The sequence below is a fragment of the Pungitius pungitius genome, chromosome 14 (assembly GCF_949316345.1).
Source record: "Pungitius pungitius chromosome 14, fPunPun2.1, whole genome shotgun sequence".
Lineage (NCBI taxonomy): Eukaryota > Metazoa > Chordata > Actinopteri > Perciformes > Gasterosteidae > Pungitius > Pungitius pungitius.
The window spans coordinates 7,817,590-7,889,678 of NC_084913.1; the positions used below are offsets into that span (position 1 = coordinate 7,817,590).

General features: G+C 43.8%; 1 protein-coding gene across 1 annotated transcript; it reads left to right on the top strand.

The window, feature by feature from the left end:
* The first annotated feature begins 42,707 nt into the window (after window positions 1-42,707).
* On the top strand, window positions 42,708-49,709 carry LOC119222763 (uncharacterized). Its single transcript, XM_062557405.1, has 3 exons — window positions 42,708-42,966; window positions 43,091-49,421; window positions 49,546-49,709. The coding sequence occupies exon 2, from the start codon at window positions 43,317-43,319 to the stop codon at window positions 49,098-49,100; it is 5,784 nt and encodes a 1,927-aa protein (XP_062413389.1). The 5' UTR covers window positions 42,708-42,966; window positions 43,091-43,316; the 3' UTR covers window positions 49,101-49,421; window positions 49,546-49,709.
* Window positions 49,710-72,089: the final 22,380 nt, after the last annotated feature.

A 72,089-nucleotide genomic window follows, 5' to 3' on the forward strand; every position in this document is an offset into this window, starting at 1 on the left:
TTTTTTGCACTATGGTGAAGGAAATGTAGAAAGAAGGGTCATCTGCATGTAATGACATGTTGGTCGGCTACAAGAACCAGTGAATCAAAAATGGCATCACCCACTTACGAGATATTGAAAAGCAGGCCTCGTGCTGTAATTGTTTAAATAATTTTGGCAGGCTTCAGGCCTTCTTCAAGCAACCGGTCCTTCCCTGACTAAGTCTCTCATTGTGCTGGTTGGGCATAATATTCTTTTCTGTTCCTTCCTCACATGTGGAGGCAGCTATCTGAAGCGTCCATGCCGGTGGATTTTCCCACTAACCACCAATCCTTTTGCAACAGTTGAGAGGATGAGAGCGCCCGTTGGATCACTTCCAGGCCCTGCTGGTGCCTCTTCTTCTGCACCCCTTCCAGAGCGGCTCCAGGCCGGCCCCCCCCCCCCCCCCCCCCCCCCATATCCTCGTCCACTGTGTTCCATCTCCTGGTCCAGGGACGCAGTGTTCTGAAGCCTTTTGCAAGGCTGAAGGGGCGAAACTGTAGGCCCAGATGGTTTTCCTTTATATCAGTCCGTCTGTCTGTCTGTCTGTCTTTGCATCTGCTTTATGCTCCAAACATTAGCATGCACCTGTCGGGAAAGCGCAGGTGGAAGATTTTCTAGCAGAGGTGGGTAGGGGGAAGTGATGCCACACGCAGTTATGCAGTTGGACACCGGCAATTATCGCATGTGCATGTATGCAAATACTAACATTTAGTCATGTTTAACCATAAAAAACACATGTTGCTAAGATATAGAAAAACACTCCCACACACATCCTGTAGACACGCAGAACACACTGACTGTATCTGGTGTTTCACACACTCCCACCCACACAAGTTATCCTCAACACCCACATCTGATCTGTGTGAGGTCTGTCTCCATTCACTGGTTTAGACTTGGGCCCCGGAACGCTGCACACACATGCTAATGCCTGAAAAAAACAAAACAAAGGCAATGATGAGGAAACGGTGCTCTCTTTAAGCCATGTGCAATCAGCCTGCAGGGGTTTAGTTTAAACAATGCCTAATCAGACAAAATAACTGAGGGGGGCACGGGGAGAGTGAGAAATGGAGGGACTGGGAGATGGAGAGTGGAGAGGGTGGCGTGAGGGCCCACATTAGACAGATGATTGGACAAAGAGTCATTTGCTGTTGACTGGTTTTCTTAACATTATTAATAAGTGGGACAGGTGAGAAACCTCTGAAAGCCATTCTGCTGATAAACTATGTAAATATCTCCAGGAGCACCATCGCACTACTAAAAACACGGTGCTGCATGTGAAATTAGCACCAGAGGCTGTAAAAATAAATTTCAGGAAAAGAACTTGCACAAAGAGGACCATATCAGGTAAATATTATGAAAAAAGGATCTTAATGGTCAATAGACTTCAAATTTGCAAGGTATGCTGATGTATGTTTTGTTGGACAAACTCATTTTAAAGCTGATTTATATGCCGTTTTTTTTAGCTCAGACCTTAATGCCTCCACCAGTCACACTAGCAATGGACAGATTGGCTTCTAATGGTTATCCAATACTATGCAGCAGTACACCTGTGTGTTGTTTAATAAGGTGAACTGACCTTTCATCACGGTTATAAATCAATGACATTCTCCCACATGGAAGGACTGCATGCAAATGCATGTTATTATCTTCCCCCACGTAAACACACACACACACGCACAACAAAGGCTACAAATCTTGGAATTAATTCATACGTTTCCAAGGCCCCACGTTCATACATTTTCTTCTTGTCTTTTGTACGTACTCTCTCACAAACAAAGTGCCTTGAACTCGCTGGGATGTGATGAAATCAAAATAAATTCATCTTTGGTTGCTTCAGTGCAGTTTGGTTTGAAAGGGCCCATGAAATTACCTTGGTAAAAGGCGAAGGGTGAAGCAGAAATATATTGTGTTTGATTGCAGGTAAATAGTAGATGTTTGTGTTCGGAGCTTTTGAAAGAACCTGCTCGCCTTTTCATTCTGTGATTCAAATTCTGCTGCCAAGGCATAATGGCCGAGGAACAGCTCCGTAATGAAGGCATTACCAGCAGCAGAATAGAGTAACAACAGTTATGTCCAGATTCCACTCATTTACCTCCCACATAATACTTCACCTCACCCACAGCAGCGGCAATAACGGCAAAATCACAGCTAATGCCGTCTCATCTGTCAGAGGAAACAATATAAAAACAATGTATTTCTTATTACTCCGTCTCGCTTGCTCCCGCTCTCCTTCTCTCTGCTTGATAACTATGAGTACAACCCTAAAGCACAACAGAGTGCTTCCAGTGCCAACATTAAGTGGCAGAGCTTCTTCTCCTGCTGCTGTTCTTTCTCCAAATCGCAATTTGTTTTTGCATCATCGACACAAAAGAAAAAAAAGAAGCGATAAACACTCAGTGTTGCGCGCATAGACATACTTTTTCCTCATGGGCCCTGCCACGGGCACAGATGGAAAGGTCCACACACCGTTGTTTCTCATTGTGAGCGTGTGCGCGCACAGCGGTGGGTGCGGGGATTTGGGATGCGTTTCCTGCCTCTCTAATAAGCCACCGGCTTGATGCCACTGCTCTCCTGCATGGGAGGAGATAAGAACTGGCAGAGCAGTGGTGTGGGCTCCCATTGAAACCCAGTTTGCTACTAAGCCCCCCTCACGCCCCCCCCCCCCCCAGCGGAAACTCAAAAGTGCACACACGCCAACAACACCAACCATGTGCACCTCGCACGCGCACCTCGACACGGGCTACAAAGGCAGCCCGCCAATGAGGTAACGTTGTGATTACAGATGCAAGAGCGCAGACAGCGCGTTGGGAATACGAGGTGGAAGGAGGGAGCGGGAGAGAAGGGAGAGGGAGAAAATAACAAGTATTAAGTCCACTGAGACGGCATTAAAAAAGCACAATGCTCCGCTTGCTGTTCAAAAAGAGTGAGACTAGTGAACTGAAGAATCTCCAGTTTTTTTTTTCTTTTCTTGTTCAGCCTTTGAAAAATACCAAACCAGCAAGACTCATCCCACCCTCATTTTCTGTCTTTCCTTTTTTTAGATGAAAATATTTTTACATGCATCAGCAACAGTACGAATTACATTATTGAGGAGGAGTTTTGAATTTGTGGGGGCAAAGGGTTTTACCATTTGCATATCAAACCGTGTTTTTCAGGCCACGGGGGAGTTGAGTTCTTTTCTTTATTGTTTGAGATTAACCCCATGCAAATGCAGCAGATGCCAAACTCCAATAAATCAGCATTTAAGGGAGTCGTCTGTGGTCGAAATTGTTATGAAGGCCAATCCGAACCTCCCACACCCGGTAGTCAGTAATTGTGAAACTGTTGCATGTCCATCTGTGGAGTGTTTTGTAAAGGAAAGAGAGGAGTCAGGTTTTATTTTGTGAGGAAGGCTGAAGGGCCACTTGCTTTTGTAGAGAATTCTATCACCTCGTTAGCACATTTACCAGCGAATGACCATCAACTGTCAGCCATAAAAATCAGCTGCCGGAGGCGTGTCTGTCATTCAACTGGCTTTCCTCTCTGTCTGCATTCACTTGCAAATATTTTGGTAATAGACTTACAATCAAGCGGCTGACATGGCTGACAATGGTGACTGTGGATCCCTTCATCAACAAAAAGTGTGTTGATGCCTTCTTTTTACAGCAGGTGTTGTGAAAAGCCTGAATGTGCAAATCCTGATCCCGGCCCCTTATTCGCACTACAGAAATGAAATAAGGAAAATAATTTCAGCGTTAGTGTTGAATTCTCGGCTTCTGAAGCAAGCATGGTGGTGACATAATGAATAATGAAAGTCTTCACAAGGTTGGGTTACAAAGTGAGCTGTGATGCAGCAGGATCATGACGCCGTTTTCCACCACTGTGGAAGCCGGGGCTTTATCGATGGAGACAAATAATCTGTTATTTTCACAATTTGAGGTTATATGCATCAAGAACAGTTTCACTCTTTTTGTCATTTAATCCCACAGAAGAATGGCTCCATTTATAGAGAAGGAATTGGCCCAGAGGAAAAGTGAAAACTTGTTGCTAGCTACTTTAGCTATGGTGGAACAGATCTGGGCCCATTACAAACTACAGTAGTTACAGTGTTTTGCCACGTAGCTTTATGTTCTTCCAGATGGGCCTGTTGCAAAGTGCCAGAGGCATCCAGAGCAGTAAAGCTTGGCGGGAAGCTTTTAAATGCAGGACGCTCCGGTTTAATGCTTACATAGTAATTGTATTTTAGAGCATAGCTTGCACAGCTGAATAATTGTGATATGTAGGGAACTAATAAGGTAAAATGTTTTGTATTTTAGTTAATATTTTTGATACTCTGGCTAATTAGTCTTTTCTTAAGACCAAGTTGTCTGGATGTATGAAATAGCATCTGTGTAAAGATTTATATGCCTCTTTTGTACATTTACTGAACCTACGATACAACAAAATTTACCTGCATGTTATTGTCACAGATTTTGACTTGGCCAGTAACAAATGAGGATCTTATTTTAAAGTTTCAACTAGACATGAATAAATGTCTCATGCTGGAACAAGACGCCTAAAGAGGCTTGCTATAAATCTAGTTGAGCAAGTATGCATCGTACTGTATTTAAAGGGTAAAGTCAGATCAACTGAAATGGCGCCGTTTGAAGTGCCATATATACTGTAGAGGTTTTAAACTGTGTAACATATGTTAGCCTGTATACCCTGCACTGATGTCTTTGGCAGTAGGCTTTTTAAGGGCCTTACTGACAGTCTAAAGCGGGGAAAATCCCCCTCAGGAATTCCCCTAATACTAGAACCTGGAAGGGGGAGCCCAAGACTGAATGTACGCAGAGCACAAACAGTGGGATTGAGAGAAAGAGAGGAAATCACGTAGGGAAATCTATATAGGCTGCAAGAAGCTGGGGGGAAAATATCATTGGTTCTGAGGAATTAGTGATATAGACTATCTGTCAATATTTGCATGTCTCAAAACCAACCTGAGCATTAGTCTGTGGACAGAGCTGTCAGAGCGAGATTAAAGGGCTAAAAACAACTCCAAACTAACAGCAGTAGAAGGGAACATTACTATGACATTGCTTTTGAAATCAACATAATAAGACATATGTGAAGTAGTACGACACTGTCTGAAACCATCACAGGGTCCGTCTCTATGACGCTGAATGACTCAAGCTCTGTTACCCAACTGGCTTGATTGCTTAAAAAAGTGGAACGTGAATAAGACTGGAATAAGAAGACATGGCAGATTAGAGAGTAAGCAGAGAAGGGTTCTCGAATGTCAAAAAGACCTTAATGATTCAAGAATGTCATTGCATATGGCTTTTTAATTGAACGTCATTACATGTAGAAACCGTATCAACCAAATTGAGCATTATGGCATATGGGACCATCAAGTGAACAACGTGAGTTATATCTATTGAATGATGAAGCTTTTTAAGTTTTTATTGCAGCGCCTTAAAGCTGCATCAACGGGGCGACTTTGCAGAGTGCACATTTTATTTAAGCTACACATGAGCTAAAAGCAGTTTCAATCATACTTTTGAAACATCTTAACAAGGTCGACACGTGACTTCTCAGTCTTACTGCTTGAAGACTTGATTGTACTTCAAAGCGAATGTAACCGACACTGTCGGATCCTCACAAACCCTTGGACTTGTTAAACTTGGGCTTAACGATGCTGTAGGATACTAAAATGCAATGTTTTTGGTGCCAATGCAGAAAGATTCAGATATTTAAAAAATTGTCAGTATACACGTTGTCTGCATGTATGGAATTTAAATATTGCGAATGGGTTTTCCGTATATATGTGCCCTTTGCCGGTGCCCTCTCTGTAGTGTGTGGCAGCCAGTCCCAATACTGGCACGGCCCACTGCCAGGGAGAAAAGCAGGACTGAGCCAACTCCCTCTGCAGCTGTCAGACTCTCTGAAAAGTGGTCCTGGAAACCTTCAGAGGAATCCCGAAACACTTGACGGCAGCCCCGTGGCCGCCATTACACAAACACAGAGAAACAAGGACGCATTGTTATGGAGGTGCGGAGCAGAAATGTCCTTCTGCATAGAATGCTTAGGGCAAACGTATAATAGTGTGCTTGAACTCACAGATCCTCCCATTCATCAAGTGTGCCTTTATGCCTGCTGATGGAGCACATGGTTTACAACTCCAATACACTCACCTAAAGGATTATTAGGAACACCTGTTCAATTTCTCATTAATGCAATTATCTAATCAACCAATCACATGGCAGTTGCTTCAATGCATTTAGGGGTGCGATCCTGGTCAAGACAATCTCCTGAACTCCAAACTGAATGTCAGAATGGGAAAGAAAGGTGATTTAAGCAATTTTGAGCGTGGCATGGTTGTTGGTGCCAGACCGGCCGGTCTGAGTATTTCACAATCTGCTCAGTTACTGGGATTTTCATGCACAACCATTTCTAGGGTTTACAAAGATTGGTGTGAAGAGGGAAAAACATCCAGTATAAAGGTTGCTGAAAGAATAGAAATAGGAAAAGCTGAGAATTTAAAAATGCATTTTTTGTAGTAATATAAGATTTTGTACTAGTTATAGTTGTAATTGTGGTACTTGTGGTACTAGCAGTAGAAGTAGTAAGTACTAGTTTTACTAGTATTTGAAAGTCTCATCATCTCATCTCCAGCCGCTTATCCGGGGTCGGGTCGCGGTGGAAACAGCTCCAGCAGGGGGCCCCAGACTTCCTTTTCCCGGGCCACATCTACCAGGTCTGACTGGGGGATCCCCAGGCGTTCCCAGGCCAGTGCAGAGATATAATCTCTCCACCTGGTCCTGGGTCTTCCCCCGGGGCCTCTTTCCAGCTGGACGTGCCTGGAACACCTCCCAAGGGAGGCGTCCAGGGGGCATCCTTACCAGATGCCCAAACCACCTCAACTGGCTCCTTTCAACGCAAAGGAGCAGCGGCTCTACTCCGAGCTCCTCGCGAATGGCTGAGCTTCTCACCCTTCTATCTCTAAGGGAGACGCCAGCCACTCTCCTGAGAAAACCCATTTCGGGCGCTTATACCCGTGACATAGTTTTTTTCGGTCATGACCCATCCTTCATGACCATAGGTGAGGGTAGGAATGAAGATTGACCGGTAGATCGAGAGCTTTGCCTTTGGGCTCAGCTCTCTTTTCGTCACAACGGTGCTCCGATTCTCCGGCCAAGCTCACACTCCATCTTCCTCTCACTCGTGAACAAGCAAACTTGACAATGGTATTAGAACCGTATACAGGTGTGCAGTCATAGGTGAAGAGGGAGTAGAGGACTTAGCACACAGCCGTGTGGCACGCCGGTGTTCAGGATGAGGGTTGAGGAGGTGTGGTTCTTTACCGTAATACACTGGGGTCTGTTGGATAGGAAGTCCAGTATCCAGTTACAGAGGGAAGTGTTGATACCTAGGTGACTGAGTTTTGTGATTAGTTTGGAGGGGATGACTGTGTTGAAAGCTGAAGTGAAGTCTATGAACAGCATCCTCACATAGCTGTTGTTATTGTCCAGGTGAGAAAGGGCGGAGTGTAATGTCGTGGAGATGGCATCCTCCGTACTCCTGTTCTTGCGGTAGGCGAATTGGAAGGGGTCCAGTGTGGGTGGTAAGCAGGTTTTGAGGTGAGCCAGGACCAGCCTCTCGAAGCACTTCATGATGGTTGGAGTGAGTGCAACATTTAGGCTCACTGCGGTGGAGTGCTTTGGCACTGGCACGATGGAGGTGGTTTTAAAGCACGTGGGGACAGTAGCTTGGGCTGGTGACGGGTTGAATATGTCAGTCAGGCCCTCAGCTAGCTGCCCAGCACAGGCCCTGAGCACACGCGTCCGGGGACGCCATCGGGGCCAGCAGCCTTACGGGCATTAATCCTGCTCAGTGCAGCACACACGTCTGTGGAGGAGAGTTTGAGGGGCTGATGGTCTGAAGTGAGCACAGCCTTGATGGCAGCCTCCTGGTTGTCCCTGTCGAAGCGTGCATAAAAGCTGTTAAGCTCGTCAGGGAAGGAGGCATCATTGTTTTGGGGGGTGATGTTGGTGGGGATTGTAGCCTGTTATGGCGATGTGAAATTCCGTTACATTAGCACAGTAGAGGACCATGATTGGGAATTTTCAAGGAAAACCCGAGCACCGGGAGAAAACCGAAGATGTTACGTCAATAAGATGTCTTATTACGTAACATAATTTTTTTTTTAAACCCGAGCACCGGGAGAAAACCGAAGATGTTACGTCAATAAGATGTCTTATTATGTAACATTATTTTTTTTTTAAACCCGAGCACCGGGAGAAAACCGAAGATGTTACGTCAATAAGATGTCTTATTATGTAACATTTTTTTTTTTTAAAACCCGAGCACCGGGAGAAAACCGAAGATGTTACGTCAATAAGATGTCTTATTATGTAACACTATTTTTTTGAAAAACCCGAGCACCGGGAGAAAAACAAACGAGTTACCTCAGTAGAATGACTAATTATGTTACATTAGCACAGTAACGTACCATGTAACATTATATTTTAGGAAAACCCGAGCACCGGGAGAAAAACAAACAAATTACTTCAGTAGAATGACTACCTACTTAAGAAGGCCCCTTCACCTCCCTGCCTTCGACCCACACGCCACAGCGGAAGCAGTGGGCTGCTGTTTAGGCTTCGGGGGAGCAGTTTGGGTTTGGGTGTTCGGCTCGGGGTCATTGAGCGGCTTACGACGCTGCGCTAGCCGGCGCGCCCTCCGCTCGCGAACAGCGTCTAATTGTTCCTTGTAATCGATCAATTTTCTTGTACTGTCCGCGTTCTCTTCCGCCGCCACCTTAACAACCTCCTTCAGGGGCGCTTCTTCGGCAGCCGTTCTATCAATGTCCCGAAGTTCTTTCAGAAGGTCGTCCTTCTGTTGCTTGAGGGTGTTTTTCTCCCTTTCCAGGGCCTTTTGGGCCCGATTCAAGGTGTCCATTCCCCGAATGTTGGTCTCCGCTTTCTCAACCTGGCGCTGAAGGTTGGAGTTTTCAGCCTTAGCGTTTGTGATCTGCAACGTCATTGCCTTGATTTTCTTCTCATAAGGCTTTTCTTTTGAGAACTGCTTTTCAAGGGCCCGATGTTGCTTTTTTAGATCATCATTCTCTCTGACTGCAACTTTTATAGTAGCCTTCATTGCATTGATGTTTGCCTTAAAGGCATCCGGATCCGTGAGAGTGTTGGTTAGAGCGGAGGTCTTTTCTTTCCATTCAATGTTACTTTGCTGCAAGTTGTCAATTCTTTCTTTCACCCGGTCATACTCTACCTGCCAGCCTTTTTCCCTGAGCTTGTCAGAGGCCTCAGTGTGAGCCTTAATCAACAGTTGCTGCTGATCTTTCAGTTCCCTCTCCCGGGCTTGCAGTTCAACCATGTGGTTTGCAGAAGAATTTTTGGACGCAAGCTGTTCATGGAGGTCCTGGACTTGCAGTTTTAAAGAATTGTTTTTTCTCTCCAAACTGTCCATTTTGGGAATTTTTTTGTCCCGCTCGTCATGCAGGATCTTCACTTTTTGGATCAGAGGCTTGAGTTCCTGCTCTAGGTCCCTATTTACAATGAACAGGGCTAAATGTTTGGCTTTCATTTCCTCCATTTCTGCAGAGAGTGGTGGAATCTGTCTGTTTACGTCCTTTATCTTTTTGACCAGCTCATCATTCTGACATTGCAGAGCCTCGGACTGCGAGCGTACGGTTTCCACAGAAGTCCCCAAAGATGCCATAGTCCCCAGTTTTATTCTAAGCGTATCGACATGCTTTGAATGAACCTCGGACACTTGTTTAGCTTCATGCGATACTTTCATCAGTTCAATCTTTAGGACCCTAATTCTACGGTCATGCTCGTTATTCTCTTTTTCCATGAAATCAGTGTCTGCCTCCATTGTCTTTAAGACAGTCAGTCTTTTCTTCTGTTTTATCAGCTGTGCTTCCAGTATTTTATGTTCAGAGGACATTTCTTCGTTTAATGTCTTTTTCTCTTGGTAGATTTTCTCAAAGTATTGATGATTTTTAACCTCATCAATAAGTCTCTTCAACTCTTCCTGAAGGGTTTCACATTTTCTTCTTTCAACAGCTTGCTCCTTTTTTTGCTGTTCAAATTTGTCATTTTTGTCCTTTACAGATTCCCACCTTGAAACCCTTATTGCGCTCATATGAATTTTCAACCGAAGAGTCTTGAGAACATCGGAGATCTCCAGCAGGCTCATATCATCTGCACTGAAAGTTGACGTTGATGGTCTCTGTTGTAAAAAGGCGTTTGCTTCAGCCATTTCACCTTTTTGATTTAAATATTTGTTCGAATACATGTTTGTACACGATACAACTTAAAAACAGTTGTATTGTTCAAAAGATTATGGGCCAATGAACGGATTTACGATCCAGAACAGAGAATGTGTGTCTCCCTGAAGAATCCCAGCGAAGTTGTGACGTCATGGAATGTTTTTCTTATCAGGGCATCAAATCATGTGATCCTATGACGTCAACGGCTGGAGTGTATTGATGTTGCCTTGTGTGATGACCCGGATGCAGCCGGAGCTCACGTGACGTTACGCACGCACATACATACAAACAACCATTAATGTTTCATGTAATTTGTTTTCGTTTCAATTTTCATAGCATTTCATTTCATGCTCTCAATAGTTCTGTTCATATATTTATTTCGCAATCATACTCTGACACGGTTTACTTTTCATTAAAACATTTATTTGAGTTACAGTTACTGACTGGTTGAAGTGCACACCCTCTAGTTCGTGTTGCGCAGTATTCTCATTATTAAATATTTCGTTCTTTGAGTTTAAGTTACCGCTGTGTAGCTGAGGACTGGAGCGTCAAGTGACGATCGGCAGGTTCCGTTGGGGTTCGCGTGAATTGATGACCGGCGTGCCGCTTCAACTGAAACTTTAGTTCTGCTTGCCGCTACCAACCAACAGCCTAATTGTGGGGGGGAGTTGAATGGTTTGTGTTGGTATATTATTTTCTAATTTCTTGTTACATTTCTTAGATTCATCATTTATGTTCAAATATATACTTATTTTTAGTGTAGTTATGTAACTTGCCTCGTTATTGATTTTTGTTGTTGTATTGTGAAGTTTGTTGTTTTTGTCTTCCCTTATGTGTTAATGTGGACTAGTCCGTTTGTATAAATGTGTTGCTGATGTTAGACTTGGGAGGTCAGTTCAGTTTGTTTCTTTATGTACTCAATTGCTTGAGTGTCCTGTTTTGTATTTTTAGGAAATATTTCTATGACCCTCATTCCTTGGTTCCTCACACCTTGACAACAAGGAACTACATCTACATTAGTGTTAATTTTGGCAGCTAGTTTTATTTAGTCTTAGTCCTTCAGACAAAAATGCATGTTAGTTGTAGTCCCATTTAATCATTTTAATCCTTCTTAGTTTCATTCGATGACAACTAATTACATTTTAGTCTAGTTTTAGTCACATTTAATAGCCACATTAAACTACTTTTCTTCCTGTCTCAGGCCCAGACCCCCTGTGTTGTGTCTACAAATGCATAATAGTCCAGATTACAGTACTTAAATTGTCCATTAGATATCCTTCCTAGGACAGGTCTATAGCAGGGGTGGCAAACTTTTTGACTCGCAGGCCACAATGGGTTCTAAAATTTAACAGAGGGGCCAGGAACAAATGGATGAAGTGTTTGTGTGAGCTGATATAAATGACATGAAAAATCATTACATTAAAGGCTTTTAACAAGTAGCAAAGCATTTATTTGCAAGGATATTTAACCAATTTGCAAGGGTGTAAAGCTCGGCAGACTTGATAAGAACAAGGGACCTAAACGCAACACGCTGTTGTCTTTGTCTGTTTACTCGCAATACTTTTGGCATGGCCAACGGAAGCTTTATGGTCCTTTATTGTGGAATTGCATGTCCAAAAAAGAGACCCCTTAACGTCCTACAATCGGTGCAATACATTATTTTTTGGGCTGGATCATGAACCATCCATTCTCAACTGGACCCCCACTTTTTCACCAGATCTCAACCCAATAGAGCATCTTTGGGATGTGGTGGAACGGGAGCTTCTTGCCCTGGATGTGCATCCCACAAATCTCCATCAACTGCAAGATGCTATCCTATCAATATGGGCCAACATTTCTAAAGAATGCTTTCAGCACCTTGTTGAATCAATGCCACGTAGAATTAAGGCAGTTCTGAAGGCGAAAGGGGGTCAAACACAGTATTAGTATGGTGTTCCTAATACTCCTTTAGGTAAGTGTATATCCCCCATATATCACATCAAGATACAATACCTTTATACACTGCATTATTTTTAATAGTCTTAGTAAAAGTGTTTTATTCTTTTTATAGGTGGAGTGGGAAATCCACTATGCATCATTCCCTTCCCTTCCTGACACAGAATGCACACAGCTCCACGCTGAGTATAATGTTGTTAATAATGCATGTCATATAATATTCTTTCATTATTTGATGTAGACTGTTTCTTACAACGTATTATGAATAAATACATTAAAACACTGAACCTAATTTATGTCTGCTGTAGGAAATATCCCTTTTGGGTTTTGAAAAAAAAATCATAAAAATACATATGTACATATGCATCACTACATAATGTGGTTGACGTGGCATTGGTGAATATAATTATAACATGACGGCTATTATAATGAATTTGTTCATTTGCAATGATTCAGTGTTTTTGTACTGTGTAGTACAAAGTACACAGAAGAGACTGATTGCTAGGAAAATCTAGTTTAAAAATATGATGTGATGATACAAACGTCTCGCCTGCTGACCTGCCAGAAGAGACCAAGTGTAAAGTCTTGACTCATCAGTTTAGGCGAGACGAAATGCCAGAGAGCAATCAGGGTCCAGCAGCTCATAGACACCTCTGGGCCCCGTCTTGTGTCAAGGCACCCGTCACCTCGCCAGCCATTTCCTGCTGCAGTGTACACACACTTAATGCCCCAAACTCCCGTTCCTCCAATCCTCCCTGCATCCCTCCTTCACGGGGGCCCCATGGCCGTCATGCATAACAATGCTTTATGAGCGATGGAGGGGAGGGAACGAGGGATTGGGAGAAGTACAGAGGCAGGGAAGGCATGGAGGGAGGATTGGGCAGTGCAGTGAGGCCTGGGCAACAGTCGGAATCAATCAAGTCTGCAGGATTACTGCTCCACTGAGTTGTGATCAATAGATCCTGAACACTATCCCCTGCTAGGAGGGCTGACAGGGTAAATGAGGGTTCGAAAGCCGCGTCCCACCCACCTCCCTCTCATCCCAATCCGTTCTCTCCCCTGCTCTCTCTCTCTCTCTTCTCAGTCACCTCCCTTCCTTTGGTTAATTTTGAATAAGGAAAAGCAAAGAGGCAAAGATGCCGTTTTTGTTGCAAGACTTGTTCTTGGTCCAGCGATTTTTAACAATGCCGGAGGAGTGCTGCATATTCAGCTGAGAGGAACATCTAGCCTTTGCCCCGGGGCTTTGTACCTCCGGGTGCACTGCTTTCTTGTTTTTAACACGGTGGAGAAACTTTCTTTTTGTGTAATGATGGAAAAAAACAAAAAAAAACAAGCACGCCTGCTTGTTCTTCCACATCAGATTCTTCCAGCGTAAGATGTACCCAGGGGACACGCACAATGTTCAGCATTTCAACACCTGGAGACACATTTCAGAATGCAGAAAGAAAGAAACAGATGGACATCGATGACCAAACCAAGTCAGTTCTGAACATTGTTCCTTAAGATCTTGAGGATTTTTGCAAAGAGGCCTGAGATGATACAGGCATCTGATTTGATTAAACAGGTATTAACGGGACGTTTTCAGCACCAGCCTCCTCAGATTTCACCAACAACGGCTTAAAATGTATGTTGAGGGAGATCACCCCTCCTCCCCACGTCCCTGCTTGTGTACAAAACACATCCCTCTGCGCGACCAGCAGATGGCAGTCCTGTTATCCCGATCCCAGGGTGTGAGCTTGTGCGCCTCCAGGCTGAGTTCTGGACTGTTCAGGGTTTAACTATGTGTAAAAGTACCCCAGTTCTAAAATGCCTGGCAGCTAAGAGTAAGAGAGGGGGAGGAAAGTGGGGGTGGGGGTGGGGGGGGGGGGGGACCCAAATAACAGGTTCTTTGGCCCTGAGCCAAAAAAAACCTCACAAATGCCTGCACCCGCTGCAACTTAAACAATAAAGCCCACTAATATTCAGTTGATAGGTAATCTTTGTTGGCATGAACATTTAGTCGAATAACTGTTAGGGCCATCTAAATGATGTCATAGGCCTGTCATTGTCAGTAAATAATGTGGCTGTCTTTGACGAGCCATGTTGTAAATTATTCACCTTTTCACATCCGCCTTCCACAGTCGTAAAATCAGTAAGACACTTTTTTTTCCGCCCAAAGGGGAAAGAAGCGGGTATTTTTATGTTCAAAGTGCATATTTATTTTTGTTGCCAATGTTATTTTTTTTATTGAGAAAGGAAGTGAACCGTGTGTCTCTTATACAAACCGTGTGCAAAACACAAAACAATGACATGAATCACGTCTGTCAGCAAAAGCGTCTACACAAAAAAGGCATGAGAAGCCGAGCGGTTTCCGAGCCCCACGGGGCAGCATGCCGACCAGGGCCCACATGGGATAGAAGAGAAGAAAGCTTAACTTCGTTACTACAGTAATGAGTGGAGAAAAATAAAAAGAATTGTGGGAAGGAAGTGGCTGTGGCAGCAAAGCTCAGCTGCAAACTTGTGGCAGTAATACCTCTGGTCAGGTAATTAGTTACACATTAATACACAGAGATGATCTCATCTCCCCAATTAGGGAACGACAGGGCTTTGACTCCCGGGGAACCGGTTTTGCACTTTGTACTGAACAAACCTGTTGAACAAGCCTCGTCAAACTGTGAACTTTCACACTTAAAAATATCTAACTAGTTTATGTTCAATTGACTATTTTAGATTTTTAAGCCCAACATTCAGTTAAAGCCCATTGACACAAGTCGCAGGGACCAAAAAGAGAAATGAAATGGGGCAAACCACATAACAAACTAATGAATCTCTTCCGCTTGCCAGAACATATTTTCACTTGAAAAAGCCTTCTCTGGGAAAAACAATTACCCAGCCGGCAGCATAGGATGAGTGCAGCTGAATTAACTCAAACAAATGATCTAAGTAAAAATACTTGTGTGTATGTGTTTTCGTTTTTGAATCCAAGCCAATCCAATCCAAGTTTCTCTACAGGTGCTATCTTAACCGCAGACCCTTATGCACAAACCAGATTTTGCACAATCAGCAGTGTACCACAGTTGAATTGATGGGTTACGTGTGTAAAAGCGTGTAAAAAATGCAGCCTTAGAGAGAGACGCCAAATTTAATCCACATGTGCATTCCCTGTTCTTATGGATACATTGAACAGAGACAAACAGAAAGAAATGTTTTCTGTGTCCATTCATTTGTCCATTTTGTGTGCCTGGATCCGCTGGGCATGAGGCTCTTCCAGCAGTGGACTGTATGCCTGGATTCTTCTCATCAAAGACATGTGCACACAAGAGCTTATGGGGAAAAGCCTGAACCTTAGATAGAAATTGCCAATGAGTGCTGGTCTGCTATTAGCCGAGACTGCAATCCTGTACATGCGTTATTCACTCACAAAAACACCACCATTTGAACAGCTCACCACTTTATTATCCCAGCCCTGTCCTTATCAGGTCCAGCATATGACTCATGTGGGTTTGATACACTGAATGAAAGTCTCCAAAGAAGGTTCGCGATCAGCTCGGTACCTTCAATGACGACAGAGATGTAATGGCAATATGCTAATCAAATTTCTTTCCCCCTGTTTCCTCATGTCTGGCTGATTTGCAAACACAGTCATGCTGCACAGTTGCTGCGGCACAGTAGATAGGTATGATCTAAGGCGGCTTGATTGGAACATGGTGTACTGTACCCTCGGGACTCTGCAGGAACCATCTATAACTATACTTTAGTACAGAAATGCATGGGGCAGCTTGGCACCCAACGCACAGCGCCGTGGCAATCACTTACTCGTCGATGCTCTCTATCACACCACCATCACACCATCACGCACACACACACACACACACACACACACACACACACACACACACACACACACACACACACACACACACACACACACACACACACACACACACACACACACACACACAAGTGCCTGTTCAACATCACACAAAGGCATACACATGCAGAGCGTCCTCCCTGAGACCACACAGCCTCCATACCGAGATCCCTTTCATCTACCCCTATCGACTACTGTTATGTCCTGTGGCTTGATTGGACCACACCAGACAACATCCCACATCGTCTGTATTCCTTCCCTGCTCACGCCCCCCACCCCTCACCCCCCCTTCTCCCTCGCCCCTCTATTGCCTCCTTCCTTACCTCCTCCAGTGCCACACCAACACCCTTCTCATGTTTGCCTTTCATTAGCTTTCATCTCTCCAGCTTATTGAACTGCACCACTGGCAGCAGAGTGCAATGCTTTGATGGTGTGGCCGCTCCTCAACATAAATCCATATTTACCCCTCTTTATATAGTTCCACACTTACAAATCATGTGCAATGTGTGCCATTCTTAGGGTATAATGGGAGGCACTGTATATGTACACTTATACAGGGGTGTTCGCAGGGCCCCCGCGGTGCTTCAGGTAAGTGCCCTCCCATAAATACATCTTTTCTTTATACCTGCCCTTAGAAAGAAAGGCTAACGTGTGTTTATATATATCTATATCTGTTGCTCTCCCACTCTACGATGTACACACAGGCAGAAGAGCGTGAGCGAGAGAAATGTATGGGCCAGTGGGCAGGTATTTTAAGGGAAGCTCAATGGGGAATCTCAGCATATATTGATACACATAAATAGCATTGCTCATTCTGTTTGCTTTGGAGTTCTGCCTCCATCCTATCTCAGTCATCAATGTACACCACCTTCCCTGATAACCTACAGTACACACACACACACAAGCCTAGTGGATTTGGTTTTCCTATGGGGATGTGTGTTCGCAGGTGCTGCACTGTCCCTTCATAATGGAGGATAAAGCCCTCAGCAGCTTCTGCAACATGAATTTTTCAAAGCAACGCCACCGGTGTTCTCACAAGGCTGTGCACAAAATCCCTCACTCAGTGCTCTCTGCTGGTTAGATCTTTGATTCAATTTAAAGAATTTCATAAGGTGTGTCGTGTGAGGAAATATAACACGGATTAAAAAGCGTTACATCATCAGACATCCTAAGACAATTGTATTATTCATAAAATAGGTCATGTGAAAGGTTGAAAAGTACCTTGCATGGTCAATATAGGACAATATTAGTAAGTATTATACTGACTTTGGGTGGTTAGAGAAATCTTTGTTAATTTGCACTAATGAGTGCCAGTCGTTATGTGAACACTATATGAACATATGTAACTGGCGCGTACATCAAACATTGATTTTTCTCAACTTTGACATTGCATTATGAGGTCATTTGGATTAAGTATTTAAGGTGCAATGATATATATCTTTAAAACTGTTAAAACACAAGCAAACTACTCTACATAGTGGAACTATTTCAAACACATTTTTTTATTTTAATGCTCTTATCAACATGGAAAAGTGGAATGGCTTGCTTTATGCAAATAATTTATTTTACTGAAAAACCACATTGCCAAATAGTGCGGTACTAAATAAAATGATAAAGTGCACATTTCAGGTAAACAAGGACTCAGCTTATAGTGCAGTTAAACCATGGCTTAATATTTTCTTTTTTTCAAGTTTGCTGTGAACAATGCAGCCAGGCCCTTTTATTTTGGAAACAATGAACCGTAACAATAAAATGTAAGCCTACTACTTCTTTGCTTTCAGCCAGCTACTCAAACAGACAGGCCTGTTGACATTTATTTTTAATTTTTAAAGAAAACCTTAATCTCGCGCTAAACAATTGACGTCCTTAAAATGGGTTTGCATTAACATCGTTAATAACGCGTTTGACTGACAACACTAATTATTATCAAACATATCTGTGTAACTTGTTGAATGTGCAACCTCTCCTTTCCTCATTTTACTGCTCTGCTGCTCTGATCTACTCACGCACATGTGTAACCTACGGACAAAGCATCTTCAGCGTGCTTTGTTATGCTGAATGAATACTTTCTGCAGTACAGAATTATTTGAGAAATATTGGCTCAGTGTTACATCACCCTATGAAACATGGCAAGGCCGACAACATTTACTTTAACAAGATTTCACCATCAGCATCTTGTTAGAAACATGAAGGAAACATGAACAAAAATAGACTTTTCTAAGCGCCCCGTGGTCTTAATTCTTTTGCTTTGTGCGTCAAACCAGTCAACAACAGAGGACCCCCAGAAAATCAGTGCTTTTAAACATGATTAAAAAGAATTGCCACAAAGTCAGAACAAAAGTCTAATGCAAAAATGAATAACTTGCTATGCAAATTAGGGAAAGTGATGAGGGCTTTTTATTTGAAGTTGAACCTTTTGTTGTCAGCTTCAACTGTACTCTGTGTTTTTAAACCCAGCAAGGGACCTTTTACACATTTCAATGGGGAATTCGGCTTTGAATAATTCAACAGACTAATCCAGCATTTCTGGTGCTTTGGTCTGTGTGGGCCTGCTGTTCAGGGCTACAGCCAGTTAGTAGTCAATATACAGAGGCTGAAAGAGATGGAGAAAGAAGGACACAGAGATACAGACGGAGGCAGACAGAGGCTGGGGAAAGGAAAAAGGTAAAGCCCCGGGAGGGGGGGCTACTTAATGTTAATTACAGTGTGCCTAATCTTGGAAGCTAACAATGATGTCATAAGGCACGGTGGCTATTGCTTCAAAACAACACCTGATATATGAGAAAGAAATGCCATGTTCCTTGCGTATTAAACAGCAAAACACGTTGTACAAATTACTACACTAATTTAGCCATGTCTGTTTACACAGTTACTCAAATTGTAAACACACACGGCTCCCTAGAGAGTAATAAAAGTAATAAAGGCAATAAATTAGAATTATATATAAAAGAATATAAATGTGCCAATTACCTGGCTTTGTGTACTCAATTATATGATCATTTTAATGCAGTCTGCTTCATCATTTTCTATGGCTTGGATTATATTTCAACATGTTTTTCATTTGATCCCAAAGTGTGAAGCATGTTATGGGTTATATAAACCAAATCATTTCTTATTACCTCTCTGAAGGTTGAAAAGACTCTCGGTGATAATTTACAGTTGCTGGGGTAATTTATTTATTTTTTTAAAGATACCGTAGGTGCCATCAACAACCGCTTCATGTACGTGCAACTGGCTGCTGTGACGTTGTTCAAGGACCTTCATAAAGTGCTGCAGGAGTTAGTCTTAAAACCCAACTAAGTCTTAGCATTCCTGCCCTTTTTCTTCCCTTCTCTCGAGGTCAATGGGTTTTAAAAAATATTTTCTCTGTAATATAACAGAAATGAGTGACGTGGTTAGTGCAGCTTAAGAGCTTAAGAGCACATTTTTGATTTTGCTATAAAGAATGTATCAGTAAATACCCTACTTAAGTATTGAAAGGTTGTGCTGATCGAAACATAAAAGTAGTCTAAACATGTATTTTATACATTATCTTCTAAAATAATTCAAAATCCAATGAAAAGACTGTCTTTGTCTGAACCAATGGAATCGCCAGGTCTAACAACCAATGGAACAGAGTTATATAGAGTATATAGACCGTTATATGTCTCTGCCTCCAGTGGTAGCCATGCTGTGTGGTAAACAGCGTTTCATGGTGTCGGGAGGTTTTGGAGGGGGGAGGGGGGGGGCTATGACCCTTGCCTGCAGGCATACATGGACTAAAGATAATGGAGCTCTGCAGGACCAAGGCACACTGCGCGCATTGAAACCCAGGAGCCCCCAACAAGAGCCACCGCCACCTCCCCACTCAACCATGCAAATGTGACCATTTACGGACACGCGGAGTCAGCGCTTCAGTCCACGATTGTGCATCATACATGAGCTCACTGCACCTAACATCTGCAACAGCTAAACAGTGAAACATTTCTCTTTAATGTACGAGAGGGAGAGAGGGAGCGAGAGGGAGGAAGGATATGGCAGCTCAAGTGTTTCTCGTTATAGTTCAAATTATGCAAAAGCACTGAGAAGCGTGAAAGATCAAAGATAAAGGCCATAGGGCATGCACATTAAGAGTTATAACGAGAGCCCTTAGCTGTACACTGTTTAATTATTGAAACCAGAAACATCTTAGATATTTTAAAGAGCCTCTAATAATGTAGTTTGAAAAGAAACATCACAGTTAAGAGAAGAAAATGGAGAAAAGAGCAGAAAGCAGCTTTTATTTTGCTGAATGGTGTTAGAAAGGTTGTTCTGGGGATGAGTTTGTTGGTCTATTACTGTGTGAACCATTTGTCATTTCTGCCCAAAGTAAGAAATAACTTCTTGCAAACGAGGCCGAATGAGCAAAATTTACTGCATGAAAAACAATCTCCCCGTGGCCTTCAGTGCACAGTTCAATTATTTCAAGTGCTTCCAATTAGGGATCTCTGATTAGCAGTCACCACACAACTCTCAGTCCCACTGTCTCTGGGTTCCTGTCATCCATGGCATCCAAGGATTAATCAAACTCTCGTGTTGTGATTGGTTATCATGGTCAATTGTGTGTTGTTGGCAGGACGATATTGGACGACTCTGGCTGCATATAACAACAATAAAATGCTGAATATTCCAAAGCCCTACTTTATGTTCATAGCATTAATCACCATTCCCTTTTGTGGGTTCCTCATAAAGTATTGTGTTACATTTCAATTACCTCCTCTGCTGTTGAAGAAACTCCAAACTAAGTATTGCAAGCGCGTGTTCCTAATTGGTGAAGAAAACATTTCAAAGTGCACATTGGGAGCAACAAAACTCTGTTCGAGTTCTTGTAAATGCCTCGAGGGGAACGTGTCCAGGGCACCGCCTGAAATGTACGAACCGATCCTTGAGTTCCACGATAGCCTCTCAGTAACGGCAGGGTCGCTTCTTGCTTTTAGAAAGCTGATAAGAATTTATGCATTTTCAGCAATGAGGGAGAGCCAGCTCGAGGGGCCAAACATCTCTGTGACCGAATGCAGAGGGAGGAAGAGGGGGCTAAGGCCCACATTAATCCATGTCAGCTCAGGCCAAATTATTTATCACCTTGTGCAAACAAACGGTGTCCCGGACAGCCTGTCTGAGCAGGGTGGGGGTTGGGCGGAGGAGGGGAGGGGTGTGAGGTCCGTAAGGGCTGCCAGCAGCGCAGCGGCGTGACCCCCATCACTCTTCCCCTTATCTCTCCTCCTCGGCCTTCTCCTCATTACTGCTGCAGACACAGGCATCGGGCCCGGGTGACCAGGCACAGAGATACACATGCAGGTAGGGGAATAAAAGAGCCTCGATACAGGTCCAATGTCTTCGCTTCAGAATTTTGCGACTGGACTTTATTTAGTTGTATTTTCAAGTGTTGATCTGTGCTCCATTGATCACACCAGGTGGAGAAGATCTCCGTGGAATCAGCAAACTAATGAGGATGCTCTTGCACCGTGTTTGTATGTTTATGAGAAGCTTGTCGAGAAAAAGGGAGGGAGGGGGAAGGGGGGGGGGGGGGTGTCTGCATCTGAACTCTGGGAAGCAGGCTGATCACCCTCTCTCACCCACAGCATAGCCCAGCCGACTTGGAGATTCGATCAATAACCAGTCCCTGTGGCTGCCCCGAGCAAGCTGTTTGAAAAGTCAGAGTAGCATGAAATGGCCATTATTAAATTACTGGGACGGACACATTTAGAAGGCCATTGCATTAAGAGAGCAAGATCCCCCCAATTAGTGGATCAGCACATTAATAGCCCTGGATGAGAACACCATCTGATCAGAGATTAGACTCGCACACACAATCTATTGACCTATTTTACTGGGGTCCTTCTACATGTAGCATTTGCAAAGCGTAACACTTACTCACGTCCTCTAACCAGAACAAATGGCGAGAATGTATTGTCTGTTTTTTCGTACGAGTCACTTTTAGACTTCCCAAAGCCCCGCCACCTTACTGCAATTGTTCCCCACACATTGTGCTGATTCAAATCTCATCCATTTTCATGTAGTAAAGCTGTGTTACACGCAAGGAGGGATTGTCGTGAGATCAACGTTTTCCCTCTGTCTACTATTACTCTGAGTTTGTCCTTCGGAGGGAAAATAAGAGGTGCTTTTCTTTCTGCAAAGCCCACGGCATCTGTTAGAACGAGATTGAAAAAGCACACTGCTGTGAAAAAAAGCGATTTTTTCACGTGATTGAATAATAGAGTCACCCCAAGCTCAGTGACCAGTTTTCTAACCAATCACAAAGGACAAAAGAAAGAGAATAAAGAACACAACACGGGAAATCCATTACTGTTTACTTATAGGACTGGTTTTAACGTAATGATCTGCTTATACCAACACACCAACATAGGATTCAGAATGTGCACTTTAGCCCCTCCTCATCTGGCACATCATTGGTTCTTCAGAGCCCTGGGCATATTCTTTTTTTTTGTGCTTCTGTGAGTTAATATGAATTATTTACCCCATGAGAGACATGTCGCTGGATGCAAGCCCTTGTTTTTAAAGAGCGCCTTGTTTGCTCCTAATTTTACAGCCGGTCAGGCAGAAGTACGAGCGGCCAAGCCGCAGGTCAGACTGACAGCTGGGAATTGCCCCCTCCACCCGCCTCCAACCCCCTCCACCCCCAACCCCCCTGCTCTTTCAGTGCTGTCGCAGTACCTGTGAGCACACACACAGAGGCCGAGCACATGTGGGCAGAGGTTATGGTGCACCTGAACTGCAGGGATACCAGGATCATTATTTCACTCTCATTCCAGGGTTGTATCCCCCCCCTGCAGCCCCCTCTCTCTCCACCACCACCACCACAACCACCACCACTATCGACCACACAGCCCCTTCTCCACCTTCACACTGTGAAGTTTTGCTTTCTTACTCACCCTAAGGCGGGAATGTTTCCAACAGGCTGTGGTAACGCTCTATGTGTATTGATTACATGCTCCTGTGTTCACCCACACAGACACAGGCGCAGCATCCAGTTTCACTTGTTAACCTTTGACATTTTGGAATGTGGAGTACTCAGTATATCAGAGCTGTACAATACTTAGATAGCAGCCGTTATACTGTCTATACTGTTCTAATGACGGGACATTTCATTTAAGTTAACATGGTGCAGTGTTTTGCAAATTTGCTAATGGACGTGAACATGATACGTTTTAAAGATTAATACATCCCACAAAGCTGTTTTTAATACTGCATTATTTATTTGTTAATACGTTTTTCCTGCAGGTAAGATGTACAATTGCAACAACAAAAAAATCGAGGTAAAGCATTACAGGCCCTCAAGGCCAACAGTGTTTTGACTAAAGACATCTTCCTTTTGAATCTTACCCCCAAAACTCTCGATGCTTGTCTGCAAAAATGGCCAAGAGAGGCCGAAATGCACCTGCAAAGTGATGAATATCGAGTCTGTTTTCATAATGAACACTCCCTCACCTCTATTTACCTCCTGTAACATAGCTCAGACATTAGGTTGTGATTGAATGTATTCACATTTTGCTTGTCTGCTGTATTTCTATTTTTCAGCAAAGAACAAGCTTTCCAGTCTCTTATTATCTGGCTTAAACTCCCCCGACAGTTAAGCTCTACCTCAGCTTGTTTGCAGTGGAGTGACAGAGGTAGTTGTTGCCAAGGGCGTAACCACGCATTCTTTGGGGGGGTCGAGCCCCCCCCCCAATACACAGCAAAAAATATATGTTCTCCTTTTATTCCTTTAGATGTGAATTCAAATGGTCAATGTATTCCTCGAAACTATGTTCAAAATGTTCTTGTATAAATATAGAATTGTAGGCAATGAAATGGACAAAAACAAATGATGGGGAAGGGTATTTATTCATTCACCGAATGTCTAAACCATGGTTACGCCTTTGGTTGCTGACCTGCTTGGTTATTGTTATAGAAAACCCCAACTCACTAAAAGGACAGGGTTAAAATATTTTAGAATCATGGCAAGCAAGTGTAAAGCATCCACACCACCACTGTACTTGAGGACCTGTATGTCTTCAATCCCCAAAAAAGTGATTGGCAAACATCACCTTAAGGCCACAGAGGCTCTGCTGGTATCTTGGAAACCGGTTTGTTCCCCCCCCCCCCCCCCATCATCCCTCCCCTGCTCATCGACAGCGCACTTGCAAGAGCAAACAAAAGATTAGATACCAGCAAAAAAAGCTGCCTGCTGTTGGCCCACATGGAAGTGGCCCAGATCTGGTGGTGAGGGGAGGGAGCTGTGGAAGCCTGCTGCCGGGCCGAGGGCCAAGGTTTGTTCCCCAGTCGACTGGCGTCCTTCCAGCCCAGAGGAACGAGCGTTCTGCTGCAGAGCAAAGCACCGTACCCCCCCGAGGATGATAGATGCTCTGTCCGCTCCCTGCAGCAGGGAGAAAGCATTAGACATCTGTATAATTGACTGAGGATGAGGGGGGGGGGGGGGAGAAAAATGGATGAAAAGATGGAGAGAACGAGAGAAGCATGGAAACAGATTGGGTGTGTGTGTGTGTTTGAACTTGAGTGAGACATTGGGCATAGAGTGTGTTTTATTTTATTTGTCTGTGTGTAAAAAAAAGAAGAAAAACCCGAAAGGAAGGATACGAGTTGGACAGAAAGACGTCAGAGAGAAAGTGAGAGAAGAAGGAACATGGTGGCAGAAATTGGGAGAGAGGGAGTGTGTGGGGAGCTGGCACAGATGAGGCTGGCTCTCACTCAACAGGACATCCTTTCACACATATTACACATGTCCTCTCCAATCCTCTCACAGAACCAGCACTGAGGCTACTCTGCCGAAAAAACAGCCCTACAGTCCTTGGTGGAGGAAGTGCCCGTATTTCATGGTGGTGTGGCTCAGCTCCTCCATTATTGTGATCCAAAGTCGTCTCTCTGCAACCGAATGATTCCAAGGGTTTAACATTAGGGCTTACCGTCACAATAGGGCAAGGGTTGGCATATATGATCGGAGGGGGGTAATCTTTGTCCGGAAGAAAAGACCAGAATTTCTGAACAGCGAGAAGAAAGAATTTTCCATCCTTTTGTGTGGGATATAAGCACATCCAAAGAGATGAGTGAAAGGCATTCACATTCCACTGAGATCCCAAACCAAATCTGTTAGAGCAAAGTGCGTTAGTTTATACAATCACAGTGATAAACTTAGACAGGAACAACCTGATAAGTCTTCATCATGTCTGACAGTCATAACAAATGGTCGCTTTTAAAGAACATGCTCCTAAGTGCTGGCCAGTGTCCAGAAAAGCTACCCAACAAAAGCATGATTGAAAACTGGTGCACACAACTTTCCAGGGAAAATAACACAATTATAAGAGTACACAGACTTCTCCATTATTAATTGAGTTGCTTTTCAACTGCCTCACTCAAAAGAGCGCTCAATAATTTATCACCATGGAGACGCATGTCAAGTAAGTGGGCTTGGACACTTCATGAATATCAAATAAAAATGCAAAACAAAAGAGGTATACATCATTAAGGACCCTTTTAAAACTGCTTTACTGAGCATTGTAACAAATCAAGGATCCTTGATTGTTCTTTGCTCCAGGACATCAATCACAATCCTCCAATTTGATCTTGCTTCGGGATGAAAATTCTTGATGAGACACGTGGGAAGCCAATACGCCACTGCGACTGCGCCTTGACGTGTAAAGATCAGTTTCCAGGGAGCGGTTGGAGAGGGAGTAACGGCGCTGTTGGGTCATGCTTTAATGAAGATCCTCGATCAGTTATCAACGACAACGTTTCTCATTAGTTAATTGAATAACTCTACAAAATGGAGTTCCATGCTCCTCGTGACGGCGGATTCATTCAAAGCATGGGAGATGATGAACTTGAGATGAGGGGGATGAGTGATGCTCTTGTTTTTATCATTGCCAACAGCCTGGTGAGAAGCCCTGTGGAGGTGATGGGGAATGAGACTGGGATTGCCATTAACATGGTGTGAATGCACGAACCATACAGTGATTTATTCATTATTTAATAGTCCTTTACAGAGCTTGTCTTGAAATGATGGTGTTAAACCTATCACAGTGGCCTTGTGGGTTGTGCAAAGGCTCAAAGTAACCATTTTGATGGAATTGCATACCTGATGAACTGTACGCAGAAACAATTAAAGAAGAACTAATGTGTCGTTTAAAGCCAATGTTTAACTTAAGGGTTGCAGATCACAATTGAAAGATGCCGGCATTGAATTTTCAATGTAAATAATAGATCAAAAGAGACCATGGAAAGGAGGTGCCTGTAGGGACAAACCTATTAAGAATGATCCAAACGGGCCAAAAACACACCAAAGAAAAATAAATGTTCTCTATTTTTGAAATATCTACCTTATATGTGCTATTATGTTGATGTTGCGGTATTCTACCGCTTGTTATGCTGGCAAAGGAATTCTCCTTAAATCTAGCTGTGGTTCACTGCATCCTGTCTTCTGATAGATGCACAACAACCACTTTAAGTCTTAAGTACAAGAAAACAAAAGCAGCACTCTGTAGCAACAAGAAACAAAAGTTTGAACGCCGTTAATATGGAGGTTTTTATGCACGTTCTGTAGTCTGAAAGCATGTTGTGGAGCAGCTAGCTGTCATGTTGCCTTTCCACTGAATGCCATGCAAATGACCGGCTCTCCCAGAAGACCACTACCCCTCCTTCACTTGGCCTGCTGCTTGATTCGGTTGTTACAATTGTGCATAACACGCCACACAGATGTCTGGTCTTCTTGCGATGCATCTCATACCCTACTGTGTGTCTCTCTCTTCTCACTCACTCTGTAATGGCAACAGCACCGAGTTGCACGTAGTGATGCCTCCATGACTTTCATTGATGCACCACACATTACCAAAGCAACTGAACCACTCAAGACAAATCCAATTTAGTTTGCTCTCCATTTGACTAAAAACACTTAATCTGTGGCCTGAATGTTATGATTGAGAGGATTGCAGTGGAACATAACATGCAAAGCTACACCCGGTGGCAGGCATTGAAATTACCATGTGTATCTGTTTATTCTCTGCAGAGGGAAATTTGTGTTTATAGATGCACAACACATCCTCTTAGCTTAGTCGGGTTAGAGTTGAGGGTTAGCGTATGTGTGCGTTTGCCTGCCTGGGAGTGTGTGTGTCTGTGTGTGTGTGTGTGTGTGTGTGTGCATGTTTATCAGGGAATTGGAGATGTGGGCCTATTTGGGAGGTCTCAAAGCGAGCAGGTGAGAGCCGTGCTGTGTGTTCTCTCGGTTCAGTGCTAATGGAGTGCAATCCAGATCTCTCCTGGACCCCTAGTTCCCAGTGCCCGATCATTATGGGTTAGCTAATTTTGGAATTTTCTGCATGTGTGTGTTTGAAAGAGACAGCGAGAGAAGATGCTATACATACTTAAAAGAGAGAAAAGTAAGCCTAGAAAAACATTAGTAGGACACAATACATTATTCTCTGCAGTGAATAAGAACTCATTTAGAAAAAGGTGAGCTAACTCACTATTATAAAAGGCTGTGGATGTAATGGTGTGTCACTTTCAGTCGATAATGTTTTTGGTTGCACTTGGAATAAGTGAATTGTCAGCAGTTAAATATCGGAATGTTATAACTACATAGTTCTATGTTTTGGCGTCTTCTTTCAGGCTAAACCAAGCTTCAGCATGATTCACGGCTGAGTTTGGACATGATGACTGGATGTTTTGAGGGTTAGTCGGCTGTATTATTACAGAGCAGAGTGATGTGTGAACACATAAAAGGTGCTGATTCAACTAACCTCAATTGTATTCATGGTAACTGTGCACAACAGAGAAAGACTTTGAGATTGAGACTCGGATTTCACAGTCGAAAGCAGATTACTAGCAAAAATAAATTGACATAAAATTGTAATTCTTTTAAACATTGAATCCGAATAGAGTGACTAAATGAACACCACTAAAATATGAATAATGAAAGATGAATAATGCTATATTATGGCAATAGGATGATTTCATGTTAGGGGTGTGAGGAAATATCAATTGTTCACCATTTTGTGTGAGTTAAAGAATCAGAGCTTCAGAAAAGTGTGAAACAGGAGAATCTCAAAACCAAAACTTTATTTTCAAAATAGGATTTGCAACATCAGGGAGTAAAAGGAGAGACAACGCTGTACATGCAGTGTGAAAATGACCGATGAAGCTGGTTTGTCCGAAAATGAAAACCACAACTCATTCAGGAAGTACCTGATCACTCCTCTCTTCCCTTTCATTTTCCTTTTCTTTGTTTCGTCCCTTCAGTTACTGGTCACCCACAAACAGAGCAGTCACTTGGTACAACATCTGCCTCTGAGGAACCCAGAGGTTTCCGGGTCCTGGGTGTTGAAACTTGCGTAGATGTTTCAACCAGCAATCCATCATTTGATCCCATCACTTGAATCCCTCACTTGTTCCGTCCGTGGGTCCATGTTGAAGTGGGGTGTATTGATCCATTTGCCTACTCTTCCCTCCCTTTCCCCTTTGTTCAGGCCATCCCATCCGAACACACACACACACACCGCACAATTTCTCATAACAGATGAACCATTTCATCAGATGAAGACCAAGGCCCAGCTTTGAGCTACACGGGATCCATTTAATTTGAGGAAACATGAGGGGAGATGAGGCCAGACCTGCGAGTGATCTCACTCCACCATCCAGGTCATAATGAACAGCTGCTAATCAGCCTCATCCATTTCATAAAAGATGAAAAAAACATCACATGCACAGCTTAATGTCTCCACGGTGCCATTTACTAGTACACACCCAGCAGTGCTCTGTCTATCCTCAATTTTACAAATGTCACTCTATTGCAAAGATGCAATACATACATGTTTTTACAAGAGAGACTAAAGAGTACGTAAAAGCATGGTGGTCTCTGATGAAATTAACTTAACTTAGATGGATAATGCTATGCAGTCTCATTTTAAACACACAGCAAATAAGCTACATCTTCTTTATCCCAGGTGATAATCTATCACCTTACAATTACTGTTTGTATGTTCTGGCTCTAATAATATTTCAGCATGTAAATGCATTTCCAGGAACCCAAGCAGAACAAATGCACGGAAACACACATTGTTTCTTCCTAGTTAATGGGTATGCATTCCCTATTAGACATTTGAAAACCCGCCCGCGTGCTTTATGATGTGCTAAACAAAAACCACGCGCGGCTTGTGCTCATCGCCAGCTGCGGCGAACCGCTTAAGACGAACCTCGTTGGTGCGTCTCTGTAACCTAGTTCTTTAAAAAGGGGAAGAAAAAGCGCATACCAAAACTTTTTTCACCATGCACGGCCCATTTGCTATTCTCGACATGAAATAGAGTTGGCCTCTCGGAGGGATTGAGGGGGGGGTCTGTTTTTGCTGATTCCACTCTGGTGGTGAGGGGAGTGCAAGGTGGGCTGGAGGGGTGGGCTCTGGCGCTGCCGCGGGAGCTGGAGAGAGCCAGAGGTCCGGGGCGTGTCGAGCCGCCAGTCACTGTTGGATGTTAATGTACTGAATAACAATCCAAACCGATCTGTCATTAACATCCATAACCAGCGCGCCGTGCTGAATGACTAACATCTTGAACACATAAATTGGACGAGAAAGGCAAATAACCCATGGAAACTTAGAGTGATCATGAATAACAAAGCGTGTGCTCTCTTAAGTTTCCTGGGAATACAGATGGCGGGCGCAGATACAGCATAAGCGCGCCGTGGCAAGTTACTGTGTCGCGGTTCTCTCCAGAGAATCAAAGACTTTGGTATTTAAAAAAATGCCTCACATTGAGAAAACACCGAACTATGAAAGGTTTAGGAGACACGATCCCTGAAGGGCCTTAAAAAAAACGACAAACTCATCTTAACTACTGGATAGTCTTCAGTTTTCACCACAGTCACCCATCAACAGTTCTATTTTCTCTCTCTCTCTCTTGCAGCACACAGAAAAAATAGAAAGCATTATTCGAATACACACCAACTGAACAGAGATTACACATAAGGCGGCATGAAGTGACTGAAAAAAAAAAAAAAGAGTGATAAATTGATTCACAGACATGGCTGAATGAGTGAAGTGACACCACATTCCTCCTGAGCTTCGTGCGTTAGTATGTGTGTGTGTGTGTTTAATTCCATCCCCTGCATGGCAACACAATCCCAGTTTTTCTCTTCTTTTTTTTTTGTTTCACATTGGGCGGCAGCGTTCCCTCCCTCTGGAAGTCCATCAACACAACATGGTCAGCAGAGCAGAATGTGTGTACGTGTGAGTGTGCGTGCGAGAGAGAGAGAGAGAGAGAGAGTGTGCCCGCTTGTGTGTGCGCTGATACACACCGCTCCGCTCTACACCTCTCCGCTCAGCATTGCACCGCGGTTTCATCATCCGTGGCACAGGTTTGATAGGCAGTTCCTCTTATTAGAAAACCTGGAGGGGGCGAGCCAGTGTTAAAATGAAACCCTCTTTATCAAATTCTGATGAAGTGCCTGAAGTGAACACAAGGTTAACTAAATTGCATATCCTCTCTGTTGAACTCTTTGCATTCCACCATCACCCCTGCACAGAGGATTTTAAGACACAGGGATTTTGTAAGTACAAACGAGAAGAAAGCGGAGTTTCTCTCCCTTAAATCACTGTGAAACGTGTCTCACTTGTTAGGATTGTAGCTCGCTTCTAGCCGGGGGGTGCGACGAGGCGTCGGAGGTATTTCTGGGTCTCCGGCATCACACCAGAGCTGCCGTGCGCGCTCCTCACCACACCTTGACAGTGACTTTGTGTGACAGCAGATATAATGTGATTTCGCCTGTCCCCGGGGTCTCGGGCTGATGATGGAGACTTCTGGGCTCTGTTTTTGCTCCCGGGCGACAGCCGTGACAGAAACGGGAAAGAAATGCTTGAGCGTGATGATCAGTGGCATTTTTCACACGGCTTCGAGATCCCTCAGTCTGAGCCCTGTTGCCCATGCTCGGCTGACAGAGAAATTAGGTCCATACGTTCAGACTGAAATTTCCTGGTCTGGGGTTTGTCTTCAGTTTGGGCACAATCACATCAGCTCACTGACACTCTGTCGTGTGATTTCAGCATCGTCTTCTTTTTATTTATTTGTTTTTCAACCGGAAAAAAAAAAAAAACGCTGCACAGCATCTTGTGGTTTGTTTTACAATGTTGTCATGAGTTCCCAGCGATTTGAAGGACACAGAAACGTAGGACGTCACCTCTGCTGTGTGTGTGTGTGTGTGTGTGTGTGTGTCACATCAGGTGAAGCTGTGGTGTGTCATACTCGCAGGCCGTACACAGGCCTCCGCTGTCGCTGCAGCTCAAAGGCAAAAACAAAGCTAACCACTCGTGTCATGTGTGCTCGGTCCGGATGTTCAAAAAAAAAAAAAAAAAGCCCTCCTTCCTAAGGTTTACTTATGTAAACAGCCAAGCCGCCGCCAGTGCAGAAAGCATTGGTTAACTATTCAATAAGACAAAAGCTTTTCCCAATAATGAAAAAATGGTGCAAGTCATGAAACATTTTCATTTCTCTTCCGACTCATATATAATACAGTTATACCGATATATAACGAGTGCTGGATGATTGGTCGGACAAAACCAGCAATGTAAAGAACTAACTGACTATCAAGAGTTATATAATTCTTAGTTGCAGCTCAATACACAATTAGCTGAATTGTTTAGTGAGATATCGGGTGTATCGAAACGTTTTGCAAAAGGAAACCTCCCTTTCCCTGTGACACACAGATGTCTTTACCTTACAAATAGCCAGACAGCTGTGTCTTTAATGTCACCTCTTCACTAATGCCGCACTCATGGTGACGACACATATCCATAGCCACAAAGACACATAGCCTTGATGTCTTTCACCCCATTAACCCACGAGGTAGTGTACAAATGCAGCGGCAGTCATCGTTACAGGCTCCAGTCAACTTTTAGACGATCCACTCCCTGGTTGACGAAACACTGAATCCCAGCTTCCTTCCTCCCTTCCTTCCGGCGTTTTATTCCATCTAAATAATGCAGCCACAAAGAGTCATTGGGGGGATCCATTATAGACCGACTGATATAGAATGCTGGGATGCATGATCAGACGCTCTTATCACTTTCACAGAGCATGTTTAAGTGCAGCAGGGGGAACTTTGAATTGTCATGTCACTCACTAAGTGCTTAACCCTTTGTTTGATGTGATAGCAATAGCCAATCTGAACAGTTTGGGATTCATTATGGAGACCCCCCCTCCCCCCCCTCCCCATCTACAACAGATCCAGATTATCAACCAGGAGATGTTTGTATATGCTCCTGTATGAAGGAAGGACATCTCATGGTCTGGGGGGGGGGGGGGTGTATGAAAAAGAAAGAACCTGTGAGACTGCATTGCGGATAAGATAAAACAAAACCATCCAGCGTAGCGTCTGAGGCTGTGAGGGCATTGGGGAAGAAGTGTCATAAGACTGGGGGCATTAAAAAAGCCTACCTAGCCAGATCATTTGAAGACTATTCAATTCCCCCTCCGAGAGGGAACTGGTAATTACACACAGTCCATTGAGGAACAAATGAGCTTGACAGTGTTCCATCATGTTGTCACAGGAGGCAGAGAAAGAGGTTCACGTTCACAGGTGGAGTCTGTTATGCTCTTTTTCTTTCCCACTAATCTGCCTGTCAGTAATGAAGTCTCGGGCTTAAGTGTGGGAGAGAGAAGGCGTCATCCATTAGTCTCATCCATTTCCATTAATGTTCCGGATTACTTATTATTCCCTGATTAATAAACACTAGGCATGTCCTCGTAGAAGCCTCCACGAGGACAGCTTTATTAATGATTAGCATTAAAGCTATTACTATCCCGTTACTGGCATTCACAACTAGCACTAGCTCCACCTATATCAGCTTGGTGAGTGTTTTGTGAGGGCAAGGAGATGAATAAATATGGATGCATTACTCACTGACATCAGCCTCTACTTTCAAGGTAATCATTTCATAAACAATTCACATTACCTTGGTATTTGGACATCCTCAAGCAACAACAAGTAATCCAATTAGTAAACTGAGCGAGGCCCCATTGATTTGAGAGAAACATTACCCAATCAATTTTGTAAGGGGTAATGAAATTCCTTTACTTTGGGTTCCGAAAAAACAGTACGGGAGCGAAAATGTGCACATATGCATGTGTGTGTTTGTGCTCCACACGAGCTGAGTACATCGCTTTGTGCTTCTCAGGGCGCTCCCTAACGGGGTGAAGAGGTCTCCCACCACTCAAACAACACACACAAATACAACCCAAAAGATGGGATTTACTGTTTTGTTTTTGTTGTTTAACCACACGTTTTCTCAACTCTAACACACAAATAAACCCGACATAATGCCGCTTGCTCTGCTGCATCCTCAGTGTGTCGGTCAGTGAGAACAGCGGCGCACACAAATTGTCAAACTTGTCCTGTACGCCGCGCGTCTTAAATATTCATGTCAGACAGGACTTGAACCTGTGCCACTGTAACTCTTAGTTGGATTATATATTGGACACAATTAGATTGTAGCGGAGTGGTATAAATAGCCTTGGGATGTTTGCATGAATTACACCATGCCGGGAACTATTGTCGTGCATTGTGTTGCAGTGTTCACATTTTGCCTGTGCAAATCTCCATGGTCTCATGACACTAATCCCCAGCATAGTAAATTCTATGTTGTCTGTTTTACACCATGCCCGAGGTTGTTTTATTCTCAAATGATCTCGTAGGCAAAAATAACTTGATTAGACTCCGAAAGAATGTCAAGGGTGGAACTATTGATTGTATGCAAATGGTATTAATCTAAGACACAATTGTGTTGGCCATATTTTCTCGTATTTATTTCTCTTGGTCCTTTAAATCAGAAGCTTTCACACTTAAGCCCACACTCCAATCCAATTATATAGATAAATGGGCTAATCATGCCACAAAATTTTAAAATGAGGTCTACGGGCAAGGCGATAAGCATAATCATCCGCAGTGCCAAATTTACAGCACAATTTTAGATAAGAGAAATGGGGAGAAAGGCAGAGAGGGGAAATTGAACAGATACATAGTTCCATTTGAGACATTAACTTATGGATCATTAGGGGACAAGATAATGGGAACATTTCATTAACGGAAATAAACATTAGATTAAAATACTTTTCTATTTACTTCACTTCCCATAATTCATGGGAATGTGATGAGAGCCTCTGTCCAAATAGCATAGCGGCCCTTTGTCGAGGGAGACGAATGGGACTCATATTGTTGAAAAGCCGGCTTTTGAGAATATGCAGTGTGAAGAATGCTTTCTGGAATTTCATTAACAACACAGATAAGCTCGAAAGCTGTAGTGTTGTTTATTTACTTTAGTTACGAATTTTTATAGCTGTACAATTTTTGGTTACCTATAACAGCTTCTTTATTCTTTGAGTTGAGGATTTGAAGCACCAATACCGTTGTCTCCTTCGCAAATGTCAATTCTCTCTCTCTCTCTCTATCACAGATAAGGCGAAGCACGTCATTTGTGCTCCGTAAATGTTGTGCGTATCTTTCCCCGGTGTTTATAATAGCTTTTGTTTGACTGTCACCATCACAACAACCTATTGGCTCCGAGATAACGCAAACATGCCGCTTGACCAAAGAAAATGAAGTGCTCCATTCGGCCTGTTTCCTCCCAATCGGGGGATGTGTTCATTCCTTTGATTTCTTCATAATCAAAGATACGTTTCCCTCTGAGGGAGCTAACTGTGAAATCTTGTGGCCGAGCACATCTCTTAAGGTAAAGGCAGACAGCACAGGGCATGCGGAGCGTTTGTTTTTGTGAGCGCGAGGGGCTGAATGAAGGTCCGGAGGGGGGGGGGGGGGGGGGGGGGAATAAGGGTCGATAGACATGCAGAGTTCTGTCTGCTTCCATGGAACACAGAGGCCACGTTGAGAGGACTTCACTTCACTTGGCATTTAAGTTGAAAACACATCTAGCTTACACACGCGCGCACACACACACACACACACACGCACACACACACCCACACACACACAGGTAATGTGTACCCGCTGTTCCATGAAATCTGTCCTAACTCCACATGAAGATCTGCTCGGTCCAAACACAGCAGAGCATTAATGAAGTCTTAGCTAACCTTCGTGCATGTACGAAATCCCGTCCTTGTCCTCTACGGCTTTGATGAAACTACGGAGGGTCAAATCTGTCCATCTGAAATCTTTGAACTCATTGCTCCGTACACATACAGCTCAGGTTTTATGTGCAACATTACAGAAACGATTATTATTATTTATTAGCATTATTATCATGTGCACTGGAAACGTCCACATTATAGTCATCACGTAACGGCTACGTTAGAGTGGAATAAAAGGTGTCATTTTGAAATATACCAATCCTTGATAAGCTGTATCTACAACGCCGACGAGTGTTCCCAAACACATCAAATAGCTTGTTTCATTATCCTTTCCAGTGACAGTTTAAACGTAGAAGTCACCTCTATTGATAATGCCTTCCCTCCTGAAAGCGACTAATGATCAATAACAAAACAATGTCTCCAGCATAGCTAAACACTGTAATAAACATTAAATAAAAGACACCCCGAAAGCAACACAGGCCTAATCATCAATGCCCCAACACACAACCATCAAAGAGTTCGATCAAACATAAGAGCACTTAGACAGCGGTCTAATCGCTGCGTAGCGGTGCTGATCGATAGGGATTTGTATTTGAAGGATTAAAATGTGTTTTTACTCCGCTTTAGAGTCTTTGTCCAATCACAAGCTGTGATTGAGGGTGACAGAGGCGTCGCCTGAAGCATCCTAAACCATAAGACCCGTCAGTCAGACCATCTCTAGTCACAGAGTACTCAAGGGAAAGGTTTTCTTGTTTCTGATAGAAGGTTCCATCATGCCGAGACACATCAGCTGCTATAGGCCTCTAAGTGAGATATGAACCTTTGAAACTGGGTTTATATGAAGTATTCTTGCCTCGCTTTATTTTTTACAATGAGGCACTTCATCCGGATATCATGATTCTACTAAAATGTGACCTCCTCACATCCACTATTTAATTAGAATAAAAGGAATGAGCTGAAGCACCCGTTGTTCTGCTGGTCAGCTAATCACCGGGAAGATCTGATTGGCGCCAAGTGTCTCTCTCCACTTATTGTGATGGCGGTGTCTCCATCTTGATTACGACGCATTCTCAAGTTCCGTTGGATAACTGTGTGCCAAATGCCATGTAAACGGAGTGAAATATACCATATTACTATTGAGCAACACGTTTCTCCACCGCCTTGATGATCGCAAACTGAAATTCCAACAATGTCACTAAGTACAAGTTTGTTCCATTTTCAAAACAAACCATTCCAGGTATATCAGGTGTTGGTTTCTAACCTCAACTATTGTATGAGAGACACAACAACGTGTAGCTGATGCGTTCCTGCTAATGCTACATGCTGGTCAAGGAACGGAGCTGGCCACAACAGCTTACTTCCAGAGGGATTCAAGGTGAAAGATGCAACACAAAATGAGATGTGCATCTCGCAGAAAACATCAACCATGAATCAATACCAGCAGAGCCAGACAAATCTATGCAAATTTAAGGAACATTTCCACGGCTTGTGGGCTGAATACAGTACATGACCTGGAATGAATCTGCTCTCAATCAGCCAATCAATTGGTATTGCTGGGGGTGCGAGTGAGTAAACTAATCCCTGGGGCGGCTCCAGGGAAATCTGGATTATATTGCATTTCTACTCAGCAAAGACTGTTTCTGCTGGAAGGCGAAGCAGACTAATCAAACAGCATCACTGCAGAGGATCAATAGTTATACAAATGGATGCCTTGTTCCTCATCCCAGCCTATTTCATTCAACATTTTATTAAGAGCTCAATTATACTTTACCTTCTAGTAATGTTGTATGGTTTCATTTTTGTTTCTACCTTTAATCTTTAAATCATACTGTAAGATACACATTCTAGGACAATGATAGGCATATAGGATGACGTATAGTTATGCCTTGTGCTTTATGATTGTTGCTAAACAATGCAGGAAAAAATATGCTGTGTGCTGTACAAAAAGCACATAGCTGTGCTGAACAGTGTACCACAACACATTGGTTATCTGAGTAAGATGCAATCTACAATACCCCTAAAAAGGCTAAAAGTTGGTTATCTTCGCTGCTGATTCATAGCTGACTGTATGTGCTTGGATACAAACAGCACTTATGCAAAGGATATCGGGTTTCTGAAGAAAAAATGTTAAAACATGATTCGGATATTCTTTCAAAACAGAGCGTGTTTTGAAGATAATAATGCACAGCGGCATAGTATCTTCACACTGTGGGTTAAAGTGTGTGGTTGTTTGTGTGTGAAGGGTTTGAGGGGGGAGGGGATATAATGAATAAAACCTGGCTATGTAGTCTAGTGCCCACTATCAGTTCAGAAGAGCTGCATACATTTCTTTCACAAATAATCTAATCTTTTTAATTTGAGAGATAAGGCAGAATTGACTGTAATTATGTGCAGCTGGGTCTGCGAGGAATTCATAAAAAAAAATAAAAAAAATGAGGCTAAGCCCATCTGCTGACTGGGAAACTGGGGGAGGCAGCGACATTGGAGGGAGAGAGAGAGAGAGAGAGCGAGGGAATGAAAAGAAGAGACTCTAAAATCATTAAATCAGCCACTATCTCCTCTCCTCTGTCACTCAGAGAGAAAAAAGAGGCACTAATGAAATATTAATGCCTTCCTTATTTTGAGATTTACATTAATCTTTCCTCTCTTTTTCTTTCTGTCTGTCTCTCCCTATTTCTCCCTCCTCCCCATCTCTGTATGTGCAATTTGAAAGCTGCGCTCGGAATGACTTGAATATATATTTCTAATGAGACGCCTGCGCTACAGAACTCTCATTTTTCTACCTGTTTTGCAATCCAAAGTTGCATATATTGCAGCGCCGATGGGGCGGTGTGCTTACGAGAGGAGGGAATGAGACAAGGGGGTTGGGAGGAGTAGTGTGTGTGGGGGGGAGGATGTCATTTGATCTGAAAGTGAAGAGAAAATAGAAAATGAGAACGAAAAGCGAGAACAAGGGAGTGAATGAGCGAGTAAGAGGTAACTGTAGCGGAGAGGAATGTGGCCGGTTTCCTCTGGCCTGCCCTGAATTTAGCAGGGTTTCAAATGAGAAATCCAAACAAAAAAAGCCAGTTGTGGATGCTCCCAGGAGGAGGGGACAAGTCACGAGTGTGTCACGTAAACTAGCCGCAGTTTTCTCAATGTCCGCCCCCCCCCCCCCCCCCCGGCTGGGACCTGAGGCGAAAGCAAACATGACACCACTGACGCTACCAGATCTCTCTCTCTCTCATACATAAACGCACACATACACACACACACACACGCATGCACACGGGGCTTTAAGAATGAGAGTGTTTGAATTACCTCCGTTGTGCTCTCACATTTACACACACACACACACGCACAAGGCTAAATATGAAACCCTGTGTCAGCCCCGGGAAAAAACTGCTACGTATGCGTTTGACTTTGGAATGGGTTCAGAAAATTGGAAAGTGTAAGGCCCCATGATACCGATCAAAAGCGTCTCACCTGGACGACTCTGGCGTGAACCTTCCGCTTACGTGCAGTACACAAGGAGCAGTGGAAACACTGAAAACAGCTGCAATTTTACCGCCGCGCTGTGAAACAACCTAAGTGCACATGAGTATGGGTGGTATGGTACATTGATTGTGGAAGTGAGCCTTTCTCTGCTTACTGCTACCCCATCAGTGCTTCATCACTCCCAGGGCGAGACTTTCCTGGCAGAACTGAGCATTCCCCGTGCCGTCCGACACAATGCAGTAATTTCCCTGTAGTGTTCCAATTGCAGCTTCACATATTCACCACACAGACGTGAGAGCTTCACCCCTCCGGCGCTGCAGTGTGCCACACACTCAGTGTAATGGCGTGGCAGTCATACACCATGCGCAACACAGCAAATGGCAAGCTGCAAGCTGATGGCATTGCTGCTACACTGTCTGATGTTGTCTGTGCCTGCAGGGTGTAAGTAAGTATGAGCCTGTGTGTGTGTGTGTGTGTGTGTGGGTGTGTGTGTGTGTGTGTCTGAGTGGTGAAATGGAGGGGATGCTTGGAGGCGGAGGGCGTGGAGGTGTCTAGTGCGTGTGTGTTAAGGAAGAAAAAAAAAAAAGAAGGAATACAATGCCAATCACATAGATAGACACTCTTCATCATCCATAGAGACCGAGGACAACAAAGAAGTGAGCTAAGAGGCAGACATGGCTCAGAGGACGCCAGAGACCGCCTTCCAACCCTGCCATCCACAAGTAGACACGCATATATTTTAGGACAAGGTAATTGGCTGCTTTAACTCTGCTCCTCACTGAAGGGACGCGTTGTGAACGTGCTGCGAGGTATTCTTAAAAATTAATACATTTAAAAAACTGTCAAAAAGTTTTTGTGAATCGGATGGAGACAAAAAATTGGAACAGAAAAAAATACTATAGGGAACAAAGTAAATGGGCTCCTGCAAACGATAGATGTCTGGATACCACAACACGTCACCAGTGCATGAAGAAGACATTAATGGCATCAAGCCCAACGTAAGCCGTGAAGCAAGATGCTGGAAACATTTGGAACAACTAACCTAATCAGACACTTGAGGCATTATTTTGTAAGTCATTTACGTGCATGCTACTCAAGAGTAATCACAGTTTGACGACAGCCCGCGACTTCATGTGCAATATGAGGTGTTCAGGTTCTTTTTATTAAATTCATATCAGCGAAAGTAAATTATACGGCTATCATGTTGCATTTAAAAACACAATCGACCCTGAGAATGCTCATCTGCTCCTTACAAACACAGGTCAATGGTCTGCACTGGCATCACTACTATCAACATCACGTTACATATATGTATCCATTACAGTGTGTCTGAATACATTAACATATGTAACAAACATGCCCAATGGCATACGATGGATAATCATGCACAATCCTGTCAGTCATTATCTGGCTGTTTTTCAAAGATCACTGCGGGTGCACATTTAAATTCCTCCAATTCTCAAGTCAGGAGGGCACCTTGACAGTGGATATTTTTGTTTCTGTTCTTCGAAAATAACAGGGAATATGGGTAAATTTGATCCAGTGGGTATTCTTGAAAATATCTTTTTAGCTCTCTTACTCTCTCCCTCTCTCATTACCCAGTCTGAGCTACGGACTTCCATAATCCTGGAAGGTTTAACGCTGCCTTGTTGTGATTGGTTAGACATTACATCAGGGTGATGTAATACTCCCAGGACTGGCTAGTGTGTCGGGCATGGGGAGGGAGCATGGCGGGGGGGGGGAGGAGGGTGGTCGGTGTGCTGAACACTGAGCGAGAAGAGAGGGAGGAAAATGGGGTTTTATCGAGCAGAAGAAGTCGCGCTCTCTCTCTCTCTCTCTCTCTCTCTCTCTCTCTCTCTCTCTCTCTCTCTCTCTCTCTCTCTCTCTCTCTCTCTCTCTCTCTCTCTCTCTCTCTCTCTCTCTCTCTCTCTCTCTCTCTCTCTCTCTCTCTCTCTCTCTCTCTCTCTCTCTCTCTCTCTCTCTCTCTCTCTCTCTCTCTCTCTCTCTCTCTCCCTCCTGTCTCTCTCTCTCGCCTGCAGCCAGTGAGTGTGCACGTGCAGCCGCCACAGAAAGCCTCTAATCCCAAAGCACACAGCGGTGCTTTGGAGAAGGGGGGGAAATAATCAAGACTGTTTCCATAGGCCCCCATCTAAAGGCGGGAGATAAGCTTTGCTGTGCATGCTGCCGTGTGTCCTGGTAGCAGCTGTGTGTGTTGGGGATACATACACAAAGCAGAAATGGGATTTTTGGGAGTCTGAAATTCAATCATTAATTGCAAATAGACAGAGGAGAGGGAGATGATTGTTAGGCATGGACAGAAAATGCCAAGGCATTTGGTGTTGTGCATAATGACTCATAGCCAATTTCTCACTTGAGTGCAAGGTGCTTTTTCATGGATTCAAACGACGTTATAGCATATCGCTGACTTGAGATGGGATTTGTGATCAGAAGTACCCATGGTACAAGCAATGTGTTTTCACCTGATTGCTTTGATGCCATGGCAGACAATGCTTTCAAATGCTAAAACAAAAAGGGTGGTTGGCAAAATAAATGATAAGTTAAAAAATAAATTGGAAAATTCAACCGTGCTGGATGAAACCCAGTTGAAAAAGGCCACTTTATAGTTAGATGAAGCTATTTCAGGGTGAACTGAATATAACAATGATTAATTTGGCTCCTGCAGTGGACTCTTTTTGGATCATAAAGTGTATTCCCCATCAAAAGGATTTACATTTTTAAAATTTCCCCCAGCAAATAGAAAATAATGATGAATATAAATAACATACTTCTTCAACTAAAGCAATACTTCTCACATACAGTGTAATTTATAATATAAAGACTGGCACAAGATTAGGCTACAAATCTATCTCTCTTGACAGTGAATATTCTACAAGGCCATACAAAGTGCAACGCTTGTCACATTTATGATCTATACAACCAAATATTAGGAGACCTGATTAAAATAGCCCTCCATCTGGAGGTCAAACTCTTTCAAGCGTCTAAACGAACGTCGTCCACTGGGCCCATCATTTGGCCCCGAGGCTCAATGGACGTCTTCCATCTCTTCCGTGAGTTTAGATTAAGAAGAAAATGCTTCCCGTTGCCCAGATTTACAGATAATGAATTCAGAGTGCTGAGGAACGACAGGTAAATGTGGCAAAACGCATTTTGCATTTGGGATACTGTATGTTGACAAATATTGAGCGTTTGTGAGGCAGCGTCTTTGTGAAATAGGATTGGAGTGGAAAATAAGCCTGAGGAGACCTGCTGAAATTTGGAGCCCACGATGGAATGAGGGATTCAATAATGGAAGGAAGACATTGAATTGTGTTCAGAAGAATTATGAAGATAAAAGAAGATGGCTCGAAAGGCTGACATAACTTAACTTGCCAACGATTTTGAGAAATAATTCCTTCATAACCACTTTCAGGGCATTCATTGCCTCAAGTCAAAATCATCTCCTCATCTCATGTTGCATTATAAAGCCACTGAAAATATGAGTAGGGTCCTTTTTAAGGGGGCACACGTGCCCTTTCAGTTGTTCTCAGAGCCTTTTAGAGGTGGATAATGTTCATTCATTAACACAATTCTTACAGCTTAACTTCATGTTGACGTGCAACATCTACCCGCTGTCAGCCGCATGACTGACAGGAACCTCTGAGGTATTATGAAACCAAAGTCGGACCGCCTTTGAAGGAAAGGGGTCGGGAAAAAAAGAATGACAACTTGTCGAAATGAAAGACTGCCATTACTGATTGTGCTTGAGGCTAGGAAAGGAAACTAGGTAATGATTGCAATGATTGCAGAACAGACAGAAACGTGTGAGCACGCACACTTACACTAACACACAGTTACTATGATGGTGGCTGGTTAGTCACTTGGTGTAGTAGCAAATTCTGCTTAAAAAAGGGTCGGGGGATATTTTAATCCAATACATTATAAACACATTATTCAAATGAATATGTACTCAGTGTGGTTGATCTCCTAAAATAACCCATCATGGTACAATGTAGCGTTTCTTTTTGAATCGTGACACTTAATAAAAAATATCATGACACCTGTTTTGCCCTTTAGGCATTTAAGTTGAATTTTTATGCATTTAACTCGGCATAGTTTCAGTTCATGCAGACTCTTATTTTGACATCGGTTTACTGAGCTAAAACAGGAAGTAGTTCATGGAGACTCTTATTTTGACATTTGTTTACTGCGCTAAAACCGGAAGTAGGACGCTACGTAGAATTCACCACGTTAGATAACGCATTGGAAATTCAAACAGTCATCGCGCCAGAGAAAATACATCATGTTCGTTGACTCCCCAGCAGAAGCATCGCTTGTATGTATATAATCCTCGTTCTGACTGAGTTAACTGTGAAGCATATTGATTTTTGCTGTAAAAGTAATGGTCATGTAAGCTAGGTGGCTTAGCTAATTATAGTGTTTTGCTGTTTGTTTCCTAGTTTCACTCTCTCGTCTCTCATCACTCATCTCATGTGTATGGATTCAGCACAATGTGAAGATAATAAATCTGCATAAGAGGAACTCAGGATGTCTTCATGTTCATGAATAAGAGAGAGTTTAGCTCACTGTTTAGTTGGAGTTGCTACACCTCAGCGAGAACAGTACAGTGAAAAAGCGTAATCCAGCTTGAGTTCAACGTTTCTGATAAGCAAACAGAGAGGTAAAATGGAAGCAGAAAGGACTGACAATGCATCTGTGCGTACTAGGAAATCAAAAAGCTCTCAGTCAACAGCATCGAGTGCCACAGTAAGGGCACGCGCTAGAGCAGAGGCAGCGAAGGCACGAGCAGCGTTCGCTGAGGAAGAAGCACAGCTGAAAGTTGAAAGGGCAGCGAAGGAAGCGGAGCTTCAATTAGGAAAAGCAAAGCTGGAAGCCAAACTAGGCGCACTCGAGCTTCGAAGAGAGGCAGCTGCAGCCATTGCCCAAGCGGAGGCATTGGAAGCAGCTGAACTGGATCTAGAAGATTCAATCAAGACCGACATATCTTCTCGGGCAAATTTACAAGGCGAAATTGTAACACGCACTAAAGAATACGTCGAAGCGCAAGCCGAACATAACGTAGTACAAACTCATGCATCAGCCCATGCAACATTCCCTGCGGCAGCATCGTCAGAAGGGAGCTACGTCACATGGGATCCTCCATCAGGACGCAACTTACAGTTACAAGAAAGGCAAGAAGAGGTTGAAACCCATAATAGACCATCTGAGCATAACACAGCACCGGCGAAAACCAAGATGATACATCAGCCTCTCAAACCACAACTTAAAGCGGCAGCTCCATCATATGTGCCTGTGCACGCACCATACACCCCAAGAGTGACACCTGAAACAGAACACCTGGCACTATTCCTGGCTCGTCGCGATTTGGTGAGTACGAGTCTCTACCAATTCGACGATAAACCTGAAAATTATTTAGCATGGCAGTCATCATTCAGCAACGCTACTACAGGCTTAGGACTCACCTCCACTGAAATGTTGGATTTGCTTATTAAATGGCTCGGACCAGAGTCCGTGAAACACATCAGAAGGATTCGCTCTGTACATGTCAGGAACCCAGATATAGCACTTAAAAAGGCCTGGGAACGCCTCCAAGAGTGCTACGCTGCACCTGAAGTAATGGAGAAGTCGCTTTTTAAGAGATTGGACGAATTCCCAAGAATATCAAACAAAGATTACGGGAAGCTGAGGGACCTAGGCGACCTTCTTATGGAACTTCAGGGTGCCAGAGAAGAAGGTTACCTCACAGGATTGACTTACCTGGATACCGCCAGAGGCATTGGTCCCATCGTGGAGAAACTCCCTCACGGGCTACAGGAGAAATGGCTCTCAGTCGGCTCCAAGTTTAAAGAAGATAACAATGGCTACTTTCCTCCATTCAATTACTTTGCCGACTTCATCTGCCATGAAGCATGCCGGAGAAATGACCCCAGTTTCATAGTTCTATGCGCCAACACCAACGGACCGAAGTCAGATAAGGTAGCCTCAAATAACTATGGAAGAAAGATATCCGTTCACAAGACTGACATCTCTTCTGGTGAAAACTCACATCCGATCTCACCGGAGAGAAAGCCCGGTGAGAAAAACTGTCTCATTCACAACAAACCACATCCACTAAGGAAGTGCAAAGTATTTAGAGGCAAGACCCTCGAAGAAAGAAAGAGCATCCTCAAGGAGAACGGAATTTGTTTCAAGTGCTGCACATCAGCCAGTCATCTCGCAAGAGACTGTAAAGCAACAGTAAGGTGCATAGAGTGCGACAGTGACCGACATCATGCCGCTATGCATCCTGGCCCACCACCTCAAGTCTACAGAAGGCCTACACCCCCACCAGACAATGGCGGGGAGGAAGAGGAACATGCTTGCGACAGCACAGCTATCTCGTCACACTGTACCCAGGTATGTGGTCCAGAGCAAATAGGAAGATCCTGCTCGAAGATCTGTCTGGTAAGGATATACCCTCAAGGTCAACGTGAGAAGGCAACCAACATGTACGTCATTTTGGACGATCAAAGCAACCGCTCGCTGGTGCGATCAGACTTCTTTGAGCTTTTCAACATCGAAGGCCAATCATTCCCCTACTCACTGAAGACTTGTTCCGGATTGGTTGAGACGTCAGGCAGGAAGGCAGAGGGTTTCCAGGTCGAATCGCTTGATGGACAGACTATCCTACCGCTACCACCGCTAATCGAGTGTAATGACATCCTCATCGATCGCTCTGAAATACCAACGCCTGATGCAGCCCGTCACCATCCTCACCTACGAAGGGTAGCGGCACACATACCAGGACTTGACCCCAAGGCGGAAATCCTCATCTTGCTGGGCAGAGACATTGTGAGGGTCCATAAAGTCCGACAACAAGTGAACGGACCTCACAACGCCCCCTTTGCACAAAGACTGGATTTGGGATGGGTCCTGGTAGGAGACGTGTGCCTAGGGAACGCACACAAACCAGCCGTGAGCACGTTCAAGACAAGTGTGCTGGAGAACGGCCGACCCTCTATTCAAAGACCATGTGAAGGCTTCATGAAGCTGACTGAACATGTGTCCCACAGCAGGGAGCAAAAGAACAAACCACACAAGGCATCGTCGAAGGTTCTTGGATTAGATGTCTTCAACGAGACTGAGTCCGACAACAAACCTGCCCCGTCCATAGAGGACACCATCTTTTTGGAAATCATGGAGCAAGAAACGTACCGAGACACGTCAAACAACTGGGTCGCTCCTCTCCCCTTTAGAGTTCCCCGTCAACGTCTATCGAACAACCGCGAGCAGGTGTTCACTCGCTTCACCTCCCTGGAGAAGACGCTGCGGAGGAAAACTGAGATGAGAGACCAGTTTCTAGAGTTCATGAAGAAAATATTCGACAACAGACATGCTGAAGTGGCTCCTCCACTAGAGGAGAACGAAGAGTGTTGGTACCTGCCCACTTTCGGAGTCTACCACCCACAAAAGCCCGGAAGCATCCGCGTGGTGTTTGACTCCAGCGCAAAGTACTTCGGCACATCTCTAAATGGCATTCTTCTGTCAGGCCCAGACCTCAACAATTCCCTCATTGGGGTGTTGATCCGCTTTCGCAAGGAACAGGTAGCAGTGATGGCCGACATACAGCAGATGTTCCACTGCTTTCTTGTCCGAAGAGACCATAGGAACTATCTGAGGTTTTTGTGGTACAGAGACAACGACATGTCTAAGGATATCATCGACTACAGGATGAGAGTCCATGTATTCGGCAACAGCCCGTCACCGTCCGTAGCCATCTACGGACTAAGGAGAGCCATCCATGAAGGTGCTCACAAACACGGAGAAGACACGGTCCAGTTCGTCGAACATCATTTTTACGTAGATGATGGGCTCATCAGTGTGCCAACTGAAGCTGAAGCCATCAGCCTCCTACGGAGAACGCAGGCCTCTCTCAGCGAATCGAATCTGAGGCTTCACAAGTTCGCCTCAAACAGCGAAACCGTCCTCCAGGCCTTTGCACCAGAGGATAGAGCAGTTCCGAAAGACCTCGACCTTAGCGGTGAAGCTACACCAGTGCAACGCAGTTTGGGACTGTTGTGGGAGACCACGACAGACACTTTCACCTTTGCAGTCTCAGAGCACAAGAAACCCTTCACTCGCAAGGGAGTTCTGTCGACAGTGAACAGCGTGTTCGATCCTTTAGGCATGGTCGCACCCGTGACTATTGAAGGCAAGGGTCTCTTGAGGGAACTCAGCGTCAACGCCTGCGACTGGGACGCTCCTCTTCCAGAACAAAAGCTGAAGCAATGGGAAGCGTGGCGTGAGTCACTGCATGACTTAAGCAATCTGCATATCCCACGTTCATACACAGCAACATCACTTCCCAATGCTGTACACACAGAGCTATGCGTTTTTTCCGACGCATCCACGAAGGCCATTGGAGCAGTGGCATATCTCAGGACCATTCAAGCTGAGGGACAAGTCGAAGTAGGATTCATCTTGGGAAAGGCTAAGCTGGCCCCACAGTCCGAACCTACCATTCCACGGTTGGAATTGTGTGCCGCAGTATTAGCCGTGGAAGTCGCCGAGCTCATCCGAGATGAACTGGAGCTGAAATTTGATGCGATCAAGTTCTATTGTGACAGCAAGGTCGTGCTCGGATACATTCACAATCAAACAAAACGCTTCTATGTCTACGTTCACAATCGAGTCCGACGTATTCGTCAGTCCACAAGTCCTAACCAGTGGTTCTACGTCAACACAGAGGACAACCCAGCTGACCACGCATCCAGGTCAGTTCCTGCGTCCCAATTGACAAAGACTATGTGGTTCACTGGACCGGCCTTTTTGCACAAACCAAATTCATCTGACACAGACTCAAGCCAGACGTTCGAACTCGTTAACTCAGAATCAGACATGGAAATACGACCCGAAGTGAGTAGTTTTCTTACTCAGACTCAGAACCGGGGCTTTACCGTCACGCGGTTACAGCGCTTTTCATGCATGCGCGCCCTTACCAGGGCTATCGCCCTACTCATCCATATAGCTGGCACTTACAGACACGACAAGTCCAGTGAGTGTAAAGGATGGCATCACTGCAACCTCCCACGTACTCCGGATGAGTTGCTTCAGGCGAGACACATCATTATCAGAGCCGCACAGGAAGATGTCTTTGCAAAAGAGCTCACGGCTCTCGAGCTTGGAAACGCTGTATCCAAAAACAGTTCTCTTCACAAGCTCAGACCTGTTCTCGAAGGTGGTCTGATGCGCGTTGGCGGCAGATTAAAGCACGCTGACTTGAGTGCGCAAGAAATAAATCCAATCATCGTTCCCAAGACCAGCCACGTTTCTTTGCTGTTGGTGCGACAGTATCATGAAGAGGTGAAGCATCAAGGCCGCCACCTCACCGAAGGGGCTCTGAGAGCAGCGGGCTTCTGGGTCATAGGGGGAAAACGACTAGTTGCCTCTGTCTTGCACAACTGTGTAGTGTGCCGAAAGTTACGCCGAAGAACAGAGGGACAGCTCATGGCAGACTTACCCTCAGAACGCTTGCACACATGCCCACCTTTCACCTATGTAGGAGTGGATGTGTTCGGACCATGGCAAATCGTCACCAGGCGTACAAGAGGAGGACAGGCCCAAAGCAAAAGGTGGGCAATGCTCTTCTGCTGCATGAGCTCCCGTGCCGTGCACATCGAGATCATCGACTCACTAGATACGTCCAGTTGCATCAATGCATTGAGACGTTTCTTTGCCATACGGGGCCCTGCAAAGCAGATAAGATCAGACCGTGCAACAAACTTTGTTTCCGCTGCAAAGGAACTGGGACTAAGCCAACAAAAATCCGACATCACAGTACAGAACTTCTTGAGTCAACATGGGTGCTCATGGGTGTTTAATCCTCCCCATGCGTCCCATATGGGAGGATCATGGGAACGTATGATAGGCCTGTCAAGACGGATCCTCGACGGGATCTTGCTCCAAGACCGCGTCCAACTTACCCACGACCTCTTGTGCACACTCATGATGGAAGTTACTGCGATAATCAATGCAAGACCACTTGTTCCAGTCTCGACTGACCCAGAGTCACCGTTTGCACTGTCTCCTGCAATGATACTCACCCAGAAGGTTGGCGTTACTCCACCACCTGGAGACTTCACAGACAATGATCTTCTCAGCAGACAATGGAAACAAGTTCAGGTTCTCGCTGACAGATTCTGGCGTCGCTGGCGTCAGGAGTTCCTCCCCACTCTACAAGCTCGCCGCAAATGGAGAGATGTCCAACGAGACCTCAAAGAAGGGGACATTGTGCTCCTGAAGAATAGTCAAGCTGCACGTAACGCGTGGCCTATGGCAAGGATCACAGCTGTCTTTCCTGGGAGAGACGGCAAAGTAAGGAAGGTGGAACTCAAGACGGCGGACCAAGGGACTGTGAAGGTGTTCTGGAGACCAGTGTCAGAGGTCGTTCTTCTTCTGGCCGAAGACTGATGGTTCAGAGACATTCAATATAGTGACCTTTAAGGTCAGACGGGGAGTGTTTTGCCCTTTAGGCATTTAAGTTGAATTTTTATGCATTTAACTCGGCATAGTTTCAGTTCATGCAGACTCTTATTTTGACATCGGTTTACTGAGCTAAAACAGGAAGTAGTTCATGGAGACTCTTATTTTGACATTTGTTTACTGCGCTAAAACCGGAAGTAGGACGCTACGTAGAATTCACCACGTTAGATAACGCATTGGAAATTCAAACAGTCATCGCGCCAGAGAAAATACATCATGTTCGTTGACTCCCCAGCAGAAGCATCGCTTGTATGTATATAATCCTCGTTCTGACTGAGTTAACTGTGAAGCATATTGATTTTTGCTGTAAAAGTAATGGTCATGTAAGCTAGGTGGCTTAGCTAATTATAGTGTTTTGCTGTTTGTTTCCTAGTTTCACTCTCTCGTCTCTCATCACTCATCTCATGTGTATGGATTCAGCACAATGTGAAGATAATAAATCTGCATAAGAGGAACTCAGGATGTCTTCATGTTCATGAATAAGAGAGAGTTTAGCTCACTGTTTAGTTGGAGTTGCTACACCTCAGCGAGAACAGTACAACACCTATTGGCCATATCACTGAGCACTAGATTACAGTCACCAAAGCAACGCAATCAGAACCTGCTCTCTGCAGCTTCGTTAAGTGTCCCCTTTGCTTCATACAAAACGTGCCCATGAGTGCTTATTAAACGCACAAAACACCTTTCTGATTATTATTCGACTTCACATACTGATTTCCAGTTTCGAATAACCTGTCGGCATGGATCTTGAGAACCCTGCTTTCCACCCGCCCACCTTGTCTGCACCCCTCTCCGAAAGCCCAATCTCCGGCTGTGCTGCAACACGTTGCAACGTACCTCCCTGTGCACTCAGGTCTCTGTGGTTGTGCCCCGCCTGCATCGTCTACACCGTTATATAGCTGTCTGAGGCGCACTGCACTCCTCTCCTCTCCTCTCGCTGTGACAGAGGTCAGCGAGTGCTCCGAGCCCGGCTGACGTCATGGTGCTGCAACCCGGCAGACACACACCGGTAGACGGGCCGACAGGCCGACCGGCGAGCAGACGGCGTGTATTTATAGCCTTTTTGCCTTTGCATCCTCACACAGAGGGCTGCATGGCCAGATAACGCCCTGACGGAAAGAAAAAAGAAAAACCCACCACAAACGAGTTGTCTTGATTGAATGATATATCCGCAATTCTGCATTTGAGAAGAAATAAAAGCCTTAAAATGTGAGGATTAAAAGTGGAAATGCAGATGCAGCACAGGGCATGTGATCACTTCAGGTGAACGTTTCTCTCTTTCACACCTTCGGAGAAGCTGTGCACGTTGGAATGTTCCTCTCCCACGGCTGATGAACACATTGTGCTACACATGAGCTAATAACACAGTGAGGATGTGCGCTTAGCACAATGCTTTACACCATTACTTATCTAATAAACTGTAGGAGGCAACTGCCATTAGCACCGGCGCTGATGCTGATATTCACCTCCCACTGGCGGACTCCTGCGAGCTAATCTGCCGTGTACTGTATGCAAATATGAAACTGTTACTGTCAGGATGCAGTCTAATTCCACATCATTCTCCGGGTAGTAAGCCAATCGGGTTGACTTTGAAATGGATTGTGGGTGATTAGCCGGGAATGCTGGGAGAATGCCGAGGTCTCTCTAGTGAACCCTGCAGCTGGTGCCGGAGTCGGCGGAGCAACGATCCAGGTAATTAATTCTTTGACAAGCATCAGTGATTTGGAAAATCAGTAAGAATGGCAGACGCTGATCAAAAGGGAAACACGTGGAGGGATGTTTAAACAGTGGGCGTTGGAGGCGTCAGTCACGCAGGGGCCCGAGACGCGGGGCCCAAAGCGCAAACACCAAAACAACACAATGCACTGAGCTGACTATCAAACAACAGCCGGCTCGAGGGTTCCCTGTGTGTCTGAGATCGCAAATCAAAATGCAGGAAGTTAGGTTGTGCGTAATGTACACACACACACACATAATTAATAGATGTTGATCCACACACACACACACACACGCACACACAGGTAAATGTATCCATATGCACTGGCGTGCATTCAGGCTCATATGCAAAGCATAAACATGCTATTACAGTGCACTCAACATGTGTAGTAAACAATTCATGTAGTGTATATGGATTGCAAAAATACAGATAAACCACACGTGTATATTCCAGTCACATTTCCATGCGTGCAGTACAAACACAATGAACGTACACCCACGAAGCATAACTCAATATACACACGCGGACATGTGGTAAAGATCAATTCATTTTCAGTATTTATTATACATATTGCACTAAGCCCATATCTGTTGAATGAAATGCAAACAATGGGATGATATTCATGGGCATGGGATCACATAGATGCATGCACATAAATACACAAGGGGTTGGGTTAACGTTACCGCCATAGCCTTGATTAAATCATGCGTGTATCCTTTATTTGATTTTATGGATGGGGACGAAAAAACACACAAGCCGAAAAAAACGTAATGAAACATCATCGGCGCGGCTATTACAGACACGGTGCACAGAATACAAATTCCTCATGCAGGTATTTGTTTACTTCCATCAGTATTCATTATGCGAGTGAATTTATCATTGGAGTGTAGCTATTGATCCTGTATTAAATCTCATTGTTATGTTCCTATTCAGCAGTGAGCCAGGTGAGGGGAGAAAAGACGGGTGACCAAATGTCATGGTGACAACATGCAAAATTGTCAAAGGTACCTTTATCGATCAAGATCGACGCGGAGAGGGAGAGAGAGAGAGAGAGGAGGAATTTCAGCGGGAGCCCGACCGTCTGACATTTCAGAAACGCCGTCCTTTCCATTTTGCCACCCTCCATTGTTGCTCACAAAGAGCACAGATGCCTTGGATGAGGCAATTGCAGCTCACCAGCAGACAGGGTTGAGCGGGTTCAGGTGTAGCTTTGCAAAGTAGAGAGTCTTGCCTACTAAGTTCATCAGTGCTAACTTTAACACCTCACATGCTAGGCGGGCTGGGAATTATTTCGCTCTGACATTTGAAAGGCCTCGCTGTGAAACCGTGTTCGGCTGTTAATCCAAACACACTGAAGGGAGGCTCTGGTTCGCTAAGTGTCCAATTAGCTTGCTAGCCATGTGCACCGATTCTTCAGACAACTTTGATGACTCACAAACGTCCCCAAGTGGGATTTCCCTTTGTTTCTTTTTTCCGGTTCGGATCCAAATGAAAGCGAGGGGGTCTGGGAACCTGGTGCAGACAATGAAGCACACGGGAGAGCTGGGGAGGATGACTAAATGAGTGTTGTCATATCAAGGCGAAGCTGCCACCGAACATGTCAGTTCGGAGCAACAACACACCGAGGGCAGGCCTGTGCTGCACCGTGTTGACCGGGGGGTGGGGGGGGACTGGCGGCTGGACTAAAATGCAGGTCAGAAGGTTTTGGAAGTTTTCTGTCTGAGCTTAGCGTTTCTCTCCCTCTCGGGTAATTAGCCCCGACTTGCATTTTGTCCGAAGGGGTCTCGTGTTAAAGCAGCGCGGATCAAAACGTCACAGCACTTTACTTTCAACACGGCTGGGCGGCAGCAGATCTGCTCTGCCCTTCCTCTGCTTCTCTGGGTGTTTATCAGTTGCCGAGACTGGAAAATCTCCCTGCTCATTGTTTTGCACCAAGGGGAACAATAGGGGCGGATTAAGTGGATCTCCTGATCTATGGAATGACCACACCAACAGGGACGAGCGCTCGCTCTCACTCTCCATTCAACATATTGCAATTCAGCCCATATCAATCAGGGTCATCGGGGTCATTTTAATCTCCTGTATAGACCAATTGGTCTGTCCTGACTGGTAGTCTAAACACTGCACTGCGGGTCTTTTCTGCACGTGCAGTGCAATCGAGTGTGTCGAAACTTTGTTTTTTTTTTGTACTTTGCACAGACATTTTAATTTGAAGCAATGTAGCACACTGCAGAAAAAATGGAAACATTATGTACAGACAAGCTTTTCAGTACAATTATCAAGCCTCGTAAACAGTAGCTCTTTCACCTGCCTTTTCAGAAACTATTTTGTCATCCATGACCGAACTCATTTTTAAAAAATGCATCAATGCACACGGACAGCGGGAGGTTCCCCTCACTTATTAACAAAATATAAATGAATCAATGCAAATAAACACTATTGATTTATTCCCATGGAGACAAAGTAAAAAGTATTTAAGGCACATCTCTGCATTGTCTTCTAGTAGGAGATAACACTCTTGCTTGCTTCCCAACAACTGAAAGCGATTTTTACAAAATAAAATCAAAACAAGTAAATACAAGCACTATTTTATCCCTTAAGCCATCTGCCTTTGTAACGTGCAGCGCAATCAACAGGTTTCTTCCACTTTCATTACTAAATTTGATACATCTGTTGTTGTGAAATGTGTTTTTTAACAGAGTAATGTTACCCTGCGGCGTCACTGTGGATATATGAAGGCATGACATTAACCTCTACCTTTAGAATCACAGGTGATGGGGCCGGGCATTTATGGCAACCAATAAAATTGAAAAAATGTCACGATAGACAATATTGTGCATTTTGGAGCTTTCTGCCTGACAGGGTTTATTTTAACCATTTTAACCAGAGTCATGACCTTATCCTAAGCCTAACAGGTTTGTTGCATGGATTCCTGACAGAAACCCCTGGAGATAATATCCTTTCATGTGCATTTTGAGCGATTGAAATTACAAACTCTAAATGCTATTTTTTCGCTACATCAGTAATTAAAAAACAGTTTATTAATCTTATCAAACCCCAATTTTATTTTGTTTTTCAGTTGGTGAAATGAGTTAAGCAATGTGCAGATTGTGACTTAATGAGATAAGGAGAAGTGTGGACCCCGAGGAAGGAAACATTTCTTTAGACAAACATCTCGTCGTCATCATCACAAAGAAAGGGAAAGTTGGTCGGTTAACGTCTGGAGGGTGTGTTCAGTAAATGGTTTGGCAGAAACTTCCAGTGAAAACCTTGCACAGCAATAAAGTGATATACACATGAATAATGCAGGCGCATTTAGTTCAGTGCTTAGGCAGTGGGAGAATCAGATGTCCCTGGTGCCCTGAAGGATTCCAGTCTACTGAGCCAGCGTCTCTGGTCGGGAGCAGACCAGCAGACGGAGAATCCCTGCACTCCACACTGTCCTGCCGAGACACGTCCACGCAGGACAGACACACACACACACACAGACTAGGACTATAGAGACGAGTATGTACTCACCATGCTCAGCCATCACGCCACACATATCTGCACACTCAAATGTGCGACCCTCAGCACCTCCACGATCACAAAAAGACACAACTACACACCATCAAACTCTTCACTGTTCAATTTGTTGAGTCAATGAAGGAAAAACCTGTGAAATAACAAGAACTATAGGCTTTATTTACTAGGATATCAACTAATTGTATGACATCACACAGAAATGAAGTGTGTAGAAGAAGCTCGGAATAATTGCAGAAACATCAGCTTAGTGTTGGCTTTACTTTTCGGTAATACTTGTGGGATTTGGGGTTTGAAAATAAATCTGGAGAGACGGTGACTGAGGGACTGTGGGCAAGAGTTTGAGTGTTAATTTCACAGAACTGCTGAGAAGATTTCATTTTGTTGTCTCAGCTGGCCAAAGAATCAACTAATGACTAATTAATTACTACACTTATTCAAATCAAATCATCTGCTTTTCCTTTCCGTGCGTATGCCTTTTGGCAGCCCTTCAACTTCTCTCATTGCAGATCCAAGAGTCACATCCCCAGAAATAAAATGATGTCGTTTTGAGGTTTAAAAAGAGCAACAGTCAACAAATCCCCCAGCATCACCGTCTTTAAATATTTCACCCTCTTCCATTGCAGTCAGCCTTTGGGCAAATGGCACTGAGTGGTGTGTGAATCTGTGTGTGTGTGTGTGTGTGTGCGGGAGTGTTTAACATGTTGACACCGCCACTATTTACCAGCTTTGCCTCAACATTAAAACCGTTTGATATCCATTCAGCCGATGCAAATGAGGGCCTCTCCTCTGTAACGTATGCAGCTCCTCGTTTGCTGCCGGGTGGGGGGGGGGGGGGGGGGGCAGTGAGCTGGGGACAGGGGCGGTGCCGCTCTTCACATAGGGAATGGTAATTCACCAATCAGCGAAGTGACATGCTCCGCAAGAAAGAAGGGAGAGGCGCACCGGCGCTGACAGGGACATCAGTTTCACGAAACATTTCCTCCCCTGCACCTGAAAGCTTTGGCATAATCACGCGCAGAGGCGATGCACCATGAAATGGAATGGGCGCCCAGATCCGGGGGAGCGGACACGGCGGCGTGTCCACAGAAATGAGGGTCATTCTTTACCAAGAGAGGCGAGTGTCAGTGGAAAAGGGCCCGCGGGTCCAAGTCGGACGGGCCCTCGTAGGCACCTCGATGGCGCCGCGTCAAACTGTCACCATTGCCTCTGATGACGCGGACACATGCGGCGCGTGTAGAGTGCGGGTGGATGAGCGTTGAGCCAGTCGAGTTCATTTTTGCATCAGTTCACTTGATACAGTGAGAAACACGAGTAGGAGGAAGATGGGTGAACTGTTAATCTTATCTCGGGGCATCACTAAAATAGAGCTTTGTTTAAATTAGGTGGCGCGCCATTCCTGTGTTTTTTGCACATCCCCATTGACTCCACATCACTACGAATTGCCAACTGTGTATGTTTTTTTTCGTGGGCATTAGCTTGTACATCTGAAATCCCCACAGGTCATATTGTAAGACACATTTGAGCTTGTGGAGGAACAAATGTGTCCCAAGTGAGATAAGACAATTACTGCCGCTAATAGACTTTGCTCCGAGAGAAAGTTCAGCCTGGAAGAAAATAAATAAAAAAAACATGACCTGAATCCTCAAACTAGTGGCTTTCTCTATCTGCCAGATGTATCAATGTTCCTCCAAGCAATCAAGAAGTAATTCCCTTTTACCGGCCAACATGAATATTAAAGTTCTGCGCCGGAGGGATCCGAGGGTATAAACACAAGCGTCGCCAGCACCTGTGCGGGACCGCGGTGGATAGCTGATGAGGCGCATGAGTGTTCTCACGGTGTAATGGCAGCGCTGTAAAAGGTACCAATGGTGATCGGTCAGAGCTGAAGAGCACGAACGCTGATAAGTGGGAGCGATTAGCATCTTTGTTTTTTTCCGGGTAGTTGTCATTCGACACGTGTAAATTTAAACCAGCGCGACAGCAACAGACCATCGCATTAATGTTGTTTGCACCCAATGCAATAGAAGAGTGCACCAACAAATATCTGAATACAGAAGGGGGAAGGGGAGGGTTTCTCCTGTCTCAAGACCTTTTACGCATATGCAAATGGGGACGCTCATGACATGCTTCTAGCAGGAAATTAAGATAGGAACAGGCAGAATCAGAGAGCTATATGGAAATGTGCAGATGTGGGGATATGCAACGCTGCTTCATTACGACTCTGAAAAATGTCCCATTTTAATATTCAAACATCTTGATAAACAAAAGAGACAAATGAAGACGGTCCCCCGAGGACTAGGACAGAACACTGATGATCTTAACTTGCCAAACAATATCCAAGTCCGGGACAGAATTTGTCTCTGGGCATTGCACAATTACACTGTGCACACACTCATGCACACGCACACACACATTCACTCTCCTTTGGATGGAGAAAAAAACACAAAAAACGAAACATGCTGAAACAGTTGATGTGCGTCTTGGGTCAAGTCTGGTTACACACTTTAAAGACAAGATCTCTGGCCGTCATCCTGAAAGCTACCGACACCTGCAAAACATTCATCAAACTATCCAGTTTTCTATATGTCTGGACTCATTGTGTCACGAAATAATCAAAACGGAAAAAAAATAAAGTCTGTTTTTTTCATTCAAAAGTTGCTCTTCAGGTCTGAACCCGTCTCCACCTCTGACTGTAACAAATGAGCGGATGTACAGAACAGGTTTTCCTCTCCTGTTGTTTCACATTTGTACCCGTTTGTGTGCTCTCAACCTGCCATTGTCTGTGTTTACGATGGCATTAGGGTCATCGCTGCGCTCACAGTTGATGGACCCAGTGGAAAGAGAGAGAGAGAGAGGGAGAGAGAGAGAGAGAGAGAGAGAGACGACCAGGCCAATCGTAGCGTGTGGAGCACGCTATACTGTTGACTTTGTCATGGGGCCATGTTGGATGGCGTCCACTCCATCATATCCATGCCCAGATGCTACAAGCGAGATAAGTGGATTGTACGGAACAGGCTTGTCAGGGATCCCATATATTCGCCCTGAATCTGTGGATAGCAGAACACAAATAGGCTTTTAAAGTGAAGTGATTTAGATTGGGTTTGGTTGTTTTTTTTCGTCTCTTTTTATTATGGATTGTTTTACACTGACATCGACTTGGCTCGGTCTGAAGGCATGTTTCTTGGAAACAAAGCCAAACTGCTTTCAGTATCAAATGTTTTCAATGGCTTTTAGAGGCCAGAGAATGTAACATTAGCTACCGATTTGAATGCTCTGCTCGTGATGATTCCTGAAACGTCATTAGGAAAACAGGTCTATGGCTGCCTTCCCTGGAAGTTTCTTTCGCTTTGTATAATCGGAAACCGATATAATTTCACAAAGAATCCCCGAAAAATTACCATCAGGTTTTGCATGGTGTGTCCTCGCTCGTATTGCAGTAACGATGTACTTTACTTTATAATGAGTCTTTTAAAAGAATAGCAGATTGTTCATTTGCAACCATTTTGATTGGATGGTCTAGTGGATGTTTTCTGTGCTTTATTAGGGTTTATTGCCAACTGATTATTTTGTGAAATGACTCCCTCACAATAACACCACTGATGCATTAACTCAAGATAAAAGCAATTTAAATATGAACATGCATGATGGCTACGCCAAATGCACTCAACTAATGGTTTTATTATTTCATAATAAAGGGTTAATGTTCATTCAAAAGACCTATTTGCTCAAATTGATCTTGCGAATATATGGCTCTTAACAGAAGTGCTCTTCAGATTCTTTGGAGGGTTGAATTGTTGTTTGCGCAAACAACACGGCTCAAAATAAGGCATTTATATTTTCAAACAGAGCTATATGGGTGTTCACCACCTGAGCTCAAATTCAGCAGAGGGTCAAAAAAAAGAGATTAGTCAGCTTCCCGTCTCCTGCCCCAAAGCACACATTCACACACTCAAACCCTCCTCCACGCCACATGACCCTGCATATTTTTGAACCGCAGCCAGCTCTCTTTTTAAGAGAGTCCAAATCCTGGTGGCTGCCAGTCAACTTCAAAGCGGTCGGGCTGTGGCTGTCTTTCTTAACCTCCAAATCTGGCTGTTCTTGTTACAGCTGCGCTGTGGGGACAGAGTGGGTAGTGTCTGCATTCATTTGCATGTGTGTGTGTGTGTGTGTGTGTGTGTGGTGTGTGCCTGCGCGGACAGAGTGGGCAGTGTGCTGGGTCCACTGATTAACCCCCGGGCCAGGGCCGTTCCTCTCTGCCAGACGGATCGGCTTTCGCCAGTCCCGGCCTCTGTAACGGGAGCCCGTTCAACAAGCCACTTCAAAGAGACAGCCCCACAAGGAATGTCAGGTTCACCACCAGTGGGAGCGAGGGAGAAAAAAGAGCAAGAGAGAGAGAGAGAGAGAGGGGCGGACGCAGAAGGAGGAGGAAGAGGCCTGTGTACATCTACGTGTGTGTGTTGCTCAGTTTGATGAAAACAGAGAGGGAGTGGTTCGCTTCCTGGTCATGTGAGCCTTACTCACTTCAGCGCGTCTTGTTCTTTCATTTGCAGCGGAGTGAATTCGTTTTGATTCGATTTGGTTGCAAAGCAAAAAGGCCTTCGGGATGGTCTGGGCGGTGCCTGGTTCAGACGGGCCTCTTTAGAGACGGGCAGCGTGTGTGCGTATCCTGTTTTTTCCCTCTTCTGTTACATGGCGATGCCTAACCTTCTCTCTGACCTCCCTGAGCAAATGAAAATCTATCACAGTCGACACATACATCTGGTGAGCTTTTGCCAAAAAAATCGAACTACACAGCAGCCTTGGAAAAAACATGATGTAACTTTACATTTCAGAGATGCATAATTTATATTTTTGGACCATGATGTTGGGAATTGGAGTTGATACGACGGGGGAAGAGGAGAGGCTGATGCTAGCTTTAGTGTTACTGGTGTACCGTAAACACAGACGCATGCATCTGTGTGTGTGCATATGTTTGTCAACACTATGTGTAGATGGCAATTCAGAAAATTGCAAGAAAGATGGAAAATAAAGGTATTACACATCATTATAGCTACTTATTTTTACTTTGCATACGTTAAAAGAAAGATTGAGCAGGATAACAGATATTTTCATACACTACATTCCTACATACATACAACAAATCACCTTAAAAAACTTTTTAAATGTGTGCTGTTTGCACTTAAGTGTTAAGAATTGGATTAGATTGGATTTTTTGTGTTCATAAGTCCTGAATGAAACATAATTTTGGGGATTTCTGAGGAAGTTTGTAAACTTGAATAATTATTTTTTCATATGATACTAATCTTTCACTTCACAGCTAGCTTGTCACACACAATACAGCGGGACAGAATTCCAGATGCACTGGGGAAATGTTCATTTTACCTGGGTAATGTCAACATTGTCTTCCAGTTGTTGGTAGGAGAGGATATCGTCTGATGGAGCATCATTTTAAGTGTTTTGGGCATTAAGCGATTGGATGAAATTAAAAAGAGACATTAAGTAAATACATGTTTTGTCCTCAGAATAGACAGATGCAGTATGTGCGCGCACATCTGGCATCAATAGATATATGTTTTTTTATTATTAAACATTTTATAGTATGTTAACACAGTATTTGTGTGGTTGAGAAAAAAAAGGATGACAGGATAAAACATATCCTTCACACCTTAAAGATCAGCTCCTTCTTTACTTGGGTACGAGTGTGTGTTCTAAGTGTGGGGCTCTGTGTAGGCGATTCATTTCGAAATGGGACACACCCACACAAACGTGTTGTCATGAGACTCCTTGAAGTCACACAGAAGAATCCCCTGAGGAGGTCAGGTTTGCTGTAGCAGAGGAGCCGGTCTTAGCCGCTCCGTCGATCACCCAACACTGGGCTGCCTTTTGTGGCTCGGAGACAAAGGGCCGCTGCTGGGGAGGGAGACAGGCAACCTGAACCTGACACAGGAAGCTCTTAGAGCTACACAAAACAAACTGCTGAGCTCTGGCATTTCCCCCCTACTGAAAGACTATCTCCACCGTCATTAAAGGTGAACTCAATCGTCTAATCTCCTCCAAAGTCACTGAGCAACCACTGCTACCACCACGCTTTCCCCCCTCCCTCTCCTTCTCTCCTTCCTCCCTCGTTCTCACCATCCCTCTATTCTCAACCCGCTTCCCGAGGTGGACGCCCATCAATGAAATGCCACCAGATCTCTGGGGGGGGGGGGTTAGAGGTCAAAGGACAAAAATGTTCCGCAGAACGTGCTCCAAGGCAGTCTGAAAGGAAGGGCTGTTCTGCAGCTCTGATCGATGGAAGGAGGTACACACAGGAAGCGGCAGGCAACAGCGTTGTGTTCATTAAGGTTCATGCAAATTCCTCAACCTTATGGAAGGCCTTTTAAACCTTGCAAAAGATCGGCCTGACATTCAACGAATTGAGAAATAGAAAATTGTAGAACTTGTGTCTTCATGTTTGAAATGGTCAGCAGGTAATCAATAGAATGTCAAGAAGAGAGCGGTAAACAGCATGTCTGGAATTGAAAAAACAACGCAACAGACTAACAGCAAACAAGCCCAACGCCAAGATATAATGAAAACCCTGAGGATGCACATGCGCATTGGATCATACAAACACATTCTCTGCTACCACAATACATGTCATTTTGATGTCACCCACATTTGGCTCGGGCCATTAGCACATCATGCGCGACACGCTGCCAGCCTTCCAAATAGCACTGTTTGGAATTCAATTATCTGTTGCTTATTTTAATTTTTTTTTTCTTTCTTTTCAAGCACTATAAAAAGGCCTCTCGTCTCTGAGCCAGTGCCTTCATTGAGCAAAGATGGTGAAATGGTTTTCACCCCTCCTATTATCGCATCAAAATCTGCCTGGCCAATGTGCATAGCGGCTCATTACCTTGGTGAAAAAGCCACCTTAACCTACATTACAACCTGGCCCTGTAATTAATGACTTTTTAAGCTATTGAACCAAAAGCAATTAGGTTATAAAGGAGGGCTTGTTCAGTAACATGAATAACTTTCCTTTATTAGTCGCATCCTTGAAGAGGAGATGCTAACCAAATGTGACAGTCCCTGGAATTAAGATGCTAATGTTTTCCAGTTATATGAACTTGTCAATCAATTACTTGTCATTGTTGTGGGCGTCACACAAAAACAAATCTCAGCGTTCAATGGTATTTGAAGGTTGAAGTCTGTGCAGCTGTGTGTGCTGCGTTGTGTGTGTGTATGTTTACACGTGTAGACGTGCCGAAGTGAGAGCATGTTTGCGTGCTTGCCCATGCACGTTAAGCGGAAGAGAGCAAACCAGATACAGCTTTTTCCATCAGCACAGTATGCGGAGTGCAGATAAGGCTTCATACAACACATTTGCTCTGTATTTGTTTTAGACTTTATCGCGGGGTTCCAGTGGAGGTAGAAGCAGGCGGGACATGTGGTCTACATTCTAATGCCTGGAAGGGTCAGCTCAGCGGTCAGCCGGCACATTACTCTATGTCCACACAGGACAGGTTAGTACGAACAAGACTAATGCTGCAGCTCATCCAAAAGGTCATCTGTGGATATTAATGTGTAACTTTAACCGAACCTGCTTGAGGAACAGCCTCTCCGGTGAACAGGAGGACAGGATGCGCGGGGATCAACAAGCCCCCAGGATGCAATGCAGAGTTTACGTTGGGGTCGTTTGGTGCTAACGCCGACTCCTCTGAAAGTTAATGAAGAGAGAAAATAACTCATTGATGTTGCATGTTGTAGTTTTCGCTCCAGACAGGAATCGAAGGCCCGAGTGTAATCACTCAGGCTTTTGGAAAAAACGTCTTTTCTTCAGATTGATCCAGCCAAACGTTTCACTGCTCCTCATTATTCACCAACATGCAGCCTGCGAACGGCTGCCTGACAATAAATCTTGCAACAGGCTAAAGTTCCCTAAATTGATTTTAACCTGTTGAAGCCATTGGGACCAAGATGTCAGGAATATCATCACTGGAACAAGATGAAAAATGATCCTCTTTATTTGAGGCCACAGGTGATTTCTTTCTTTATCTTCGTCTTACACTGGGCTTTAAAAGATTCTTGTCTGGAGCTCTCATGCCTGCTGGACTTGACAAAATGATATTGGGTACAGAAGGAGACAAAGACAATTAAACTAAACTAAAATCAGCCTTTTGTCGTGATAAAAAGACTAATTTCTCTGTAATGACAGCAAAAGTTGACCCTCCTTACAGTAACAGTTTTTTCACCAGTCAAACAAAAAAAAAGGTTGTACGGCTCATTCAGAGAAGACCTTCGGCACAAAGGTAATTTATTCAACCTTGACTGCAGGTGGTGTCAAATACTAATGAAATATGTCGTTTTTTTGCGTCTGGCACACTGGCCACTTATCACCATGAAATTAAACTTACAGTAGCCGGGAGGCGACTGGTCATCATCATCAACGTAAAAGGGGAAGTTTGGTAGTGGTTTGGCCCTGCTTTTTAAAGTTGCTAATCAGTTAAAATCAGTATACCAATGACAAATTAGTGTGTTTGAATTAATGTCCTGTAACACATACAACTACAACCAATATAGTTAATTGCGGCACATCGAAGTGTTTTGTATTGACAACAAATCCGCTGAATTAGCAGCATGAATAATGGCCGTTGGCCTTCAGAATTGACACTATACTAACAGTCCTTTACTTAAAATGCATTCCATGACTCCTGCGAAACTCATTTCTTTTTCGCAGGCAAATTTGTTTTAGAATTCATTATTTGCCATGAAATGTGAAAAGTCTTCTTCATTAGATAGTGTGAAATCCCTCCCTGTCTGCCCGGGCCTCTCTGAAGTCCGGCTAACCATATTAATCCCACAGCTGCGAACTCGGTGGCATCTCCCCCCAATAGACTCGCCGGCCTGCTGTCTAAATAATTGCCTCATTAGTGTGTGGTGCACAGGTATGGCGTGAATGCAAACTTTAGACAAGTGTGTATGCAAATCCAATTCCTTGTCCGACGCTCTTTATTCATGTGATCAAAAATCAGCGGAATTATACCAGGGACCTCAGGCCTGAAATGGAAATTTAGGGATAACTAATACATTTTCCACTCGGTGTGCAGTGGGCAGGTTTTGGCTCAGAAAGGATGATGTGCAAATAGTTGACAGCTTTCAGCTTGATGTCATTACATGGTAGATAAATGTGTTTTTGGAGTAAATAACGATTGAGAAAATATATAAAACTATGAAACCAACAGTTGGTCAAAAGCACATTCAGATCATGTTGACATATTGACCTTGAAAGATCTAGTGGATAATCTTAGAAACAAACAAGCTTCTGGAAGGAAACGCAGGCAGAATAATTATATCATCAACTAAAAAGTCAGAATTACTGCAGGTAGCCGGGAATTGGTTTGAATTTAATACATACAAGAACAACTCTTTATGGGGCCACACCATTTAGTTCACATGCAGTCACATGGTTTTGATGAATGTAAATGGAACTGATTGATTCGGCACAATTTATACGCATCTCTAATTGCCAGGATCTGCAACCTGAGCCCTTTTTTTAAATTCCTGTTATATTCTCTTCTGTTTGCTTCATGGAACTAATGTTTCAACATGAATCAGTTATATAATTGCAACCGATAACATATTGCAACAACATGATACTCACCTTTGTTTCATCAACGCTAGACTACAACTTTCTGTCAATGAATTTCATTAAAATGTTTTCTGCGCTCAAAAGGGGAAGAACTTATAAATGACGGCATTATCAGACATGAACTGTTTTGCAGTGTCTCATGGTGATACAGCTGGCTGCAGCAGCCAAAGAGATTTAAATCGGTGACTTCCGCGCCCTGCTGAAAGGGTACCTGCAGTTGCTTCTCTCTTCTCCCTCCGGTGTTACACCTTTGGCCTCTCAGCCGGGGCTCAGAGTGCTCCGCTGCCACGGCAGACTGCTGCCTGCATTGACCGTCTGACAGACTTTTGAGGTTACCTTGAAATGGCAAAGGCAGATTGACGACACGACTTTTCCATGTACTGTCATGATACGAAGACGGAACGCACGTGGTCAGATGTTCGACATAAACAAATCACAGAGTGTTGGTGTAATTAATCTATTTTGGGCTTTATGCTAACAAAAACGGCATCTGTTTATTCGAAACAGTGTTTATTAATGACGGCCAAGGGAAGCGGTGGCCCAGTCATGTGTCTCAAATGTCACAACAGCCTGCAACATTAGCTGCTTTGCTATCGTTCATCAACTTCAGCATCAAGGGTATTGGACTGCCTCTGTCTTCTTCCATCGATTTTTAGTATTCACATTGTCTTCTTTGGCCAGGTGCAAGAGTGCATCTTAAGCAGTCCAAAATAGTCATTATGCAGATTTAGAGGGAATTACGAGCACTGATGCAACCTTGAATTATGAAAGCACATTCACCAACCCTGACTTCAACAAAAAGTCATGTTCTGAAGACTAATTGACTTTGCAAAATGTGTTTAGGGGCACACTTAAAGCTGCTGTACATTAATCATTTTTTTCAAAAATAACAATGAATCAAATCACTGTGTGTGATGTGAAAGTTATGGCTCCAAACAGAGAGATAATTATCCTCCAGCGTTGTAGTTCACTCCCCAAAGGTTATCGTGTCTCACCGTTTTGCTCCTGTTTTGAGGACTAGCAGAATGTTGAAGACCAAGCTTTAGTGGAGTAGCTAAAACTAACCATGAATCATTAGATGTTTTCCACAGCTCATTTCCAATTTTGCAGCAGCAAACTGCATGATGGCTGCATGGACCTCTCAAGGTTGCAGTGATTAACGCTTTCTCATCACACATTTTATTGGCCCTTTTTATAATGCCAATGACTGCCTGCTGACTTTGTACTCGCTGCCCAGGTACATTGTTTGGAAGGCGTGTTTGCCTTACGGAAGTGCACATACAGCTGACTGCATAGTGGCCTTTGAGAAGCTCCTAACGCTTGCTACAGAAAAACGCTCAGTGTTATTTCTTTTTGTGCATCAACATGCTTTAGGCACAGATTGTCAAAAATGTAGAGTTGAAGAGCTATGAGTGTATTTACAGTCTAGACAGGATTGAACGTTAAGCCAATTGTTGGTCGTGTTCATTCAATCACACGGTCACACGGGGAAAGTCCAGGACCGGAGAGTGAAGGACTTAAACCATGAACAAAACTAATTTATTAACACACAAATAAACCGTGGACCAGGACACGATCAAACACCAACAGAGGAAACTTATTCATTGAACCAACCTGAACCCAGGGACACACGTGGTTAAAAAACAGCAGGAAGCTGCAAGTGATTGGACACAGATGGAAACAATCAGGGACAGCAAGCAATCACAGGGAATAACACAACAAGGCAGGAAGTGAAGCAAACCCAAGTACGAGAGAGGCAGGAAACTACAAAATAAAACAGGAAACAAACCCGCACTTTGACTCACACAACTGGACCTTTGTGATTGCAGACCCACGTTGCAGAGATGTGCACTCCACTAAGTGCACCTATAATAAGTTATCGTGATACATATTGCAGGGAAGACTTTGACTACGAATATTCCTGAAAATGATTGTAGATCTGTTTTGCATTGGAAATAAACTAAACACTTTGTTGTGTCGGAATTACATTTCTAACATACATTCTTTCAAAAATATTTGTCATCCCGCATCAACCATATATGTTTATAGCTTTTTAAATTCAGATTTGAGAAAACCTGGGACTCGACTGAATGATAAGGTGTGTCGAAGGGCCTTTACACAACCTATTCTAAGACAAAAGAGATGGCAACCTCCCCGCTTGCTCTTAACTTGACTGCGGACCTCTCTGCATTGTAATCAAATTATGCTGTGTTTGATGTATTATGTCAAGTTTAGTAGCGACCTCCCAAGAGAGGGTACGCAGGAGAAATGTAGCATTGCTGTAGTCCTTATGTAATTAAAAATGTATGTTATCTCTGGCCAGTATGTTATGGCTAAGCAATGGCCTAGGTCCAGCTAACGTTGATATAATCCCACACAGCTCTGTTTCTCTGTGGACGGGGTCACTGGGTCACTAACTGCCTCCTTGTGTGCTATTCAGCTGTAGTGACACAAGGGAAGCCTCTGCGGAACGTTTGAGCCCAAATGCAGCTGGAAATCTCCCAGCCTGGTATTCATATTAAAGGAAAGCGGGTAATCTATCACACCAGAGCATGTTTTTTTTGTTTTTTTGACTCTAGAGTGTGAAAAAAGAAAGATTAGAGCGTAGCAGACTCTTCCCACTCTGCTAAAACAAAGCGTTAATGAAAAATACAAATCAAATATTGTCAATGGATTTACTTAAATCACGTTGTATCTGTGTATTTCAAGGCATTGTAATAATTTCCACGGGATTAGGCAAATAGTAATATTTGACTAAATACTGCTCAAAATCATGACACATTATTTAATTTGAATACATTAGAGAAACCACAGCTCTGAGGCTAAGCACAAAAGCCCAATATGCTGATTTTATCAGGAGATGATCGATCTCAGCCTCATTAGGGATGAGGTAAGGTTGGCCCATTTACTGCGATGAGCTAAAAGGAAGTTCACAGTTTGATCAGCCAAGTCTTTGCTTGTGCACATGTAGAAAAAAGCTTTGAAATCTTGTTTGAACGCACCTTAGATGCAGCTAATCTACCTATAAAAAACATCTGATTCGGGGGTAGAAAAAACCTCCTAAAGGGTGAACATCCAACGCACACTCTTGTGTTGCATGCCAATGAGTACCGCATATAAACACATGCAAACAAATGCACGCTCCTACCAAAATATCCTGGTAAGTAGCCTTTTATTGAATTATAACATGAATATTGTAGGTTTGGTCGAGCGAAGATGCGTATAGCTGGCCATCCCCTCAGAAATAAGGGGCGGCATTCCTCCACTACCCCTTTAAAGTCATGAATTATATTAAAAAAAAAAGCTAACAACTAATTAACAGCAAGATCATATGCAAAATGGAACCAAAGCGCTGAGTGACAGTAAAATACTTCTATCGTATAACCTTCAGGTGTGGTGTTGGGACTACAGTTCATGTTAGCCAAGTGTGTTTGCACGCTTTGATAGTTTATTGGATGAAGTCCAAGGTGGCTGAACTGAGAAAACAACCTGCACCTCCATAATGTCCTTCCTGCAGCCAGGGGACCCCCGCCGGAAGGACTCATGGTGACGGACAGAATAATTCTGCCTGAACAAACCCGAGCATGGGGAGTCACAGGAGGGCTGGTGGAGCGCTGGGTTCAACCAGTGAAACCGTAGCAACCGAAAGTCTGCTGACCGGGTGTGAAGTCGATGCCTGTGGCATCAGCACCTCATTATGCTGTGGTTTGGAATGGCCAAAACTAAAGCTAAATGCTCACCGCTAAACGAGTGATGGTCACGTGGAGGAGCAGCACGCGCTCTGCTCCCGGCCAAGTCGCCTCCAGGTGGCGGGGAGGAGGAGTCCTGCAGTTTGGGATTATCTAAAAAAAAACAATCCATTACCATGCTGTCAACCATCACTTCTTCAAACTCTTTCGAGTTTCGTTTTATTTTGCGACTTCTTGACTAAGATTTCTGGCCGGATCTTGAATCTGCTGTTGAATCCCCAGCAGCCAATATTGTTTTATTTTGTCTGAGAGCTTGGGAGAGCCTACTGTGAGTGCAGTGGGTGGTTAGATACAAAACATGTCTCAGAGTTTAGAAGAAAAGATGGAGGAGAGCATTTTGAGGCATAATTGCCAGCCACAGGCCCTCCGATGGCTCTCCGGCTGTGAGAGCATGGAAGGGGTCCTGTTCTGACCAGAAAGGTCATGAAAAAAACAACAACTCCGACAACAAGAGTTTTGGAAGAACAAATCTAGCATATATAATGAAATCCCATCAGACATTTGTATTAGTATTATGCACATATATTTGTCTTCCTTATTTTTCTTCGTAAAAATCCATTTTAAAGAGGGTTCACGGTCCTCAGTTGTAAATGATATCTGCTCTCATAGTTCTGCATGGGAGCAGATGCTGGAATTGAGTGGACACTTGATTTCTTGCACGGCCAAATTAGCTGAAGTTGACCAGGCAGTGAACTGCGGGGAGGTTTAATTTGCTGTGTTTACATCACTGGCAGAGCTGCTGTTTTGTTTGATTCACTATGCTAATATAGACCACTCTCAGATTACACACTAGGCACTGCACACAAACTGATGCACGGTGTCTGCCTCTCCAGATGAACTTGCCCTAGGTGTCATAATGAAAGGAAGAATGAAATTGGATTATGGGTGTGTGTGAGTGTGTGTGTGTGTGTGTGTGTGTGTCTGGCTTTGGGCAATGCTTTTCTTGACAGTATTAAAAATTGGTTTTAATGATGCTTTTAATAAAACATAGAATTAAATTGTACTTTGGGGGTTGTATGTTTATACTTCATCATATTTAAGAATCCATTTTTACGTTGACATGGTTCTGCAAAAATGTGACTGGACTGAAGTAATACGGTAGCATGATTCATTTGTTTTACATATATCTCATCCCTTATATGTTTTGACAATTCTTTTTTCCACAACCACATCTATTTCAATTGTCATTTTTCCATTCAGGCTCATTCACTCAAGTGCAAAAGGGTTCAAAAATGACTTCTCATACATTATGATGAATCCACAAAACAATATCGCTGTGAATGAGTAGCTGAACAGTGTCTTGCAACAACATACAATAATACAACATCACCAAGCTGGACAATACTTATGATGGACCTAAACGTTTAAATGGCAAATACTAGCCTGAGAATGTCAATTATTTTTCTACAAACACATTACTTTTCAGTTATGGGAGTTGTTTGAGTAAATCTGCCACAGCATCAGTATGGTTAATCCAATACAAAGAAGAAAAGAACACATCTTCCTTGGCATTTGACTCACTTGTTCGGGTGTTTATGTTTCATTTTTTTGTCCTGCTCTATCTGATCTGAGCTCAACAGCGAAACCCGCACATCCTCTGATTTGCTTTTGTTGCAGATGGAACCATTTTGCTATACATGTTGGTTGACCTTTTCTCTAGAAAGAAAATAACATTTCCCTCGCTGCAGACGGATTTGATCGGAATCATCGAGGCGATTTTAGACAAAACCCAAGGTTGTCTGCCGGCTGGTCCATTGGTTTCCATTTGTGTTTGCAAGCAGCTAAAACCACAGAACTCCTTCCCATGATCCGAAAAGGGGTTCATCCCGTTGTTGATGGCGAGATAACTGAGAGCTGAAAATGAAACACCGCAAGAAGATAGATATCCCTTTGGATTCATTCATGCACTTTTTTTTTTGACACGGTTATCTTTTAGTCCATGTCTCAGATCGGATGTATTGGAAGAGGCATATAGGTGGAAATCATACACTAAACGACATTAAATACATCCGTCCAGGGTGCCAAACCCCACGGTGGCAAAAGATTGTGATCCTGTAGAGGAGTGATGGGTCGCACACAGGACAACTGCAACAGCGAGACGCTTTAGAAACGGACTCACAGGCTGTCGGAGAAAGATCTTTATCAGACTAAGACGGCACTGGGTTCAGGTACGTTCTCAATGTACCGAATGGTCCAATGATCTCTGAGAATTGTGTCTTACCTCTCCTCTGATTGAGGAGCTCTATATTGGTAAATATTTACCTTTTGAAAGGAGACCAGATGCTGCCACTTAACCCAGGAAATATTTGACATATTTTGTTCATTCTTTCTGTGTAAAAAAAAGCATCTTGTTTTAACTCAAATTAGTAACTAGCTTCTCTCACTAATTAAGGTTTTTTATCTTATCAATACGATAAAAGGATTAAAACCACATATTCTCATACAATGGTTTGTATGATATCTTAGAAAAGTGAATCCTCTTTTTGTCATCAATTTGCCTACGAAAGTTGGGCAATACATAATTTGCTTTGTAAATGCCGTCATCTCAAAATAAAAACCTCCATCTTCACAAGGGAGAACTTGAAAATATAATAACTCTCGTTATATCTCTTAGTTTATGATTATGAGAATTGCATGTTCACTTCATGGGATATCTGAGAATTACTGCAAACCTTTTTTGAAATGAGCTACTGACGCTGATTGAGAACAGCCTGCATGAAAGGGAAGACCTCCAGGCTCAGAGGCGTGAATGATAATGTGCTAACCCTTAAGTCACAGGTGTGCAGACCGTGGGGGACTCCATCGTTAACACATTTGCTTCTCAGCATCTTAAGTAATAACGTACATAACGTGTGAATTTGCTATGCGCGCACACATCCCACGCTACATGTTTTGACCCATGCTTATTGCAAGGCTGTATTTAAAGAGGCTGAAGTTGAACCTCTATTCTGCATATTCTAGATTATATAATATAATCCCAGATCTTTTCCTTTAAAGGCCCTTAAATATTGCTAGATTAAATCATTAGGGACTATCTGCACAGTAAGTCAATTAAAATACGGTAACAATTGTAGGGTGGAACCTAAAAGATGAACCAACAACCGAAAAGAGCCGTGTGATTTGAAGCTGCTATCTATCTGTTTTCTGCACAAAGACTTAAATCTAGCAGCAGATGAGGTCATATGCAAACTGCCACTAATGTTCCTGAATGGCGCTTTTGTTCAGTAACCCTCCACTCAGGTTTAAAGCGCACTTCCTCTGCAGAGTGTTAAGATTGTGAGATGGGACATTTTGACATTTCTTAAAATCCTAATGGGTTCGGAGCTGGGGGGAAAAAGGGTGAAACTTAATTGGAATAGACTTTTCCACCTCTAAATTTTAATGAACTGCTGGGCTGAATGTCCCTTATTAGGTGAAATTGGCCATTAGCATTTTAAATGACCAGCTATCTTCATTATAATCAGGGCGAGATGCATTTCTGTGCAGGGGAGCTATTGATTGCGCGGCAATGTCAAAGTCTGCATGAAGACGTAGAGGCAGTCTGCGTGAGACAGGCTTCGGCCGCAGCTGAAAGAGAATATATATACCGCAGTGGGAGGCAAAAGGGACTAATCCGTTTTGCACACTTTCAAATAATTACTGTAATATGAAGATAATTGCAGTCGAGGCAATGCAGCTTTATCATGAGACAAACATGTCCTATACTTTAATTTAATTCATGCTTCCTGTGAAAATAATCACTCTTTGCGATTACATAGAGTGGATATGTCACAGTTATAATTGTGTTTCTGCTCTTCTGTACGAGATGCATGGATTTTAAATCGCTGCCTTCTTTTACTACATCAAACCAAATGCAGTGTGTTTGAGGATTTCGCAGAAATTACTTTTTTTGCATATTAATTACATTCTTACGACCGTTTGGAGGGCTATTATAATGCAGACGCTGTGATGACAGTGGACGACATGCATCAAGAGCTTTTTACTAATTAGTTTGAATTTATTATGACATTTTCTTTCTTTATTGCAGTTTCTGTGTCGCCCTATACATTTAAGCACGGTTAATATTTGACAAGAGCCTTTTTAATTGCCATCCTTTTGAAAAAGGGAGAAAACGTTTAAAATACAGCAGCACGTAAATCTGCTGTTCGATTTCTGTTGCCGCAGCCTAATAACCATAATAAAAAAAGTGTGACTTATTTCAGTTAGCTTTCAAAGCATTAATGAGAGGAGAACTATTATGATAATGAACACATAATAAATTCTCATTTCATGAAAGTCTTTGTTTAACAATC

What these genes read in the sequence shown, in the direction of transcription:
- LOC119222763 (XM_062557405.1), top strand. Translation starts at nt 43,317, where the DNA reads ATGGAAGCAGAAAGGACTGACAATGCATCTGTGCGTACTAGGAAATCA.